Source organism: Dromaius novaehollandiae, chromosome 4 (assembly GCF_036370855.1).
Source record: "Dromaius novaehollandiae isolate bDroNov1 chromosome 4, bDroNov1.hap1, whole genome shotgun sequence".
Classification (NCBI taxonomy): Eukaryota; Metazoa; Chordata; class Aves; order Casuariiformes; family Dromaiidae; genus Dromaius; species Dromaius novaehollandiae.
In genome coordinates, this window is record NC_088101.1 from 64,234,788 (window position 1) to 64,306,876 (window position 72,089).

General features: G+C 37.4%; 1 long non-coding RNA gene across 1 annotated transcript; it reads left to right on the forward strand.

Moving 5' to 3' along the window:
• Positions 1-16,206: 16,206 nt before the first annotated feature.
• Positions 16,207-25,939, forward strand: LOC135328285 (uncharacterized). Its single transcript, XR_010389099.1, has 5 exons — positions 16,207-16,379; positions 16,737-16,991; positions 17,616-17,668; positions 18,859-19,021; positions 20,741-25,939. It is a non-coding gene; the product is annotated as an uncharacterized LOC135328285 (long non-coding RNA).
• Positions 25,940-72,089: the final 46,150 nt, after the last annotated feature.

Below are 72,089 nucleotides of genomic sequence, written 5' to 3' on the forward strand. Positions count from 1 at the left end.
TTGTGGCACAGAGCCGCATTCACAGGGATGCCACAACATCCGAACACCTGGCACTGCCATGCGTAACTTCCGGGTAGCTGTCACCCAGCAGAGAATTCACAATGCTCTGTAAAGCATCTATGCTTTTAAATTCAGCAGAAGAGTGCAGATGGTTTTAAGTCCTGCTCCTTTACTGCACTAGGACATCAACTTTAAGTGCTTGTTTGACTTCAGTTTCATTTCCTAATTAAATTCTTAATTTGGGTGGGGTATTGCACTCACTGTTTGCTTTTAGAGGACAAATAGAACATAAAAGCATACCCTGATATAGTGGTAATTTAAGGCACAAACTCCAATTCTAGGACCTTGTTGTAATGAGAGGTATTTGAAATCACCTTAGGGATATCAACTTTTATCCAGATAAGGATGTGCCATTGAATGCTAGTGTCATTGAACCAGAGAGAAAGCAAACAAGAAGCAGCATGACTCTACAGTTCAATGATAAGCACGTATGCAAAGTTTTATATTGCAATCTCTGGTTAATGTACTTAGATCTCCTCTTTCTTCAGGTTCTCTTTTTCTTGGAATCTCTATTTGCTGTACACTAACACCAGTGCACAACCATGCTGATTATTCCTTTAAAGCATTTCAGATATTTTTCTCTTCCTCAACTTGGTAAATACACACTGTTTGTGTTCTTCTTTAACTGTAGCACAGTCCTCCATCCCAACTATCTGACAGCATTCCTAATCTCTCCTTCAACCTGGATAAAAGCTGACCTCTAACATTATCTTATCATTACTAATTTTGTACACATTCCTATCTACCTTTCCATCCAACGCATCCTTGTTTTATCTTCAAATACATCAAGTTCAAGCTCTTCCTCATTCTGTACAATGTTATCCCTCATATTTCCAGATCCACCATTTACTTCTCTTATTTAAATGTCATCCTCTCTCAGCTATGGATCTTCTTTTTCTTTACCATCTGCAACAGACTTCCAGTCAAATGTGATCTAACTTTCTTTTTTTTCAGTTGGACCCCCGCACCACTGCATGTTCCATAATCTGTGTTTTTTCACCTAGATGCTACACTTCTTCATTTCCCTTAGTGGCAGTTCTCCCACTCTTGCCTGCTGCTTCTGACTGAGTTCAGGTATTTATATTTTCTCTTTTCGGCACTCAGACTTTAACTACTAGCACACAGTGAAACCCAGATATCTAACGATAAAAATGATTTAGTTTTGCAATAGTAATTCAAGTCTTCACTTCCCTAAAAAGTCTAAGAGTGTCCTATATGGTGCTCTGTCCAAAATATTCACCCTGTCCTCACTTGCATATTCCTTCCGGGCTGTATCACCACCCTAACTGTTGACTCTCATTTTGTAACAAGAAGGCATCTCCTAGCTTCGATCAACCATACATCATGGCAATGACAGGGACTTCTAGTTGTCATCTAGTCCAGTCCCTTACTCTAAGGTAAAACTGTCAATTGATCTACTATCCTAATGTTTAGCATTGTGACCAATACAATTATACTTTGTTATATATCAGTCAGTTGCCTGTTGCTTGTATTTCCTTTGTAAGATCACTGAGACTATTTTTTTCATTACTGTTGTGGCTGTACAGCACCTTAGCACAGAGCCCCTTCTCCATGATGACCCTGGTCCATTATAGGAGGTTCTAGGATTATGCAAATAGCAAGGGCATTGGTCAGTTAACAAACATTAAATGTTTTCTGAGAAGCAGTCTGTCTCACACTGCTCGTTTCATGCTTATTCTCCCTTAGAGTCTTTATTCAAACTAGCTCAATGTATTTGCACAGCAAACATCCCATAAACAGAATTACAATTCGGCTTGCCATTCATCACAGGTTCTCTCACTGCTTCAGCTATATTTTCATCTATTTGCATTGAGTACTTGAGTAAAAGTAATGTTTTCAGTTAGGTTTACGTTTTCTCTTAATGTTTGATTATGAATTTAATTTGCATGTTCTTTTTTAGAATTAATCTTTGTCTAAATAAGGAAAACATACACAAGGACGTAACTGTTCAGAATATTCATGTTTGCTAAAGCAGCTTTCTTCCACAGTACCTGCTTAGACAAAAGCCAAGTATTTATTTGTAATTTCCTTAACAATACTCTGTGTAGCACTTCTCTCTCTTTCTTTCCCTTAAACTAGTTTGACTTTCCTCTCTGACTTTAAGAAGGAAATAATACTATTTCAGTTGATTTCTATTGGTAGAAAAGATCTAGGCAGGGGAGCTTTTTTGACTATTTTCTCCATTGGGGGTTTCTGAATTTGTACCTATGGGGATCTTTGAAAGCATGTAGCAACACTTTAAGTTTCAAACCTGTTTCTCTAGTTTCCACGCTCTTTAAGTTTCACCATTTAAGCTTTAAATGTCAAAAGAAGTGATATGAACTAACAGAGACAGCCAATGCATGGGGGAAAAAGCGAAATACTCAGACAGATAGAGAAGTTAATCCTCAGAAATTCTGTAAGAGACTACTGTACCAAATTTAACTCTTAATAGACTAGTGCTATAGAATACAGTCAGGCACATACTCAGCTCTGTTGTCTGTTTTTACTAGAATAATGAAAAAAGCATGAACAATTTGAAATATCACTTTCTTATGAAAAATTACCATGGATGTCATTGCATTTGGTATTTAAGACTGCATATACATTTAATAGACATTATTCTTTTGACTCTGAAATAACTAACTTCAGCATATTATAATTTTTGATGCTTCCTATGATAAAAGATCAAGCTATATTTATTTCAGTTTTTAAAAATAAAAATATTTCTACTTTGTGGGAAGTTAATCTGTTCTGACATTGTGCTTCAACAAGGAAATTGCTTTACTTATTTCTGTGAAACAATGTTAAAACATCCCATCCATCAGAAGCATCCACAAAGTTATCGAGCTTTTACATGATTTTAATAAACTTATCAATAGGGTGTGTTCCATTGTTAAAAGAACAGATTTTGATATTATGAAAGTATTTCATTTGATAATAATGCATTAATTAAAAAACAATATTTTTCAAAACACTTCAGTTTCCACGAATATGAATTTCTTCATTTCAGATTAATTATTTCACATTAAAAAATAAAGGCTGTTTTAGTAATGGTGAGATTTGCAAAATAAGTATTTTTACCACAGTCTGATCTTACAATCATTCCAACTACCCTTCTTTGTTAGAAAATTTTTAACTTGATAGTTCAAACCTGATGTTGGAGCACATTTTGTAATCTGAATCTGAATATGTTGCACATTTATTTTTACAGTCTTTGCAATCAGATGTGCCAATGTGTTAAGTCATGTACTCAAAGATAACAATTTACGAATGAGGAGAGAGTGTTTTTAAAATGCTTCATCTTCCTCAGATGCTACACTTACCTCAGAGGTCCAAATGACTGCAAAGAGCAAAGCAAATGGATAATGTCAGCATCTGATATTATCTACGCTGAAGATACTGACCAAAAAAAAAAAAAATCTTTCATAGATAGTTACTCACTTCATCCTACTCATTATTTACCTTTATAAAGGAAGAAAGTTGATTGGGACTTCTAAAAGACTTCTGAAGATTTTACTGAAACTATGTTCATTATTGACTGATTTATTGATTTGAAAAAAACAGCAGAAGTTGTGTTTACAAAACTTGATTGAAAAAAAATTGGACCACAGATGAAACTAAAAACTTTCCATTCCATTTTAGAAGTAAGACTCTGAAAGAAAGGTGGTATGCAAGACACACCTCAAGGCTTTTTATCATTCAATCAGGAAAAAAATGTTTCTGAAAGTTAGTAGTATGACAGATCACAGAATTCAAGTTTTTTGGAGACCTTTAGCATTCAGAATAAGGTCAGATCAAATCTACTACAAAATGCTTGAAAGTAGTAACAAGAGAATACTCGTATATAAATCTACCTTACATTAATCTGGATGACTCAGAGGGCAGTGAAGAAATGGATATATGGTGGTTGCAAATACTAAGACTGAATATTAAAAGATTTGTATAGGTCTGGAGTATAAGTTTCTTACAGATAAATGACATCAGTATTAACTATTTTGAAAACTCTTGTAAGGTAGTTAGAATATGGTATGTTGAGTCATATTTTCATAAACTGCTACATGCAGCTGAGCCTAGAAGAGGTCCTGTCCCAGACCAGGAATGAACAAATTTCATTTTGCTAATGACACTGATATAATAACTTGAAAAACGCCTAAAAATTATTTTTAGGACAGGGAAAAACAGCCTTCAAAAATTGATGTAGATACATGTGCTATATGTACATTACTTTGTAATTCTTGATTTCGATCTTAAATGTATTTAAAATTAGACTGGGTGCTGTTGATCATATTTCAAAACATCTGTCACATTGAAAATTTTTGTTAGGTTGTTAATTTTGCCTTAAGAGATGCATTCATGTAAAATCTACATTAAAATATCTACACAGATGATCTGAATGATCAAAGGTGTTTGTAGTGGCCATTAAGTATCCAGGAACTTTCGAAATACCCACTAAATGTCTCTTTGCATTTAAAATTGCACAAGTATCTTAAAATATTATCATTTTTTCAGTAAGACATTATCAGGTTTTAAATTTTTCTTTCAAAAACATTTCTATACTGTTCAGCTAAATGAACTGGAATTTACCCAATGAATATAGTGTTTTTACTAAAGCTCCCTTCTGAATTGTCAGTGCTTAAAGTCACTGAAATATATTCAGAATTCATTTTTTGCACACAAGATCAACTTGATTTGTGTTTAAATGAAGGATCTGTAGCTGCTTAGAAACTAGTACAATAAACAGTGACTTTAAATAGTATTCTCCATTCTCTATTTAAGACAAATATGCCTCATTCCTCTTACTCACTCTTGAAATACGTGCACATAAAAATGATCTTGGAACAATTAATTACCATCCATTCTACAGATACCTTTAGACTTGATACGCTTTTTTTTCCGTTTTTTTCTCTTCAAGCTCTTACTGAGGAAGTGACCACCTCCAGAGGTAACCAGTTCAGCTGCTAATGTAGTCCTCTCTGAAGTCACAGGCATGTTTGAATGATGAAATTGCTTCTTCTGATAAGCATTTGTTTATGATGCTTTAAATGTCACAGGATGCTGTCCATACTAAAATCCACAACATTTGGGATATCTCAGAGTATTGATTCCCTATTTGAATAAATCAAATCTATCACTTGAGAGTCAGCTAAAATGGCCTCCATATTTTTTTCTATTCCAGTAATTATGACATATTTAAAAAGAAAGGAAAAATTACCTAAAGGGGAAGAAACAGATTTAAAGGGCAATGCCATGCCATTCTATTTTTCTGCCTTTGCTACGTTTTTATTAGTTAATTCCCATGAATTTGCTATTGCTTTTTATTTAACACAAAAATCAGTCAACTCAAAAATATGTATCAGTCAGTCTGAAGTTCAATTCCTTAGTCATATAAAGTTCACAGAAAAGATTAAAAATATGCTCTCATAAATAACTCATCCATCAGATGAAATCAATTAAATTTATATTTATCATTTAGGATAACATCTGAAATTAGTCAAACAGTTATTCAGTAGTAGATATAGACACAATTTTCACATCATCATATAATCACAGAATTGTTGAGGTTGAAAGAGACCGCTGGAGATCATCAAGTCCAACCTGCCTGCTCAAAGCAGAGTCAACTAGAGCATGTTGCACAGGACCCTGTCCAGTTGGGTTTTGAGTATCTCCAAGGACGAAGACTCCACAGCCTCTTTGGGCAACCTGTTCAGGTGCTTGACCACCCTCACAGTAAAACATCTTTTTCTTATGTTTAAGGGAAATTTCCTGTATTTTAATTTGTGCCCCTTTTCTTGTTTCCTTTCACTGGGTACCACTGAGAAGCATCCAGCTCTGTCTTCCTTACTTCCTCCCATCAGGTATTTATGCACATTGATAGGATGTCTCCTGAGCCTGCTCTTCTCCAGGCTAAACAGTGCCAGCACTCAGCCTTCCTCTGTATGTCAGATTCCCAACCCCTTCATGGCCCTTGGTGCACTTGCTCCAGTATGTCCATATGTCTCCTGTACTGGGGAGTGCAGCACTGGATGTGGCACTCCAGAGGTGGTCTCACAAGTGCTGAGTAGAAGGGAAGGTTCACCTCCCTCAACCTGCTGGCAATGCTCTTCCTCACGCAGCCCAGGATACCACTGGCCTTCTTTGCCATGAGGGCACATTGCTGACTCATGTTCAGCTTTTCTACCTGGACTCTCAGATCTTTTTCTGCAAAGCTGCTTTCCAGCAAGTCAGTCCCCAGCCTGTACTGGTGCATGGGGTTATTCCTCCCCAGGTGCAGGACTTTGAATTTACCTGTACTGAGCTTCATGAAATTCTCATTGGCCCATTTTTCCAGCTTGTCCAAGTCCCTCTGAATGGCAGCATGACCATCTGGTGTATCAACCACTTGTCCCAGTTTTGTATCATCTGCAAACTCGCTGAGGGTGCACTCCGTCCCATCATCCAGGTCATTAATGAAGATGTTAATCAGTACCAGCCCCTGTATCAACCCCTGGGGCACACTACCAGTGACAGATCTCCAGGTGGACTTCATGCTGCTGAGCCCAACCCTTTGAGCCCAGAAGCTGAGACTTCAGTCTACCCCACTGTCTATTTACCTAGCCCATACTTCATCCATTTGTTTATGAGGATGTTATGGGAGACAGTGCTGAAAGCCTTTGCAGATCCCTACATGAAGTGTTCTTCATACTTTTAGTCTAGCTTACCCTGCATGGAATCCACAGGATAGGCTGGGTTTTTTTGTGGTAATAGAAACGTTAGAAGTCCAAATTACTCTGTTCAGCGTAAAGTTTGCCTGGGACGTGTGGCCAAACTGTTTTCAATATTTTAACACATATTTTACTATGTATTAAATAGTTCCATTGTCTTGAATTGGATAGATAGCTTGGTAAGTGGAGAAGAAGAATCTGAATTTTGGACTTTTTCAGGTGTCATTTATTATTTTGGGATTTTGTTTCGAGACTGCCAGAGCTGTTATAATTAAAACCAAAACCAAAACTAAGCTAGCAAAACTACCTGCCTAATAAGTGAGACAGACTTTTTATCTCACTTGCATTTTGTTTTTTGCTTGGTGTAGAATATGCCATCAAAGGAATCAATGAAAGCTAGAGGATTTCTTAATATTCAGCCAATGCACTCCAGGTAGTGATTTTACATTTCCAGGAAGACAGACCTCATTATACAAAAGGTCCATTTCTTCTTGAACTTCCATCACAGCAATACTTAAGGTCATTCTTCAGATCTTTAAGGCTCTACTGTAGAAGCGATCAAACAAACCTTTTAAGTATGCACGCAATTAATTGCCATTTATTCTAACAGAAACATCTTTTCTCTAAAAACTTCAGTCCTTAGACATCAGGTCAGATTAGTATTCATCGAGTTTCACAAGATGATTTTATATTGGTTTGACTTAATACGTGAGTGCATTGCCACAAGCGGCAAGGTTTCAGCAGCAGGACTGCGCAGGCGCCGTGTGGAGGAGGAGGCCGCGCGCCACCCTGCGCCGGTTCCAGCCGGCTCTGACACGGAGGAACCAGCTGGACGCGCGGGGAACCGCAGCCGCGCAGGGAGCAGGTGGCGCCTCTGCGCAGGCGCCTGTGGCACCGGACGGCAGATGCTAGGGGCGGGCGCACGCGAGGAGAAGCGCTTAGAGGAGCCAAAAAGCGGCGGAAGTAGAGGGGGAGGCTGGCGGGGTGGCGGCTGGCGGGACGGTCTGGGGCCGGGGCCGGGGCCGGGGCGGGGGCGCCCCGAGGGGACTGCGGCCCGGGGAGGGGGGCACGGCGGAGCAGAGCAGAGCAAACGAGTAAGGAGCGGCCAAAGAAAAGGGTAAAAAGGAGGAGCGGCGGAGAGAAACGGCTTCGTGCTGACCTGAGCCTCCTGCGGCGCCCGTCGCCTCAGCGAAGTGGTTGGGAGGGCCTGAGTGCAACGTGCGGCGAGAACCGGGGAGGGGGAGGGACGGGAGGAGCAGCCGTGGTGGGCTGGCATTGAGCCTGGGGCAAGGGAGGAAAGGGTTTTCCATAAGTGTTTATTTGTTTGTTGTCTTTATTTCTTAATACCCGAGTCAATATGAGAAGTTCTCGTTAACTGGCAATAAATTAAATGAAATTCCACAAGTCGATTCTTTTTTTCTGCAACAGTGATGCTAATTGGTAACAGACTTTATAGGCCAAGATGCTTTGCTGTGTGCTGATGCTTTCCATGGCTGATGGACAGCGGGCTTGCTGATACCTTACTCTGTCCCTTTGTTGTTTGTCCCTTCAGTATGTTTTTATGGAAAATTGTATGATCCTGCAAGGCATGACTGCATATATCCCATTATCATTTAAGGCATATACCTCTCTGAAAGCTGTAAAAACCCAACATTTAAGTTTCTCAAAGAACTGTATAACTCTTAGTCACGTGGTGTTTTAACTAAATTTTGAAAACAGAAAAGGAAGTAAAAAAATAACTGTTGGACTGTAATTTTTGAAATTTCAGTTGTCGTTAGAGACTAACAGAATGACTTCTTTGAGTGGTAATAATAGTGTGCCTGTTATGTTTCACATAAGAATGTGTTGGCGTTTAGAAGTTGAAAATATGACTGTATTAGAAATGTCTTCCTAGTGGAATGTTGAACTGTGTTAGCTGCCTATTTATTTAATTTCAATTTTCATTTTTGTCACTAAGTATATCCATTCTTTGGCTCTTTATTTTTTTTCTTTAAAAGATGCACACGTTTGATATGTGCACTTCCCATCTGATCATACTGAAAGGACATTTTTTGGAGTAATTCTGCCAGATGATGTTGATGTTAATCTTATCCCAGGTTTCTCTAAGTTTTATATTCTTATCCTTTGGGAAAACCTTCTGCCTTGGGTAGCTTTTAAAAACACAGTTCTTCCTTAGTACATACAGAAAATGCAACCTGATAAACCTGATAATTCACAAGCACATGATGTTTTGTGGTCATCACTACTGAATAATGCTGGGTGGAAAAAAAAATCAGTTTCTGTAAATGTTTCTGTTATCAAAATGTTTCATTTTCATAATTTTAAATATTTTGGTTCCCTGTTGACCATTTCTGTTTAATTTTAGCTTAAATGTATGTTAATTAAGCAGTTTTTAACTAGAACTAAAGCTTCTCAATTAGAAAATAAGTAGGATTTTGCTGACAGTGGGATGTCTGCCTCCCCCCAGATTTTGAGGTTCTGTATTCACCTAAAACAGTCTTATTTTACTAGAAATTTTGAGTATAATGAACCAGTATGTTTTGATGTCAAAACATTTTGTAAACAACTTACTCATCTCTGTTACTGTTTTATTATGTCTGTTGCCCTGTCTCCTTGATCTTTTTCCTAGCATGCTTACTCACCTCTTCTAATGGCTTTCTTCTTCTGTGTCAGACCTTTATAGAAAATGCTACTGTTTATTATATTATTGTGCAGTGGCTGCTGTCCACTGCAGTGATGGGGGTTACTATATTTGAATTGCTTAAATATTTTAGTAGTAAAAGAAATGTGGATAAATAACAAAGTATATGGTCTAAAAGAACCTAAAATGGAGCAACTGAAGTTCCTGAATCCAGTTAAATTCAACCTTAAAATGTTGATTGTAACTTTAAGGCACATGAGTAACATAATACAACATTTTCTTTTGTAAGACAATTTCAGGAAACTAAAAAAAAGCCATCATAATTATTTAAACATGGTTAAGTGTAATATAGAACAAAAGCAAGAAAACTTGTCTTTGCTAACAAGACAGGATAACTGCCTGCCTGAAGATTCAGCTTAATGGTAAGATAGCTGCAATACATTTCAACTTTATTTCATAAAGACAAATAAACCAATATTACAAGCTCAGCAGAGATCAGCCACATTCTGGAAGCTCTTTTATAGAGAGCACCTAATACACAAAAAGATATTTGGATTGAACAGCTATTCACACATTAAGTTTTTAAGAAGTTTTTCCATCACAGGTTAGATCAGAAGAACTTGTTTGTTAAACAGATACTTCCAGATGGTACCTTGTTTAGGGTTCATACGTGGGCATGCAGAATATATGATCAGATCCTACTATTAAATCTCCACATCAAGTATTGTAGAACAAGATAGTCTCTTTCAAAACACAGAGGTACTGATGCAGAACTACTGCATGTTTTACAACATTAATAAAGATTTTTGGAATGTGACAGGAGTGTGTTATTCCAGTTTAAATAATACTTTACAAATCAGTCATCACCAGCTGCAAGAAATGATTTGGGAGGATAATAGCTTGCAAATAAAGGGAAGTTAGCATGCTTAAATCACTATGATGAGAACCTAATTAGATACTATTACTCATGTGCTTGCACCAAAGTGGCTGCTGGTGATTTAGATAAATGTGAGAACTGCTCCAAAAAGAAATCATCACTGTTTTTGATCTGGTCATAGTGTGACCAGCACTTTATTTTGCCCATAAGGTGGGTTCCTTTTGTGGTACTTTTAAAACTTCTTATGAGTGGCAAAATGTATACATACTGTTTTCCTAAACTTTGAGTGGTGTTCTGTGCTTCAGCTGCAGTTCATGGTTAAATAGCTACTACGTCGATAAGAGCAGAGTTAGTTCTATGGGTTCATTGTCATAGTGTGTAGTAACGTGGTGACTGTGTTACCTGTTGGAGTATTCTGAGCTGATAATTACAATATACAGCGTATGGAACACATTATCCTGAGTCCTAGAGGAAAATTATTGATGGTAAAAATTACAGCAGAAAGAAGTTTTTGTATTATTTTCATTGGGTGAGAAAGGCAGTTGTTCACGCACAAATGCTTGTGCCCTGTGGACGCTTCTTTAACATATTGAATCCTGTCTGTGTTGAATCACCCCCATGTAATGGATCAATTGCATAACACTTTAGATGTCAATTGAAATCTGTCATACTTTAGATGTCAATCATATAATATATAATTTACACTCTTGCTCAGTTTTAAACTCCTGCCATGTGTATTATGTTAGATGATTACCTTCAAAGATCAACTTCTTGTTTATTGGATATGTGTTCTTTTCACGAGTGCCTTCATTTTCTTTGTTTCCTTAGACATTTTTCCCACAGCTGTCCTCTGATTTATTCCCCTTTGCCTCATTCTTAAGGTTAATAATGTGCTTCTCTCCTCTATGTGCCTCACCTTGAAGAAGAAAAGGGATAACACCTGAGAACAGGGCTTGTGTCTTTGTTCAGATGAGGATGAGAACGATTTTATTCTGCCCTAAGAAAGCACTTTACTGATGCTGCATGGCTAGGAAAAGCAGATCCAGATTGCTAAAGTATACTGCTATATTAATATCAGCTATACTGAAATACAGCATTTGGGCAGCGTAACTTTGAACCGCTCTTGTTTTTTCCCTGTTTTGCAAAGAAATCTAGAGAAGACCACATGATGAATTGAAATTTTCAAGAAATGTATTGGCAGCTTAGAGTAAAATTCAATATTTTTATAAGCTAGAGTTTAATTCAAAACTTTGATTAAAAATGAATAGTGCTTAGAAAAGCTAGGTGGCATTTATTTCAATATTAATTAAAAGTGTGTTTCTCCTGTTTGTCTTTTCTCCTGGCTAATGGGCTTTTATCATTGCAGGTGTTCCCCATTGATACATGTTGCCAACAAAAGAAAGGAGAAACAGGAGCAAATGAATGAATGTATATTTTTCACCTAGGTAAGAGATAACCAAAGTTATCATACAAGTGTGGGCTTTCTTGTTTGTTTTAAACTGTGGCTATGGGTGATGCCCGGAGTAATGCTTTATATCTAAGATTTTCAGGAAATCAATAGTATGTTTTATCTGCATGTTTTTTGTTTATTATATGTATTTTTAACCTATTACAGCTTCTATTAGTTAGATTTTCAGTGTTTCAACCAAAACTTAAAGCATGACTGATGCTTTATTTTGCAGTCAGTTAGTACAAAGAATATTCAGCAACTACTTAAATTACCATTTGCGTTGCTAATAAAATAATATTTAACATAACATTGTTCTGTGGTATATAATATCATACAGGCACAGATATGATTTCAAAACTCCATAAAGCTAAAATTAATTGTAATTAAAATAGAACATGATGTAGAAGACCTCATAATGTCTGCATGGTTTTACTGATAAAATAATGGTAAGGCATGTTTTTGTTCAGGGAAGTGACTCTGAATTATCTTGTTAAAATAGCTCCTTCCCCCAGTAAGTACCTTTACTTTGTCTAACTCTCCAACTAAAGGCTATACCAAAACTTTTTTTCTAGTGTAGGCAAAGCATGAGAGCATATAAAATGAAAACTATTTATTTCTGTAGGATGTTTGTTTATGGTAAGAATGATATAAAAACTAAGATACAGATTGAGGTGTTACAAATCCCAGAACTGAAAAAGACTTAAGTGTCTAATTCCACTGATTTAGGTAAGATTTATATACCTGAATATTTGAAAGAGTGGGATATTTACTTCCTTTGAACAGTCGTAGTTCTTGTGAAACTGTTTTTTGTGCAGATGGGGAATAGTAAAGATTTTTGGTAGTAAATGTGTCTTCCCGTTATGATTTTCATTTTTAAAATTACTTGCAAAATACGTCAATATTTTACTAATCATCATGAGCATAACCACTTGACTATTTTTAATGAGACTGAGTTAGTGCCTCCATTTTTGATAGTGTGTATTATGATTTTATAATAATGTTATACAGCATGTTAATGCAAGCTTTAGTTCAATAAAATGGTAGTGATTAAAGAAACTATGACTATTACTCAAAGTAAATGGTATGAATCTTTAAATCCCCTTTAAAGTGATTTTAAGGGATTTTTAAAGCACAGCACTACCTTTCAGAAATTAAATGACTCTTAAGTGATAACTCAGCTTTTTTTTTTTTAGTGTCTGTTGCACTCTTTCTTCTCCATGGATTTGAAATATAATTTGTTTAGTTTGATTCCTGTCTTCTACTAAATCTGCAATATTTTGTCAAAAGGTTATACTGCTGCATCATATACGAGAGTGTCTGTTATTGGGGAAGAAAAAGGAAGATGGAGGAAGATGTTTGTGATCTCAACTAATCAGGAGTAAGCCAAGGTATTGAAGAGCTTGAACTGTTCATAAGATTTGCTTTAGTGGATTTGGACTGTCTAAATGAGAATGTGGCATCTTGCTATAGTTCATGGTTTTCATAATGGTTGCTGCCTTTAAATGTGCTTTATAACACCTTTTTTCTTTTACTGCATTTCTAATGTATAGGAATATCCTTGATTGCTAAGCTCATGAAAAATTGCATTTTTTTCCACCTGAAATGTTGCATATGAACATTAAATACAATTCAGTCCTACTCTTCCTAAGTAAAAATTAAATTTATTTCCTTAGCCAATACTTCTAGGAGGTAATATGTAATTTAACTATTTCAAATTTCTGTTTTTTCCTCTAATATGCCATATTGTAAGTATTCTTAGGTTTGTTTAGCAGAAATGACAGCCTATCTGTGAACTGTTCATCTTTGCAGCAAAATGTTCACTCAACTTTTTTTCTTCAAAGGTTTTAGACTCCCGGGTTGGTAGTTTGAGCCAGAAAGGGGTTAGTTATCTATTAGTTGGTCACTGTAGCATTTAGTTTCTGGATGTCATATTGCTAAAGTAGAATTCAGAAGCTTAAGGTAGGAGCTAGACTCCCTGTACAGTGTGTGAGGAGCATTAGAGTAGGATCAAGGGCAATGGTGCTTACCTCTTGGCAAGCAGAGCAGAGAACTGCTTATTGATAAATAATAGGAACCCAGATAAAAGGAGCATGTTTGAAATTCTAAATGTTGTTACGGTTGGTTAGATACCTAATTCTTGGCTAGAGGAAAGTACCTGTTTGGTCAACTTGAAATAAAAGTCCTCAAGTAGCTTTTTTAGAGAAGATGTCTGTATCTTTTACTCCAAAGAAATGAGAAGATTCAGTCGTCCTTTATAATGTGTCCAGTGAGAGTGTTGGGTAGTGACAGCATTGCCACATATTATGGGATGTGGAAAACCTGAGCAAAACTATTCCATCTGCAGACTGGTGTGTCTATATAAATGTAGGCCAGACCTGTGTGTCTTATTGCTGGCCAGATCGTGAATGTGATTAAGGGCTTGAAGCATACAGGGAGAGTCTGAGAGCGCTGGCATTGTTTAGGCTCAAGAAGAGAAGGCTTGGGGGATCTTATCAATGTGTATCAATACTTGATTGGTGAGAGTGAAGAAGTTGGATTCAGACTCTGCTCTGTGGTAGCCAGTGAAAGGAAATAAGGCAGCGGGCACAAACTGAAATACAGATAATTCCCTTTAAACATACGAAAAAAACTGTTCTACTTTGAGGGTGATACTCAAAACCCAACCAGACACAGTCCTGAGGAACCTGCTCTAGTTGACCCTGCTTTAAGCAGGAGGAGGTTGGAATGGATGATTTCCAGAGGTGCCTTCCAGCCTCAGTCATCATTCTGTGAATCTGTGGTTAAATAAAATAAAACACTGTGAAACTGTGCTTAATAAATAGTCTGAGTCTGGGCTTCCTCTGGAGTATTGGTGCTTACTTTGTTGTGCTTAAGGAAAAAAAAAATTGTTTCAGTAACCTTGCAAAGCTACATTGATAACATTTATTTACTGAAGATGTAAAACATGAGGTGACTTCAGAACAGATCACTCTGCATTCCCAGGACAGTGAGCTTAAACAACAAACGCTTGCATCTTCTTAAGAAATTTTTTGTTTAGTGTTTCATCTGAATGCTGGTTTGAGGTCTGATCCAACAACACAAAGGTCAGAGCTTTGTAAATTCCCCAAATATCATGCACTGAACATAGAGAGCACAGTTGGCATTTGGGGAAAAGGAAAACAGTATGACTGTAGAAAAAGCTGTCTGAATGCAGTCATTTTGCTGCCTGTGAACAGAACTCAGGTTGGATCCGATATCAGAAATGAGGTACTGGATTAGATATTGAGCACCTTTAATTCTTATAATCAGATTATTTAAAAGACTGCAAGCCTAAAGATTTTGTTCATCTTTAGATGTAAAAAGATGTTGTCATCTAAATGTTTTGACCTGAAGATGTATTTCATCCAATACTGTGGAATTATGTTAGATATCTAACAGGCTTACATAGTCACAAGTTATAGGTAAACTAGTAATTTTAGAGCTCAGCACTGTACACTCTTCTTTTTCTGTCTGTTGGTTTGCATAGAGAAGCTTTGTGTTAATTTCCTTAAGAAAAAAGAAAACACCAAGCTCTCTGCTTTTAGTTCAGCAAATTGTTTCAATTGATCCCCTGTTTAGTTTATTTTCTTCCCAGATTTCATATCTGCCTGGTCTCAGATGACCTTGTTTATGCTTTCAGGTCTTCTGACTGGACATGGCTTCTAACAGGTGGTTAGCAGTCCTGTGACTAATGTAGGAAGAACTTCTCCATTCATCAAAGATTTGTTAAAACTTTTTTACTGATCTTTGGATCTTATGCTCTGTGTGCTCCAGTGAAATTCTCTTAAGCATTAATCTGCTTGTACTTTTCTAACTTCATTCTATTTAACATGGGAACACTTACTGAATGCCAGTCCTACTAAATATTTCTGTCACACTTGTTGTTTTCTTTCTTTTTTTTCTAGAAGGATTTTGAACTCTCCTATAGCATTTACGTAATATGACTGGTACAATCTAACAACCCACTTCTGTGGAGAACTAACAGTGTCCTGGTTTGAGGATTCTGTTCTTACTAGGAAATGTAACTTTTTGAGAAATGTGTTGTCCCAGCCTCTAGCCATTTGTGAGTTGAAGACTTCCTATTCTAGTGTTTTCTGTATGCTCATAACCCTTAATGGATTTCCATTGTTATGGAAATTAGGCTTGTCGCCTCCATAACAGAGCTCGACCCTAGGTTCCCGCAGAAAAGTTCAGAGTCAAATCAAAACAAATCAGATAATTTTAATCACGCGCGTGCCATAATTACAGCTCGAGGTGGGTGCCTCCGAAGAGGGACCCCAACATAAACAAATCCTGGGTAATTGTAGTCTTTTCGACTTACATTTCCCACCCCTCATGCAATAGTTAGACCAATGGTAATTTTTTGGTCTGGGGTCTCCTGCTCCTCATTGGGTCTCATTGTCATTCTGAGGCAAGCTGTTTTTCTCCTTATTTTTGTTTTTTTGCAGTCTCTGATGACGGTTGTACTTCTATTTTTGTTGGGTCTGGCGGTTGTATCCCAAGGTCTTATTTTTCCCAATTGTTTTGGCGTCTTTCCTCTCGGAGTCGGTGACACAGGTGCGCAGACTGCATGTGGCTTCCTTATTTTCCCAGCCTGAACGAGCTCTGAGGCACTATTTTTTTATTAGAGTAAGTAAAGATTCGTTACCTTTCCCATGCTCAGCCTAAGGCTTCAGCAAATCTAGCCACTCATGCTAAGCAAGTTTTATATAAGTTGTGCTAAGCAGCCATTTCTAGACAGTTTCAATTCACTATTCTTTAACATCCGTTCTATTAGTGTTCCTCTGAATGCATGTAAAACTTTATCATCCACAGTATCTTCTGGAATTAAATTCCACAGCCTACCTAAAAGCTGTATGCGTCTCCTTCTTTTCTCCCTGCCCCACTTTTTTTGAATCTACTGCTTACATGTTTCATTTGATAGCTTTTTGTTTTGTACTGAAGAGACAGTGATTGATTATTGTTTTCATGGTTCTTATTTTACAGATGTCTATCATATCCCATTCTCCACCTCCAAACCACCAGTCATCCTCTTCTTGAGAATGAAGCATCCTAGCTTACCTGGTCATTTTCTCTCTGGAATCTCCAGTGGAGTATACCATATGCAGAAGCAATGTATAACTAAAGCACTTCATTCATAGCTGAGTTCCTTCAAGAGACTAAGATGGTGATAATAGGTCTCTGAAAACGAAATGTATAAATTTAGCTCATCTGCAGAGGAACACTAAACCGAGTTCTTGGGTATAAAACTATCACTTTCTTCTGGGTGAAGAACTAGTGTGTTCATTAGTGTCTCTTTGAAACTTCTTTGAGATATGAATTATATAATACATTTTTAGAAGATGTTAATCTGTTACTTTGAGAAAGAATCTGTTTCCTTATATGAAAATTACTGAAAGTAAGTGGATTTAGTGTATTTACAGAGAATGTTAATGTACTGTGAGCAATGAGAGAAACAATATTCTGAAAGAAACAGTAAAATCTGAGATGTTCAGTACAATGAATCAAAAGAACAAGAGCTCTCACAGGATGTAAAAATTAATCTGAATTCTTGTGCAGTGGATGATGTTCTGAAAATGCATATTTTTCCTTCAGATACTTTGAATAACTTTATTCCATTTTTATCCATTAATCCACCTCACTGAAAATGGAATGCCACTTCTTCGTTAATCAAGTTGCTCCACTGAACAAAGCTTAGTTTCTCAGCTTATAACTTCTGAATTTTCTTCATCTGTGACTAGAAAAAGATGTTTGCTATTAGTTCTTATTACATACAATGGATGTACTCTGTAATACACAGAGACCTAATTTTCTGAAGGCTTTTGGTCAGAGATGTTAGTTACTCTAACTGTGTCTTCTTTGAAGGTTGGAGAACTATGAATGATGTGCATTTACAGAGCTATGGAAAAAGAACCAGAGTAAGTATTTTTGATGTTATGTGAGAAAAGTTGTTTGTTTTTGTAGCAGTGGGAAAGCTTCTAAGATTAATATATAAAGAAAGTGAGCTATGGGGTACAGAGATAATTGGAAATAAAGAATTTGCTTATTAGACTTTCATTTAACTTGATAGACTAACAAAAATCACTGTTTAAGAAATGCAAAAGGAGACGTTGTGTATCCTTCTAGGTTTAGTTGAGAGCACCCGTGTGTTAAGCACAGTTCAGAGTGGTTCTCGTTAAATCAGAAGCTGGTTTTTGATTTGACAGTAAATTAATATGCTATCATTGGAATAGAACAAGCTGTTCCTTTTCAGTCTTTCTGAGCATTATTTTTCGAGAACAACTTCCATATATTTTATTATGAAAGCCAAAAATTGATTATTTTTCCTTTTATATACCTGCCTGCACACACTACAAGAATCTTGCTCAAGCTTTCTAACGTATATTGTGTGATAAAAATGGCCTGACTCCTGCAAACATCTGTCCACACAGATAACTCTACAGAAACACATGTGCTTACCAAAACATGTATGCTGATGATGATCTTCACAAAGACATTTCTGGTATAAAGAAGTAGAGGAAAAAAAGAGCAGTGCAAGAGACCAGTGTCCCATCACTGTGAAAGACAGGACCTGGTGATCCTAGAGTATCACGGGACCTGTTAATGTAAGAGTCAGAGTTTTGTTAGACATGTAAATTAAAAATGAGGTACTAAACTCCTAATCTTATTAGCAGTACACTTTTATTCAATCAAAATTTAGAGTTGTAGTTCTAATTCGTAATAAAGCCTGGTGATTTTGTTAACAGTTGCTTATTTGGTTGTGAGACAGTATGGAATATGTAGCTTTACATGTTAGGTTTATTTAGTAGTGTATGTGATCATGTCTGCTATGAATGAAGTGATATTTACCAAAGAAGACAGAGTTTGAAATGGAAGAGGGCTTAGACTTAGAAGGTCAGAGGGAAAAGGGATAGCAGCACCAGATATTGAAGCTAGAAGTTGCTGGATTAACACATTTGTCTGAATTTGAGACACCTGGTTTCAACTGTTAGCTTTATTCCTGTTAGTAAACTGAACTGAGTTGAGGGCCCAGCGACAGAGCCACTGACTGTTCTGAGGAGGAGAATGCTCCATAGCTTTAATCAACAACTTGGTTTTGAACTTACAGGTGCCCACATTGATTTTCTTCATCTTCTTACCTTTGTGCCTGGGGCTTCAGTTTCATGTGCTCCAGTTCGGTTGCATGACTGCATGCTAATAATTCATACCACTGGCCAGTGTTCTCCCTTCCTGCCTCATTCACCCCACCTCCGCCTGGATGAACAGAAAAGGTAAGCAGCTGCAAAGCTTCCCAGGCCAAGGGAAGCTCTGCTCCCAAAGCCCTAGGTTTGTGTGTGTGTTTGGATAATTACAAATGCAAAATTGCCTTTTTTTCTTATCATAGGCAGGCACAGGCAGAAATGATCTCTCCTTTCCCCACTCTTTCTCAAATGAAAGAAATAGAGCCAAGCAACGACTCCTTATTTCCCCTGAGCAAGTAACTTTTGAGATGTAAATCAAACATGAAATATTTTCCTAACTTACAAAAAAGTGGATAAAGTAGTGAAACTGTGAAAATACAAATGGAAACTATTTTTAGGTACAAAGATTAGATCATTATCCATAGTGTAAAAGATCTCACTTGTGTGAGAGGGCATGTACTAGAAATGCAGTTAAGTCCTAAAAAAGAAGAGGGGAGGTTTGGGAGCACCTAAGTGCTGTTTTATTGAAATTAATTCTCCATTGAGAATTTCTTCAGGTAGAAAAAATACATTCATATTTTTAGAGGAAAATGAACTTCAGTTTTAACTGATAATAGTAGAAAAATATTTATTTTGTCCTTGCTGCAGGCTTCTCTTTCAGGGCCATCTGAGATTGCCAGACTTCATTCTTTTTTGTCTATGCCTGGTGCTGTTATTATTAAATATATTTAAACTTATGTCAGTGTCATAGGAGCAAAAACTCTTTAGCATTTAAACTAAGTTTGGGTTATTTAATGAACCATAGATACTATGGTACCTTTTCCGGGTTGGGATTGAGAGGCGGCCCATATGCCCAAGTCAAATTCAGTGAGGTCATTTGGAGACAAGATCTTACGTCCCTACGTACAAAGCTCAACCACACGGGAGCCAGGCAAGAGCAAAATTCAGCAGAACAGAAGACTGAGCAAGCCCATGTTGTTTGTGTGAAGAATTTTACTGTTGCCTTCCAAAGAAGGACTTTGGGTTAGCAAAGTCGTACATTGGTTAGTACAATAGGTTAATCATCCTTACCTTTACTGGTAAAGATATGTATGATGTCAACGGAAGATAGGAGGGCTCTCCGAGAGAAGAGCCTCGCTATCCTTGATTGGCGGCTACTGGAGAGTCCAAGGTCGGCGAGGAAGCTGTCATTTGCCTTATGCCACTTCCCGCGAGCACCAATTGGGAAGCCCAGGAAATCCATCTCTCCAGCTTTTGTCAATTCTTTCACTTGTTCTGCAAGATGTTGATACTTTCGAACTTTCTCTGCCGCTGCGTCCACCAGAGGTGACAATCCACTCTCGTAGCGGACCGTAACGTCTACTACTTTCGCCTGGCCTTCTTTAACCACGACCAAATCTGGCTTGAAGAGCTCGTTGTTGTTATCTCTGAGGTTGGGCTCAACATAAATCTCCCAACCCAGTTTCTTAGCCTCTCCAGCCAGCAATCCACACAAGATGTTATGCCTTTTGATCCAGGCATCTTGAACTGCAGGGCAGTATCTGATAATGTGCAAACAAGTCTCCCATTCTGCAGGACAGTGCCTGCATCCCTTTGGTACCCCTTCTCCCAGCCTGCATTGCAAATACTCCCTGGTGGGATAGACATTGGCATGCAGCTGTATCGCTGTTAATAGCTTCCTGTGGGGAATGCCCCGATAGTGTATGAGCCAATCGTTGCTATTGTTGTCATTCTCAAAGTTCTTGATCCCGCGGCCTTGCGCTTTCAGATTGGCCCAGTTTTCTAACTCTCTTTTCCTCCACTTGCTAGGAATAGGATAGATGACCTGGGGAGATGGTACTTCGCATTCAGACGTCATCTCGCTCCCATCCAGTACAGTCGGAATTCTCATGGGGAGTTCTTCCCCTATTGATGGTATTTTATCAGCCTTTCCTCTGGCGGCGATCCACACCTTCTCGAACTCCCTCTGGATCCCCCCTTCCAGAACAATTGTTCTTGTGATGGTATTGGAGAAGTGGGCAATACGATGCAACCAACGAGCCTGAACATTTGGAATTTGGCTTGCCGTCCTTTGTGCTGGAGAACAGGATGGCGTCACGTACTGGGAGATAAGTGAAGCCAGCCCTTCACTGCTGATCTTATTGAAAGGTCCAAGGAATGGAGGTATGAGGCGTTCGCTCCGGCGTGATCGGCCGCATACAGCAACCGTGGGACTGCATACACCTTCAAGATTTCAACCTTCTGAAGTGGTTTCAATGGGGCTTCCCCGATGTCCTTCACCCATGTGCCCAGCTTTTCCTGCAGCTCTGGTTGGGAGGGACCAATCCAAGGGTCAGCTCCCAGGCCCAAATATTTCTCAGAGCTGTCAGGCTCAATTAGATGTAATTGAGCTCCATCAATCGTCCACAGGTCGCAGTTGTTAATTGTATGTGAGTCTTTCATGGGCCTTATAAAGAACCGTGGCATTTCGCTGCATGCACCTTCAGCCCGGTTTGATGGCAAAATTCTTCCACCACTTGAATATTCTTTTGCATACCGTCCCACGAGTCGCTCAGCAGCGCAAGATCATCTGCGAATGCCAGTGTTGACACAGAGCTGTTCTTGTGTCTAAAGCCTTCTTTACCATCTTCTAATCGACACAATAACAGGTCCAATGATAGGTTAAAGAGAAGCGGGGACATCGGGTTGCCTTGCTTCATGCCAGCGAGGATCTTAACCTTTTCCGAGTGGGTTCCTCCAGCCGTGTCGCACTGTTGTTATACATTTCGGCAATGATGTTGATAATACGTCCATCGACATCTTTTTACCTGAGGACCTGGAAGATGTGTTGATGGTGGACTGAATCAAAGGCTTTCGCCAGGTCCACAAAGACGACCCCAAGTGATTTATGTTCTTTCTTCGCGTATTTGATCAACATCTGGAGGTGCTTGAGATTTTCCGCACAGTCCGGGGCTGCAATAAACCCTCTTTGGCGGCTGTTAATTGGACATGCTCTTCGTAGCCGTGCTGTTAGGATCTGGGAAAACAGTCGCAAAATAATCGACCTGATGGTAACGGGTCGCCAGTTGTTGATATCTTCTATCTTCCCAGGATCTGCGAATTTGGGTAGCAGGATCGTTCTGCACTCCTTGATGTCATCAGGGATGTTCCCGGCCAAAAGCCACAGATTGAACAAATCGGCTAGTTGACTACCCTGAGGGTCCTTTTTTAAGATGTCCCTCAGACTTAAGCCATCAGGCCTGGAGGCCAAGTTCTTATTCGCCTTGGCCATGTTCTTCCGGACTTCCGCTGGGGAAATCATCTTCTTAAAAGCAGAATTGTCTGCTACCCCTGCGCTGTGGAAAGCACCCAGACTGAGAAAGGGTCTTCCCACTTCTTTCTGAATGAGTTGTAAAGTTCATCCATTGGAAGGGGGCACTTAAGTGCTTTGATGTTATGCAAGATGTTACCAGCCAGCTTCTTACGATCCATCTCGGAGAGCCGCTGGTATCGGTACTGGCCCCGTTTCACCACCCTTGTCTTCATGCACTTCTTCTCCACCTTTTTGGGCGTGGGTCCAGTCTGATGCTTTCTCAGTTGTTTCAATTTAGCTACTGTGGCATGTCCTGCCAGCTGTGCCAACCACTCTTCTGTTGATCCCTTGATGACATTTCGGGTGTCTTTAGCACCCTCCAGGACCTCCTCAAAAGTGATCTTCAGACTGGGGGAAAGGGTTCCCACTCGTATTCTCTCTGCAATAATCTTCCTATATTCTGTCTTTATCAACTCAGTCCTTTTCTTCTCAACCTGTTTGTCCCCTTCACGCCAATGTTCAGCTTTCCTTGGCGATGCTGATGTCTTGGCACCTGCTGCAAGCTGGCATCTCTTTTCACTAATCTGCTTCGCCGTTTTTGTAGGCAAATGCTCACCAATCAGCTTGTTCACAAAGCGCTCGTTCTTGTATTTCTTCTCTATCAATAGCGCCGTCTCCTCTTCAGTCCAACAGCTCTTATGCATGCCTCGGATTCCTTTTACCTTCGGACAAGATGACTCAATCCTTTCCTTGTTCCTACGCAGTGGATGCACAAGCCTTTTGTGCTGAGAGAGACCACTCTTGGTCTTAAACTCTCGGTTACATTCTTCACACAGGAAGCTGCTGGGGCCCTCCGGCCCCCTGGCATCTTGGGAACTGGCAGGCTATACTGTGATGTTTCTCATTTGTTCTCCCAGATCGGGAGCATTGAAACAGGATTTGTTGCCGACCGTGCGCTCTTCGAAGATGGTCAGTTAGCATCGCCATTCTTGCCATCTTCACACCACAGCATGGACGTGCTGGATGTTCATCGGGGACCTTCACGATTGGTGTACTCACACCAGTTGCTTCCCCCCCGGTGTCAAGAATGGGACTCGCCACAGCCAGAACAGGGATTGCGGGCCCAGAGGGAGATGTCGGCACACTATCTACCACGTCCTCCTCCGGCACTTCTTCAGTAGCGGTCACGGGAGGTGATCCAATAGGTGCCAGCACCTCATAAACCTCCGGCAGATCTTTTACGCAATCATAGGGTGGTTCAGGATAAATCCCTCCCCAACTGACATAATCCGAATTATAAAATGTCAAATTTGGTAAATGGTAGGCCAACTCGTTAGTTGTTATTACTGCTGGGATAACCCTCGCGGCCGTGCAGGGAAAATCCCTGGTCTGAGTGGCCACCGAGACAAAATTGACAACCCATGATTTTATTGGGTTGTTCATGGTGTCTATGGGGGTTCAGAATACAACCAGAAGAACCAGCCCCCAAGTTCAACTGGTGTGCCTTTAGTTAGCCCTTAAGCCAAGGGTTTTGGACGCACGAATGTATAATTCGCGGTCAGATCAATTTAGTTTCACCTCGAATACTACCGAGTGGTCGGTGAAGCCAGTCAGTAGGGTAGGAAGTAACTATAATTCCGCAATCACACTGGGGCAGAGGCTAACTTGGTTACCCAGAGATGGGCATCCAGCAGGACCACGAGGAGGTGTAGCCTCTGCAGCTAAGCCCAGCTAGTAACTATGGCCCCATCTTAAGAGAGTCATAGTTACTCCCGACTTCATTCTTTTTTGTCTATGCCTGCTGCTATTATTATTAAATATATTTAAACTTATGTCAGTTTCATAGTAGCAAACACACTTTAGCATTTAGTTTAAACTAAGTTTGGGTTAAGAAATGAGTTGCCAACATACTCTCATTTGAAGCATCTGATCAGAAATGTCTTTCCTGCAAAGCCAAATGAAAGTTACCTTTTTTCCCTGATGTATTTGAGTCCATATTTTTAAGTGTTCCAGTAATATGAAGGGAGAGTTGGACTTGGCTCCTCTCAGAGGAACAGCAGTCAGCAAAAGCCTCTTAGTCCTCTTAGCCTGAGGAATGTGTCTCTAACAGATTGCCAGGAAAGATTAACTGCTGCAGGTAGCACAGCTGCTGGTTCAAACAATTTTGATCTTTTTATATCTTGTGCTCATTCTGTTTCCACATGGAATTGGTCCGCTTGTTATGGAGGGCCGCAGGTAGCACAGCTGCTGGTTCAGAAGAGTCTGGTTCACTTATATCTTCTGTGCATTGTTTCTATATAGAACTGGCCCAGTTGTTTTGGAGAGCCCCAAGGAAACCATTTTACAAAATATTTGCTAACCTTTTCAAGGAGTGAAATATGTTCTCTCTTTTTTCATCTTTGCAGTGGAAAAGCTTTTTCTTCAAAACTGGTAGTTACTGTAGTTTCTTTGCATAGACTTTTCCTAAGAGAGTGTAAAAAAAAAAAAAAGAAAGATACCATTTAAAAAGATGGATTAGAAAAACTATAAATATAAAAATCCCCATGCTTAACTGTTTCTCAGTATGCACAGAGACTCTCTGCATACCACTTCAGGTTTTCAGTAGTCCGTAAGGGTGGGATGCATTCCTTCTGACTTTCACCATTTAGAAGGTGGGTGACCAGTCTAAGCTGTCCTCCAGTCTCACTCTATAACTAGTCAACAGAAGTAGACAGCTACATGTTTACCCATCCTAAAAAGATTGAGTGGGATTAATTTCCCATGTGGTGTGCCTTTTTTTAATGTGGGTTTTTATTTTTTTAGGAGTGCATGAATTGGGGATGCAGAAAAAAACTGATGTTTCTCCATATGAGCTTACAGGATTTATTATCTCAGAGAAAGTTGTGTTAACTTGCTTATACTGCAAAGATAATAGGCATGTACACTGCTGGATGCCCTGGCCAATTCATATATATGCTTTTTTGGGAACCTCTGGACCACCTTCTGCTGCACAGTAAAGATATGGCTTAGGTACTTTTGTCATTCTTGAAGGTGCAGTTTAGGTTTCCTATTAGAAATTACAAAAATACAAACACAAATACTGAAGAGCTACTCCAGGTTCCAAATGCTATGTCAACATGATGGACTAAGGATAGCATTTTGGTTACTGCACTTGTGTTCCCTAGAAAGACAAAGCCAGAATGATAAATAATGATTTAAGCAGGACTGCTGCTTTCTCCTTTGAAGGAGTGCAGCAATTCTGAGAGGTTAAGAAGTAGAGAGATTAGTCAAGATCATGGCTGTGATGGTGTGTTCCTTCCCCTCCCCCCTCTCCAACTGTATGTGCTCTTCCCTGCACCCCACCCTGCAACCTGACCTCTCTGTAAAAAGCACATATCCAGGGGCTAGTTAAACATATGCCCACCTGAATACGGCTGGTATGCAAATATGACTACAAGTCAACCATCTTACCCCATGAACAGAAGGCAGCCCAGAGCCCACTGAGCTCTCTGGAGGAGTTTGGAAAGCAAGGGGGTCCATTCTGAACCTCATGACTCAACGGGAGGATCTCCTTGACACTTTCATCTGACCCTGTCCTCCATGCAGTAAATAACTGAGTGTACCTTGCCATCAAATCTTGTTAAATCACTGTCTTATTTACCGCTGAACTTTGTTAAATCGCTGCCTTATCTGAATAAAACATACTGCTGCTTCTCTCATATGAGTGAAGTACATCACTCATCCGTGACAATGGCCTCATATCTTCTGACCAGCAAAACTACCTGGATTGTAAAGAATCCTTTGTGCTCTTTTTCACTTTGTCTGAAATGTCAAAGGCATTCTGAAATCTACATGTACAGTTCTGAAATGAAGATTGCATCTTTTGAATTTGGATCATTTTACACAGTATATCTATATCGATGGACTGTGTGCAGCAGATGTTGCATTTGTAGTACATGAAAAGCTTTGACTAAAGGTGTTTGATTTAGGCACAAAAAATGGAGGAGGTCAAAAACATCAATCAGTGTACTCTCAGTTGCATGATTTTAGCGTATTCATACTTTTGATGAAAAGTGATCTGTGGACTCTAAAAGAGGTTAGTTTAGCGTGGGTGCTCAGCAACATAATTCTGCTAAAAATCCCTTTTGAATTTTGGGTTGAAGTGTGCCAGAAGACCCTTAAAAGAACGTCCTATCTACGTTCTTTATTAGTGATGTTACAGAGAGCACCTGACGATCTAACTGCAGTTCATCAGGCAAAACTTGAGAGAGAGCAGTAAAGCTATATGAACTTGTGATAGTGGGTGCTCAGAAAAAGTGCAAGAAGGGTGTTCTTGTTAAAACAGTTGTTTCGGTGTATAACAAAACTGTGTTTTGTTCCTTTTTGTTACAAAAACCATTGCAGACTGAGGTGTCTTCTAGGAGAGCTGTTGCATTGAGCAGTAAGAGAATGAAGCATTTCATTACTCAGTTAAATTTAACAATAAAATTGTGTTTATATATATATATATATCTATTTTTTTTTAGTAGGCTAGACTGAGGAAAGCTGGTCTGTAGGATTGAAGATGATCCAGAAGGGAAAATCTTGTCTTACCACTATGTAGCTGTTCAAACTGCGGGTGAGTTTCTTGTGAGACCTTTTCATTTACTGAGCAGCAGGTTTGTTGTCCGAAAAGCGGATTCGTTGCCCGGTGTGCAATAAGCCAATAATTACACACTCAGGAGAGACTTTTATTTATTTATTTCAGAGTTGCGCAAGCCTGGGTGCTCGGTGGTTTCCCACAAATCAAGCACACCCCCCCAACTTTTCAAGTAGCATTTATACACATAAATTGCCAGATTTACGACTTTCCCTTTTACACTGATTGGTTAGTGATTTCTTCATTCCCTGGATCCCACCCCTGCTTCTCAAGGTCCTGGTCAATTAACACTGCCCCAGCTGGGTCAGTAGGTGTTATCTCCCAAGGCCCTGAGGAAGAAGACATAATCCAGACCCCTTAATCAGCACTGTTTCAACAGTGAGAGGAAGCTTCGCTTCCCAAGGTCCTGGCGCCCAAACAGGCCTTATTTCTCAGCCTTGGCATCCTCCCTTTCGGAGAGTGGGGCACAGGAATGCAGACTGCTTGTAACTCCCTTATCTTTCCAGCCTGCACCAGCTCTGAGACCCTTTCTTACCGAACTAGGAGCGCGGCCTAAGGCTTCAGCAAATTTAGCTACTCATGCTAAGCAAGTGTGCGGCTACTCATGCTAAGCAAATTCTATCTAAGATAGAAGTTATCCAAATCTACCTGCTTCAAACATTCTTTCTGAGCTTCTCAGGGTTGTCTTGTAACAGGTTAAGTAGTTTCACTGAAACCATTCCCATAGCTAAGTTAAAGTTGCTAAGAATAAATACAGGAGAATTGGGTTTAAAATAAATTTCAAAAATCAGTCTCTTTTCAAGTAAAAACCAGAAAGTGGATGGAAGGTACGCTAGCAATATCTTCTGGGCTGAAGGAAACTTTTCTCTCTTCAGAATAGTCTGTGTGTCTTTTCCAGTCTGCAGTAGCTGTATAGACCATAGTTGCTATTTTTTTCTCAGATATCTCATCCTAATATTTTTCAGTCACTTTTCTTCAAAACTTGAAGTAGTGAAATGTCAGCAAAATATTTATATACAGAGACAGAGCAATAGTGAGGACGAAAGAGAAACTATAGCGAACATCTGCTACAGACCCCAAGGACTGAAGAGACCAAAAACAGAGCAAAAAATACTGGGCTAAGAATTAAAGATCTCAGGACAACAAGATAATTTGCTCATGGGGGATTACAATAAACTGGACATCTGTTGGGTAGCAAATACAGAAAAGTACAAACCATCGAAGAGATTCTGTAATTAGCTAAAAGGCATTTTCATGATCTGGAAAGCAGAGGATCCATCCATGAGACAAGCCATTCTCTATTATCTTCCCATCTGGGATGATTTGAAGCTGTGAATGTATTTGGTAATTTGCTGCTAAAGGACCACTTCTGTTTCTCAAAGAATGAGTGTAATTCACTAAAGAGCTAAGGAAATAGAATGAATTAGCAGTTCATTACTTTAAAGGCAGATTTACAGATCCCTGCAGCTTCTGTGGACTAACATAAGGTCAGTTTCTGCATCTTAGCTGAAAGTTTAGGTACTGTCATGAGCACAAACCTGTTTCCATAGTCCTTTTCTCTTCATCCAAGCATTCTTAGAATATGTCCTACACTTATCTGTGTCTGGACTTTGTGCTATTCCTCATTGGTGCTCTTTCTCCTAGCAGCTTGTATTTCAGTTTCCTTGCCCATTGGGTCCCTCCTTTTCTCCTAATCCTCATCTTGCCTTAACAGATCTTGTTTCTAATACTCATATTTTCACTTAGCTGACTCAAGTAGTATCTTTTGTTTTTCACTGATCTCTATCTCCTGTGCATCATCACAATGGATATTTCCTCTGCCTCATTAAGAGAAGAGGAGAATTAGGTGTCATGGTCTCAGTTCTTGGGCTTTTCTTCAACCCAGGACGCTTCAGTAGTTCTTAAATCAGATTCTTACTATTTTCAGCTTAGGGCTGGAGCATGCTCTGTTGCTTTGTGAAGAAAGCGGAAGCAGAGTTTAGTAAATGCTATGATCTGTGAGAAGGCTGGGTGTGCTAAGTGAGTTTGCAGGTGCTCCAGTTGATAAAATCATAAAATCAGTAAGATGCCTGCTGAGTATGTGCTGCCTTCAGCAGTTTTAAGTTCTTCTAAATTGGCCACATTTTGGTCAAGCTTCGTGGGGGTGAAAGAAGAAAGATCTGTGATAAAGGCTACTGTACTGAATGTCACCTTTCTGCTCCAGTGTTTGGGGACATGGCAGTTGTACAAAAGTTTGCCAACTTTTTTGCATGGAGCATACAATGCATTTTTCCTTGACTCAGATCTTGAAGGTAGCTCAGCTACTTTCACTGAAGTTTTCCTCATAACACAAAGCCCTAGGTGACACCAGCCATGAAAGAATCCAACACGTACTCCAAGTTTAGCAACATTTGAAGCAGCTTAAGAGTTCAGAATAGGTTTGGCTACTAGCTTCCTTCCAGTTAGCATTGATGAGGTTTATTCTTTACACAGACTTTCCTGCGGATTGAAAAAAAAAAAAAGCTTTCATTCTATTTGTGAAGGTATTATATGAGGTTTTACATCCAGATGAAATAAACAAGTTTTACTTGGAAGTATGGGGATGCATACATATCTACATATTTTACAAGAGTTTTACAAGTATATAAAGTGTATGAAGCACATCTTTAGTGACTGCAGCAATAGTGTAGAAATATCTAAACTAGATTTCAACTGTTTTAGCTGAAGCACCTGCAGCAGTCTAAGTCCAAGCTTATTTACCCATAGAATACATTACTACAACTGACCACTAGAGAATCTTCCAGTGAAAATGACACTAGTGTAAAGTTTTCATTCAAAATGTTTAAACGAATAGCATGTTTGTAGGGTAACACAGTGGAAAGCATAATAAAATATAGTAAAAACTTGAATTTAAACTCTTTTAGCGGGAGACAGAATATATATATATTTTTACGCATGGATCTCGAGAGGTTCTGATGATTCAGAAATGTGATGTTCAGAGCTTTGGAGGTCAGATCCTGCCAGGCTTATTTACAGTGAATGGTATATTGTTTACTGAGTGGTTTCTACAAAATCATTATGATTGCTGTCCATATGAGAAAATAAGCAGGTAGAATAAGGCTGACAGAATCTGGCCTTGCCAATTGCTAATATCAGACACAAGCCAAAATCAGTGGTATCTATTCATTTAAGTAGTATTACTTTAACCAAGACTGTTGAGGGCATTAACCTTTCTTAAGACCTTTGAGAAAGAAGCAAATTTAAAATTGCACAGTAATTTGAAGATCACATTATGAACCACATAAAAGAGTTCAATTTCAACAACTACCTGTCATCTACTGGGATAAAAGGAACGAAATGGGAATAGGCCACTGAAGAGGTTGCTGAAGTTCCAGAAAGCCTTCATGTAATTGAAAGAATTTGGCCATGATAGACAAATAAATTGTATGGATATTTTTGGTAAGAAGCTTGGCAGACTCTTCTATGGAATTAATTCTCCTCTGATGGAAAAAATGGCAGAGCTCTGGGGTATATGTCAGAAATCTTATTTCTGAGATTCATCTGTCTCTTATCACAAAGAAGGAGCAATGTACAATATATCTGCTGTCTATTGTTGGAGATTCTTAGCTCTCTGCTCTCTGCTGTATGAAGAATGATGACATTACTCATTTAATCCATTTCTTCCAAAAAATAAATTGGGCTTTTTAATGGTTAGGGGGTTTTAGAATATATTTCTAATGATAATATTTCAGATTCTGGGACCTACCAGTCACCCGCGTTCCCTGAGCAGTCATTAAAACTGTTTGGTAAATTCATTTTTGGGATTATAGTGACTCTTCTGTACCATCTGTGGGAAAAGGTGGTGTATGTTAACATACAAATATGAAAAAAATGGCCATGACCCTGTGTAGCTGTATTTTTATCAAATGAAAGCTGACCTTAGTGTAATTTCAGAATTAAAAGCTTCACTTTTGGTTAGGTCATTCTGCATGAGTGGGGGAAACTGGCACTTCCTCTTCCCACTCCTTTTTTAGGGAATAAATACTCAATTGCATGCATCCATAATTGTTCCCTATTAGGATTTCATTCTACAAAGTATGTATTGACATCCTTAATCTTGACTTGATGCTAAAACCCATATTGAATTCAGTTAGGTTAACTTATATCTGGGCAACTACACTGAAGCTGATAGAGATAGACCTGTTTTAAACTCAATTTCAGTGAAAACCTTTGGTGAGACTTACATGTTTCAGTGTTATTTAACAAGTGTCAAGAGTGGAGGACTCTAAATTGTGATGGGATGAATATTAGTCTAATTTAGTTCGACTTAATTGGACTGTCACTAGTTATATTCTAGCATGAATAAAAGCGAGGTCAGCATCAGAAAGTTTATTTAATAGGGTTAAACTATACCAACAGGAAAGAAGAATGTTCCATAGAGGCTGCTTCCAAAGCTTCCATTAACTTTGGGGAGGGAGAATACAAAAAATTGTGTTTGATATCTTTGTTAAAGATACATTTAAGCTCAACTGGAAGTTACAACTTTGAGGGTGGAATTAGCGGGAAAATTTCTATGTTGAAGTGTATGCAGGCAGTCAGGATAGATAAAAACACTTCTTTCTAGGCATTTAAAAATATCTAAATAGATCGTAAAATACTAAGTACGTTTCAGCATGCAAGTTACAGTAACCAGAGTTTTGAGAAAGAAGATGTCTTTGGATGGGTGTGATGCAGACATATAGTGTATACATAGCAATTATTTGAATTATTTTTCTGATTATTATGTACCTACAGTATAACTGTATGATAGACTGTAACAGGTGCTATATGAATTTGCTAAAAGCACTGCATTTCTGTGTTTTCTATGTGTTTCTCTCTTGTATTTCAGAAAAGTAGAAGAGCATCTTATAGTTTGATATGCTTAGTGGTTTATGCTAAATGGACTGCTTTCCTTGTTTAAATGTGGGTGTAACTAGCTGTCCGTGTCCATTAATTATGTTAGTACTGCACTAGGGAATCATAACCAAGTCAGAAACTTGCGCCGTTCACATGCCAGACTAGGATTTGGTATCTGTGCATTCTGTACTGCCAGATAGCAAATGGTTTTTCAGCACAAGGATGCTTAGAGTAGCTGCCAGATTTGCTGAGCAAAGGTATTATGTGCCAATGTCTGTGATAGGGATGAAGATGCTTTAACATCAAACTAAATTCTTGAAGGCTGGTAGAAAATACTAACGGTAAAAATCATCATATTAAAACATCATGGTTATATGGACATGACACTTTAAAATATGACTTCTAGATCTATAGAAGTCTTACAACAGCTCAAGGTTTCTAAACGCCAGATACTGCCTAATTATTAACACTGAGCTGCTTGGGTAAGCATATTCAAAAAAGTGTGACTATTAAGTATTGAGAAAGATTGGTAGAATCTGTCCTGAAGTCATTAAAAGAGAAAATTGGTTTGTTCCTAGTAGCCAGTTATCAGGAAGCGCGTTGTGCAGCCTGATACATACAAATTTGTATTCCTAGACAGCAGCTGGCATACGTGTATATGCAAGAGAGCAAATGGCGAAAGTATAAGTAACTGAACACTTTCCTTTACCTCACAATTCAGCTCATGGGAGGAGATTGTTTCTAGCTGGCAGTGCTATCAGCCCATGCCCAATAGAAAGGCATATAGTATATAGCGTTTAGAGCCTTTGTTTCTTCTCCACACGTCATCAGCTGATAAAATGGGCCTAGTACAAAGGCTGACACACAGTGTGGTTTTTGGAGTCGCCCACAGAGGATTACTCCCGAACGCTTATCTCACTATGTTTTGAATTTATTCTGTAGCTTAAAAGCCCCAGTCTAGTTTAAGAAGCTTGTGGGCACTACAGTGCCCTGTGATTTTGAAATTGATCCAGCAGTGGTTCTTGATGCATGTGGTTATTTAGAAAATACCTAGAAGACACTGTCATTGTATGTTTTAGAGTAAATCACAGTTGATAAATGACTGTATCTTATTTTCTATCAGATGTCAATAATGGAGATACCTGACTAATAATGCAGAGTAGTAATATAATAGAGTATATAATACATAGAGTGGTAAATCATGCCTGCATCAACAAACTCCAGCATGGAGTATAGATTCTGGGATGCATGTGGCTGTGAAATGCTGCAGTTCCATACACTACATAGTTGTATATGCAGCAGTTCAAAAAAAATTTCCTACCTGTTGCTGGCATGGATATTTACAAAGGAAATTTTCCTTAGGAAGTATGGAGCAGCAATCTAAATCTTACAGTGGTTTTTCTTTGGGGGAGCTGCTCTTTCTTCAGTACTCCATTCTGGCACACTGATAAAACTACAGCTAGGTTCACAGTGCTGACATGTCTTTCTAATTGCCTTGTCTGTAATTTTCAGAATTTGTTGTTGGTACATTTCTTCTAATTTGAGATCTTGATACCTATCTCTGCAATGCCATATTCATGACTTTTAAATTTGCGTATTTTCATTCTCTGACAAGTAAAGGAGTTAGTTGTCACAGGAATTAAGTTTACTACTGCCTTCTTTTACAAAAACTTTTTTTTCCCTATATTGAGATAAAAACCTATTAAAAATAAATGAGTGAGATCTCTGATATAGCAAAAATGTGTTAACTAAGCCCATTCAAGGGGCAGATGGTTAAAGATGACTCAGACTGTTAACCAACTCTATTGAGTACCTATCTACATGATTTGCAGTCAGCTATCCAAAACCGTAACAGATCTTTCTGAAAGCCCAACATTATTAGCTTGATATAACTCCTTTATTTTTCACAAATACATCTCCCACAGAATAAGCGGGGGGGGAGTGATGGCAGAGAAACTTCTAAAATGTCCATGAATAACCACCCTGCATAAAAGCCAGTGTGATGTCTGTCTCTGGGTTTAATCAAAAAATGAGCATTGTATGTGGCCAGAAACTTTTACTAATGGTTCAAGGTTCATAAAAAACAGCTGTGCTTTCTTGGTATACAGCGTACATATATCTAGATGTACTTGGGCAAATTTTCAACAAGGCACACTTTCAAAACGATAAGGATTTTTGTTCCTCCTATTACAGGGGATTTCTGTTCCTTCTATTACAGGGAAGGTCTGTTTTTTCAGTCCCACTATGAAGAACACAGGTTTAAAAGGATAAGGTTATTGTCATGTTTTCCTTTCTATCCTAATGGCTTTACTCTTGAATTCTAACAAATGGCAGTAGTGGTGGGGAAAATACCTAATTTAGATAAGGCATGATTAAATATATGACCCTCTCTTTTGTGTGATTTGAAAATCCGTATGCTGTTTGTTGAAAGACATTAGAAAGTCTATATCAAAAAAAGGAAATTTATCTTAGGCTAGATTCAATCTCATTAGGTCTAAAACCATTTCTGTTCTAATGTGCTGGTATAAACGCATGAACCTATCAAGACTGACTCAGCCATTGTCTTGTAATGGGATTACCTTATGAGAAAAACAGTAATGTGTTTGAAAATGTAAGTAATTTTTGATTTCGTTTTAGTGATTTTAACTGTAAGATATATCGTGAGCATAAATGGTTCCAAATCTTGCTCTTTGCAGCTCCTGTCTTTGTCTTTCAGCTAAATGTAAGTTTTCAGATAAGTCTAAATGAAAATTGAATCCATTTGAACTTGTTCTCAAGCACTTTGATTTATAAACTTTTGAATCTCCAGGAACCTATTTGATTTAAATTCAAAGTTGCAAACACATTTCAGTATAATTTTGAAAAGACTTTTCATTACCTAATAGTGATTTCAATTAGGAAAAATAAATGGAAGCCTTTTTAAAAGATAATTGATATCATTGTGAGATTCCATATCCTTCTTGGCTATATATTTTGTCAGTGAACTGTGTGGTTTAGAAAGTTTGATATCTCATCAAATCTTGCTTTAAGATACTGGAAAATCAAGCCCCTTCAAATGATCTAGCTACTGCTTTGAAAACTCATTTACTTGTATTGAGAACACTGAAAATTAAAACTGCAGTTCCAGCCTTTCTGACTTGCTGCTCGTATTGTATTTGTTCATTTCTTTTTGTGAAATTGCTTCTTCCTCTGCAACAAAATATTTCATACAATAAATGGACCATATAATCTTCCACACAACTCATGATTAAATGATGCTAACATAAAAAGAGAATAATATATAAAAATCATGCTGGGTAGTCATGGTAAAACATAGTGAAATAATACCACAAAATGAGAGGCAAATAAGCCAGTTGTTTCAAAGTTCAGTTGTATTTTGTTTTAATACTTAAGGCCAATTTCAGCAAATTTACTGGTGAAAATGAGTTCCTTTGAGGTTTAATAAGCGTTCATCAGGATTGTTTCTTTTTTTTTTTTTCAGATGTTTCATTTACATGTTCAATGATTCCTAAACCACTTTCCCACTGTAGATTACACGGGGTATTTTTCACTGTATTTTCAGTAAATGTTTGTTTTGAAAAGTGTTTTTTGAAAAACTATCATCTCTTCCTGGGACATATTCCCCTCATGCTGTTTCATTAGGAATACTGTGAAAAGAGAAATAGATTACTTTCTAAGTTATTCTTTTCTGCCAAAATACCTATGCCATATTATGCTGCTGTATTCATGAGGTTCTGAATGCTATTAAATGAAACTTTACCTATTTTTATCCTTGCTAGAGCTTTTTAGATCTTGGTCTCAAAGCAATGGAAAACATTCTTCCTGTTTGGCTTTTTGTTCGACTATCATCCTAATTATTTAGGATCCAAAGCTTATTTTTGTCCTCAGATAAGGGATATACTAGATTTTATATGCATTTTTTTTCAAATCAGGCCTGTATGTTATTGCTAAAAGGATGTGTCATCACACATTTGATTTTCCTAATTTTCATAATTTTATTACTGCTTTCTTACTGCAGTCCCATTCCAACTGCAGTTTCACTGCTATTTAGATCACGTTACTTTCAATGTGTCATACTTAAGGTCTTTAGCATTTCTTTATTGACTTACCTTACTTTCAAAGAAGATGTGAAAGTTGGTCATTTCAGAAATAAACAATGTTCTAATGCAACTGACATGGTTTCCAGAGCAAAGTCTCAACCTTACCCATCTCACAGAATACACATGACTATGTCAAAGTATCTTTGAATACCTCTATGAGTGGATTGGATGCCAGACACTTAATTACTTAATTGTGGATTAAATCCCTCCATGGTTACATTTCTGTGGAATTATATTAATTAACACTTTTATCATCTGTTCTAGTATTTCAGGCATTGTTTCTGCTAACAATGGCTTGTTTACATTACTTTTTGCCTTTTTTTCCTAATGTAGTAAAAAGTTGTACCTTCATTTACTTACGTTTATTTTCCATAACCTGAATAGGCTTATGTGGTTTTCGGTGCTTTCTTACTTGGTTAAGTCCAGTTTGGGGGAGGGCCCAGTTTTCCTATTGTTTTGAGACCATTATGTTTTGCTTACCTGTAATTACACTCTTTTCCTTGAACTGTGTTTCCTCAAAGTAACTACTGCCTTGTATTTCATGTCACTGGTGGTGTGTAAAAACACGTATTGATGTTTATAGAAATAGCTCCTTGTATTTAGAAGAAATTTTGGAATTTAGGCTAAATTTCAGAGGTCTCCTTCCAACTTCTCCCACCTCCCTTTACTCTATTTCAGAATTTCACTGTGATAGTGAAACACTGAAACAGAGATGGATATGGACAGGTTTAGGGGTTCTTTTGTGAAAGTCTTACAGTTCTGTGCTGTTAGGCTTTTCTGAGAGTAGTACAACAGTGCAATTGAAGAAATGTAGGAAGTGCTTCATTTTCCACTCTTTTAACTGTAAGCTTTCTACAGAATTGGCATAATTGTCTTTTAAAATGTATATTTTTAGTGCCGTTTAATTCAGTTTAAAAAAGACATTTCTTCTTACAGGAAATACCAGTTTTCAATGAAAGCCACATCAAAAGAATACTCAGTGGGAGAAGTATCTTGTGGTGAAAATCCTGCTGGGTCTACATTTACCACAAATGGACTGTACTCTGAAGATTTTTAGTGAATGTTTTTGTCACCCAGTAGGTTTCCTTTTCAAGTCGAGAGAAGTTAAGATCAGAGAATCTGTACTTAGATCCTGAAACCTAGGCAAGAGAAAAATTTCAGCAGAAGAATCACAAAACAAGATAAGTTGTACAATGGGAAAGCAAATAGGAATTCCTCTTCTAGGCAGTTCAGGGTGCCAGGTGCTGCTGGAGAAGGTAGCTATTGGAGGCTTTTACTTTTAACAAATCATAGCAGCTTCACATGACCTCTGTCAGCTAGTCCTGAGTGAGCAAAAGGTTCTTTCATCTTTTGTTGTTAGGTGAGTCCCTGGGAGTGTCATCCATTTTGGGGATTAGGGGCATTCAACTGATTGTAGAGAAAGAGCTGTATAACTGCAGGGTTGCAGCACAGCTAACAGGTAGAAGTCTGTGCAGCAGGGTGTACACAAAGGAGCTGAAAACTGTGCTGAAGGCAATGTACAAGTGCTCAGAAGTGGTGGTGACAGGCCGGAGGACATGGTCCCCAGCACCAACTGGCGTTCCTCTGGAGGTGGTGTGCGCTGGTGGTGGACTTGTGTCATTAAGTAAAGGAGCTGTGGGAGAAGGTCATCAGACTGCAGCATTACAAAAAGGATGTTCACAGGACTGGCAGGTTGTTCACAGAGACCCTGCAGAGGCAAAAGCCTAAACTCCTAACTGTACAGAAAAAGGAGGAACAGCCAGGGCCTGTGCTTGTTCTGGTGGCATATCTCTGGAGATTCTCAGGTTGAGGAAGGCTGGGGACTTGTGACTTCTTGCAGCATGAGAAAGCCGCCTTCTCCACTTGCAGATCTGCCACTGCAGAATGGGTTCTGGTAGCTGAGAAGGGAGAGAAAGCTGTCTGGGGAGACATCACAGCCAGCTGAGTCTGAACCACATACCAGCACCAAGAAGTGGCAAGTGATAGCAGTGAGAGACTCCCTTCTGCAGAGGATGGAGGCCCCATCTGCTGACCTGACCTGCTCTCTAGGGGGTTTGCTGCTTGCCAGGCACTCACATCTAAGATGTTGCAGGGAGACTGCCAAGACTCGTCCAGTCTTTGGACTGTTACCTTCTGCTGCTCATCCATGTGGTACTGTCAGTGAAAATGACTGTATCAAGAGTAATTACATGGCTCTGGGGGGTGAGAGGAAAGAGCATGGGACCCATTTGGTGTCTCCTTAACTGTTCATGAATGGGAAAGGTTTGGGTAGGAGCAAATGGAGCCTGCAGGTTAATGCAACTGGTGTTGTCATCAGGGATTTGGTTTTCATGACAACAGGATCTTTGAGGATCAAAGCCTGCTGAGGAGAGACGGGATCCAACTGTCAGACTGGGGCAAGAATATCTTTGCCAGCAGGCTGGCTGACCTGTTGTGGAGAGCTATAAACTAGGAATGTAAAGGGAGGAAGATTACAACCCACAGTTAAATGAGAAAGCGGTAGGCAGGGATGGACAGCAAATGGTGCAGGGTGGTGGGAACGAGAGAAATGTCAAGAATGATAGAGTGAAAGTGTGTGTGGATACATGCATTCAGCCTGGGAAACAGGAGGAGTTAGAGTTGTGCTTGTGGTCACAGAACTGCAACATCTGGAATAATAGTACAGGCTGGGGCCTGGCTGGTTCGGGAGCAGCTCTGCTGAAGAGGCCCCAGGAGTGTAGGTGAAGGGCAAGCTGGGCATGAGCCAGCAGTGTGCCCTGGCAGCAAGGAAGGCTGAAAGCCTCCTGGGCTGTGCTAACAGGAGCATGGCCAGGAGGTCGAGGGGAGGGATTATCCCCCTCTCTTCAGCATTTGTGTGACCACATACAGAATTGTCTGGATCATATCCAGAATATGTCTGAACATGAGGAAAAACTTATTTTGAGGGTGACTGAGCACTGGAACAGGTTGCCCAGAGAGGTTGCGGAGTCTCCATCCGTGGAGATATTCAAAAGCAATCTGGACACAGTCCTAAGCAACGTGCTCTAGGAGACCCTGCTTGATCAGGGAGGTTGGACTAGATGATCTTCAGAGGGCCCTTCCAACCTCAATCATTCTGTGATTCTGTCATTCTGTGAATCCTGCATCTAGCTTTGCTCCCCTGTCACTAACAGAAGAAAGGTTTTGATAAACTGAGGCCAGTTAAGGATCCCCAGGCTGGTTAGGGACTGGGGCACTTATCCTGTGAGGAGAGGAGGGAGCTGGCCTTGTTCTGCCTGGAGAAGAAACAGCTTTGGGGGAACCTAACAGCAGCCCCCCAGTGGACAACTAGGAGGTTACCAAGAAGACAGAGCCAGGCTGTTCACAGTGTTGGGAGGACAAGGGACAATGGGGGTAAGTTGAAACCAGAGAGGTTCAGACGATATAAGGAGAAACTTTTTCCCATGAGGACAGTCAAACACAGGAAGAGGTTGCCTAGAGAGGTTGTGCAGTCTCCATCCTTGGGAGTTTCCAAGACCTGCCTGGACAAAAGCCCAGAACAGCATAATCTTATCTCATAGCTGGCCCTGTTGTGGGCAGGAGGTTGGACTAGAGACCTTCTGAGGTCCCTTCCAACCTGTATTATCCTGTGAGCCTTAGAAAAAAAAAATGCCATGTATTGTTAGACACTTGGACATCACTAGTTTGGTATTTTTATGGAAAAACAAGTTACTCTATTAAGGAAAGCTTTAATCACAGAATTTGCAGTAGCTGGATGCTGATATCTTAGAATTTGGAAATGAATGTTAATTTTTATGCCAAAAGATTCAGGAACTTAGTATGGACAAAATTCCCTGTGAAGCTTGCTAAAAAAACACAATCGATTTTCAAATAATTTGCTAGCTACTGGTACCCTTGTCTATCATGACTGCGATGTGCACAGAATACCTTTGTTACACCTTCGTTATGCAGAGATTGCCTTTATTGTATATATGCATTTTATATAATGTGTATTTGATAGTTTTGCCTGTTTTTTAGATCTCTAGCAGAGATACAAGCAGGAAGCAAAGCTTTCTATGCTGTTTGGATTTTCAGTTTCAGGCCTAAGGCTATCTGACTGGGCAAGCAACTTCTTACCTTTCTCTCCCCCTCATTGTTCCTGAGTATCTTGGGCACAACAGAAGCAGTGGCTAAGCAGGAGGAACACAGTATGAGCTAAGCCAAAAGAGTTTGCACGGAATGGCTGAAGTATGGGATAGTGGGAGCTTGAGATGTGAGCTGCCTTTTTTTCCACACCAGCCAAACAGTACTGCTCCTGCTACCACCAAATTTAAAAAACTTCGTGTATATCTGATTTTGCCGCTTTGACCATATCGGTTGTTACTGTGAAAAATTCAGTGCTTTAACTTTGTAGTAACTTTTGGATCATGTTTCCAACTCGTTAAGTAAGAAAAAAATCTATTGTAACAAGATGAAACCCCCCGCCCCCGCAAAGACCAACCATAAAGTTTAACTGTGCAGCATCTTTATTAGCTCCTTTTGCTTTTATGAGTGCGTTGTTGGAAATACAAGGTATTTGGTGAGAATCTTCTAATTAGAAAGATTCTAAAAGATCTGATCAATAGCATTGTTTGTTTCAAAGGTAATCTGAAGTTTTAAACAGCGTATGGTGCTGTTATCTTTAGGATGTTTTATCTTAGTTATCTCTCTCTTTGTTCCTATTATTTGTATTTAAATAGGCTGGAGGAAGTAGTTGTCTAAGCTAACAACAAAGGCTGCTCCACTTCATTTGTTTTTCTGAAGGAGTTGCAATAGTATGAGTAAACTAAGCTGTTCCTTTGAGACTAGCTGCACCATAATTCAGCTTTTCGATAAAATAGTAGTTGAATATTAATTAGAACCGTTTCTTTGCTTCATTTTGATTTATTAGGTATCTAGGAGAGCGTCGTTATTTCTATTAACACTTTTTTGTTTGTTTCATATTTTTGCATTAATTTATTGGACTCCGAAGAAAAAAGAAACTGGCAGAATATTTAAAGATGAGTATGCAGCTTTTAATCATTCTTACTCAATTTCAAAATGTTACTTGAACCATCAAAACATGTTTGCAAATGTTACATGATAGTCCAAAAAGCAATATAACAAAACTAATTTTAAAAATCACTTAAACTGTTTGTTAACAGCAAAGCATCATTTAACTAAAAATGACTGAATTGCGTGCACCTCAATGAATGATTCCAACTCTTTTTAGAAGATTATATATGTCTTCTTTGAGCAAGAGAAGCCAAAGGAATTGGTGAATGAGCAGTAGTAATGAGAAACAAACAGTAATAGAGCAGTGTGTCCCATTCACTGTATACTGTTTTTTGCTCATTCTCCAGAGATACAAACTTTTTTAAATCAATGTGAATCTTTCCAGTATTGTTATGTTGGTACAAATAATAAGAATGTACTGATGAAATCTGTTGAAGATGCAAAACTGGCATTTTAACAGTACAGAGGAATGTAAGAATGTCATATGGAAAGAAGTAAAAGAAAATAGTACTAGTGTGAAGAATGAAGAAATGCATTTAGAAATAATCATACAAATGTCTGCTTTGAATTGGGTGCTTATCAATTGGAAAGAACAGAAGAAAATGTTTGGATCACCAGGTGACTAAGAGACACCATTATAGTTCATCACTGAGGAAGGTAATGGAATTTTAAGACATTATTTGTGAAAGATGTTTTCAGTTAATATCTGCAAAAATTGCTAGTAAGATTTAATGTGCTTTTTTTTTAATAGGTGATGTGATAAATCTACTAAGGAACTGCAGTCTCTCACAAGCCTGGGTTCAAAGACTCTTAAGACTATTAGACTTGAGTTTATGATTTTTATAAAACACTTCGAATAGGGATTTGAAGTTCAGCTGCTGCTGTGGAGTATCTGTATTACTGTGGAGTATCTGAGACACAACTAAAAATCGTACGTACCTATATTTAGTAGAGATTACATGGTGATCAAATATTTTGTGAATAAAAAATAAAATCTTAGAATATTCCTTCTTAGGGCAGCTGAGAATCGCACAACTTTCTCTGCAAATGCTTGTGCAATTTAGCAGGTGTTTTGTAGAGAGTAATGCTAGTCTCTGACCTTTGAAATGCACTGAGTATTTTTTCAGTACTGGCTTTTGCATGTGATTTATAACTCCCTAGTGATCACACTGTGTAGTATTTCAGAGTTGGTCACATGCACTTCAGTAGAACTGTTTATTGCTTGAGACATTATCCAATGTAAATTTAGTATCCCAGTTCATTTCTCAGTTTGTATTGCCATCCTCTGCTTTTAAGCTGTTTATGGCAGAGTGAATTCTGATGTTTAGCTTAGTCCTCAAACAGGTCAACAGATGATTTATGTTTTCTTTTTGTTTCATTTTCTTTTCTCTTCAGCCTTTCTGAAGACTTTCTCAGCTCTTTCTTCTTTTTTTTCCCTCTTTTTGTGCCCGCTTTCCCAAAGTAAGATAGGTACCAACATATTCTTAAGTGAGATATTTTCTTTCACGCTCAGAAGAATCCTCTGTATTCACATATATAGATATGGGCCTCGCTATCAAAATGGTTTTCCTTTGATTTACTTTTCACATTTCAACATTTTCTCAATATGTTTTGATTAAGCTACCCTAACTTATGTTACACTGAATAATGGTAGAAAATTACAGTTATAAAGTAAAATAAAAATGAAATGGATTCTAGTATTTCCTGATCTGAAAAACAGTTACAATTTTTGCATAGTGTTATATTGTATTATACTAGACACTATATAGACACTATATATAGACTACATATACTATACAATATATAGACTATATAGACAGAGACCACTATACAGATGTTCTGTACCTCTCAGAAATAGGCCTTAAATACCCATTTGGAAGGTTGGGGTAATGGATAATAATAACATACAGACTGATTAAAAAATGTAATAGAAAGCTAAAAAAATGCAATAAGGTAGGGGAGATTTTCAGAGACTCCCTCTCCCCGAAGTCTTTTTTCATTGATTTTTGTGAAGAATTTAGCAGCAGAATGGTGGAAATATTCTTACAACATTATAATCCTACAATATTCATGTAATTGATTCAATGATCATTAATTCATGCAAATCTATAATAATGATGCACATACCTATGGTTTACTGACTCAATCTGAGTAATTAAGTAGTGTCTTGTTTTCCTCCCCCCCAACCCCCACCTTGAAATTCTCTGCATTTAAATATCCACCTGAGGTAGCATTTCAGCAGTCATACAGTCTGGTTGGTCATGGTTGTGTCTGCATTTGTGTTTTGTTTGTAAAGTTCAGCATGCTTTTGAAGTGAACCCTCTGAGCATTCAAGCTTACCATATACTGGTCTGGTCATGGCGCATTTTTGGTATGCGCAAACTTCCTTCCTTTTGGAGGAAATGAAAGTGGAAGCCATGTTCCATTTGTGCACCAAATGGCTTTCACTGTGAAGTCCCCTCAAGCACAGTGAACATGAATGTGCCCAAAGACAGGTTTAGAACTGTTGAGAGCAACTGCAATGCACTGAAACACTACGCTAAAAAAGTGCCAGATGGTATCTTTGCAACTTTCTCCTTCATTTTCTACCCAGCTTTCTCTTGCATTAGTATTCTTTCTCTGCTTCATCTTCCCCAAATTTTGTTACTTTCCCTCCCTTGTGGAATTCCTTGTCACTTTTATATGAATTGTTTGGCTTTGCATAAAAGTTCTATGAATAGTTCTGTGAATAGGAAGTTGTATTCTAATGGCTTATTGCACAATTTACATAAATCTCTTCTTCCTAGAATATGAGATGGGTTCAGTTTCTCCTGTGCTTACTTATGTAATGGGATCCTACTTTGGAAGACAGAGTAAGTGAAAAAGTCCTCTCTGCATGGGTTTACGCTTTCCTACTGGAGCATGCTGGAGGTGAACGCTGGAGGTTTTGTCCCCTGAATTTCCATGGAAACCAGCTGCTATATCTCACCCTATTACTGGCTTGCCAGGTAGGTTCACGTGCAAGCATAGCAACTGAAAAGATCTCCAAGGTCTGACAGTATATACTTAACCCATGAGACTTTTCGGGAACATAGATTCTTTGATGCACTGGGAAGTGACAGTGCTGTCTTCTATATCATTCCTTCCGAGAATAACTAAGATACAACAGAACTACTTATTTAGTTAAGATATCTTGAGTCTTTCCTAATAAAAGTCTTCTTGCTTTCCCAGCTGACAGCACTGTTTTCAGCCATTGCTTACATTCACTACAGGCTAAGTTTTGCATTGAAAACAAACAAAAGTCTTATTTCTGAGCAAACTCAGAAAATGGTACTTTTCCTCTGAATGGGCCATTTTAGTGAATTTTCAGAAAACCTTGGTTTCAGAGGAAATTCTTATGTTAGTTGCAAGTAATCAGCAGAACAATGGCTAAAAAAAAAGATTACTACAGGAGTTGATAGTCACTGCATTCATAAGAAATTGCACATAAAATTCACTCGACTGTTTTGCAGGCATACCTTTTCAGAAAAAAAATCACGTATAAGCTGTTACTGTATCTACTTTTTTTGAATGTGAAATTTCAGCTTTGTCAAATGGTAGAACTGAGTCCCCACTGTGTAAGAGTCCAGTAATGCAACCAACTCCAAGCCTGATTCTGAGCGTGAAAGCCCAGACACAGTGGGGAGTAAAAGTGGCTGTTCATGTGTTTCAAGTTAGGGATGTATCTTGCTGAATTTTGCCTTCAGAAAAATATTTCCAGGACAGTGCTGGAAGCGTGATGCTCATTACTGAATCTTTTGTGAGCTTGCTTTAATGAGTTCCAAAATACATATGCATACATAAATATGCATGAGAAAAATAATCTAAATCTTTACAAATGTAATGAATATTTGCATGGTCATTAACAAATGAGTTTCAAGCCATTTGTTGAAACAACCATAGAAACAACAGTAACATTCTGGTCCTTTTTACCTCTTTTACCTAGTGAAGCCCCACACTTCAAGACCGTTAGACTTTCTGTTTGAGTAGGGGACATGCTGATCACACTGACTTCCATATACCTTACTGGAGAAGTATCCCCTTATATACTCCCTCAAGTAAATGCACACGCAAACATGTAGTTTTCTGTATACAGCAAGAGGTGTTTCTAGATGTATGGATGCTATTTAATATGTTACTATTTATATTAAACAGAAAAGAAGCTTGCTTTTATCGATATAAAAATGTTGTTGTGGAACATTTGAGAAGGTATTCGATAAGTTTTAAATCCACCCACAGCTTAATAACCTGCAGTAAAACAGCAGCAGTAGCTTACATTCTGCCAACATCACTTGAAAAAAACTGGCAAAAAGGTTGTCTTCTCATTGAATTGTTTGGCTCATATTTTATGCACAAGCACCCTTCACTTCAGCATCTGACATGGATGCCTTCCTGTTTCACCTCTGGGACAAACGCATCCAGAGTAGCAGATAAAAGGAGCAGAGTAACTTTCCGTTCCAATTTGAGATCACCTTCATCATACAAGCTACTGTTGCAGGTCAGGATCTTATTTTTATATCTGTCTGCACCTTTTTTTAGAGATCCTCATTGAAGGTCCTTTCACAATGGTCTAGAACAGTCAGTTGATCTTAGAAGTGCTTAATCATCATCTGTCCTGTGCTTGGGAATTAATAGTAGGTTCTTCTCCTTAGCCTCCTGCTATCCATATTATATCGTTGTTATGCACTTCACATGGGTTTTGGTGGTGCTGTTCCTCAGACAAAATGGCAAAGCATGCCTTCCTTTATCAGTATGTCCTTCTGAGTAAGCTTCAGAGTACTTTCTGCATTTGTTCATTACTGTTCTCTTGGGGAAAACTGCTTTGATGTCATAAGTCTGAAACTTTTCTGATGTTGATGGAGGTTCTGAACAACTGTGCATGGTAGCTATGTTTCCATCCTTTTCTACAATATGCTGGACTGTGGGCTTGCTGCTGACAGCCTGTAACGTATATTGAGGCAACATTAACTCTAAAATGTATTTTAAAGGTAATTCAGTGGTGTAAGTACAAACCAGAGTATGTATGAGAGAGTGCTTCCTTATGTTATGGAAAGTAGGCTTGTCGGCTACCGTAACAGGGCCCAACCCTAGGTTCCCGCAGAAAAGTTCAGAGCCAAATCAAAGCAAATTAAATATATAAATTTTAGTTACACATGTGCAGTAATTACAGCTTGAGCTGGGTGCCTCCTAAGAGGGACCCCAACAAAAAAAAATCCTGGGCAATTATAGTTTTTTCAACTGAAGTTTCCCACCCCTCACGCGGTAGTTAGACCAATAGTAATTTTTAGGTCTGGGGTCTCCTGCTCCTCGCTGGATCTCATCGTTGTTCCTAGGTAAGCTGTTTTTCTCCTTATCTTTACTTTTTTGCAGTCTCTGCTGATGGTTGTGCCTTTATTTTTGTTGGGTCTTACTGTTTTCTCTCAAGGTCCTGAGGAGGAGGAGGAGGTGATTCTAAATCATAACAATTAACACTGCTCCAGCAGTGAGCTAAGGCTTTGCCCCTCAAGGTCCTGATGCCCTGCACTGGTCTTATTTCAAAGCCTTGACATCCTCCCTTTCAGAGTGTGAGATGCAGGAATGCAGACTGCTTGTAACTTCCTTATCTGCCGAGCTGAAACCAGCTCTGAGGCCCTTTTCTTACTGGACTAAATAAAAGTTCATTATTTTATCTAAGTGTGGCCTAAGGCTTCAGCAAATTTAGCTACTCGTCCTAAGCAAGTTTTATAGAAGTTGTGCTAAGCGGCTACCTCTAGACAGTTTCAGTTTGATATTCCTTAAAACTTATATCCCTATTCAGCCTCATCCTGACAAAATATATAAATAAATAAATGACAATATGAATGCTAAACATTTTTGGCAGAGGGAAACTGCTGGAAAGGCAGCACTTCATTCCAAGTTGAATCAATACCTTTCTGTACATGGAAGCAGAATAGAAAAAATATTCTTTTGCAGACAGTCATATCACTAGAAGTAGAATGGTTCCCTTCTTTAATGCTACAAAGCCCATGAATTGAAAATCATAGTAATTTTCTGCATATGTATTATAAATGTGTAAACAGCTTTAAGGGTTTGAGTATGAACTTAAAATGGTTAAAATACAAGTTGCATAATTGATCCATAGAGAACAAAACCAAGACATTATAATTTGAGTTAAATATACAGCATAGCCCCATCCTTAATTTTTCCCACTTAAGATAGACACTTTGTATTACTTAAATATAGTTCTTCCTAATGTATTTTTATGGGCTATTTTCTAAAAATTTCATGGAATGCTTTAAGATGCATATAATTTACCTTAAATATTGGAACAACTTTTTCAACATTATTCAGGTCTTTTTAGGAAATATGTATCAACACACTTTGTTAAAATGAGTATTAAATTATGAGAAAGCCTACAGTGCTGTTGTCATAAATATCAAATGACAAAAACAACTTACTGTGTCACAGCTTTCATCCTGAAGGGATCATAAAGGGCTTTACAGATAATATATACCAGTGTGGAAGCCAGTTTTGAAATGCAGCTCTCCCTGCAGCTAAACCCCCATGGAAACCGAATTCTAGTAACAGCAGCTAGGAGATGAAGACCATAGGCTGAACTTCTGGCAGGCAGAATTGACCATGTTAGAAATTTGGTTAAGGGGTTTTTAATGACTAGACGTTGCTTGGATATTGGTTTTGGACTTCTCTAAGCTAAATGCCTGAAATCCACGTTAGCAATATCATTTCTGAGTACTGATGTTTGCAACCTTTATCTTATCTAGAGAAATGTTAGTCATTAATTGATTAGTAACTTAGTGGCTTTGATGGTGTTAGATATAAACCATACACTCGTGATATGCAAGATTCGGGGTTTTTCAATACTTGAAATGTTATCTTCCAGTATAAGACGCTGCTTGATCTTCACTGTCAATATCCAGTCTTCAAGAAGATTCTGTACCTCACGTTATACAAACAGCATATTCCAGTCCTAGCCTGCAGATTACAATAAGCCAGTGTGGGGCACAATGCTAAAAGAAGAAATCAATTTAATATATATGTATGCAAGGCTGGATTAACTAGATTATAAATGGAGAGGAGAGAGACTAACAAGGCTAGTCCATTTTTAACAACAGAATTATCACATTTAGGATGTCTGAATTTCTTTGAGGTTTGGGGTTCTTTATGTTGTTCTGTGATCAGAGAAAAGGGGTGATATTTCATTCTGTTAGAGAACAAGGTATTTTCTCTATATCTTTTTTTCTCCTTGTAGGATTTGGATCATTTGTTTTGCCAAAAATTTTATATTGGATTTTTTCATAAGAGCAGATTAAATATAGGCCACGTGTTTAACATAAATGAACAATGTCTCCTCGAAAAATTGTAGCATAAGTAATTTGATGGCAGTAGTCCAGCATTCTATTTTTCAGTGTAAAACCCTGCTACATAACTGATGTTAATAGATCCTTACTGTTTTGCTGCATACAGAGGTCTGTCTTAGAAAACTGTACTGCATGCAGACTTACTGCTTTAGAGTGCACATGATGCATTACCATGAAAAACTCCCCTAACAAAAGCTGTATTAGGATGTCAGACAAATAAATGATGGTGTCGATCTTGAACTTTGCAAGCAAAAGATAGAAGTCATCTGAGATGTTTTAGTGACCTGCTCTACAATAGAAATTATGTTATTCAGTTTACTTCTCCTTTGAATGTGAAGCTTATTGACACTAACACTATCTGACTGCCTGGGCTTTTGAACATACAAGATGTGGTGACAGAAATAGATAAAACACTTTTAATTTCTTGGTTTCTACAGTGAAAGTGGATGCACTTTTATACAATTAATATCTTTTTGGAGGAAGTTATATTCAAAGATTCTGTGGTAGCCCTGAATTTTTTTCATGACCAATATCATCTCACTTTATACAGATAAACTTGTTCCAAGCCCATACTATAATACAGTTGCATACATATTTTTATCTCAGAACTGAATTTGAAAGATGATGTCTATAGTTAACAGAAATCTAAAGGGGTGAATACAAATTCTAACCATTTCATTTTTAATTGTTGCCTGAAACAAAAAAAAGCAAAGTTACTGATTAACTAATTTAACTGAATTCTCTCTCTCCAAATATAAAATTCATATTTCTCAGTCTGAATTTGTTGTGAATAATTAGAGAGAATGCGTGTATATAGTTCATTAATTTCTTCATAGGCGAAGTGATGTGGAGCACAGATACCACCCATCTGTCCCGCTCTCACTTGACCTGTAATCCAAAAAATTCTGAATTGTGTCCCATACCTTTTGTCCTTTCTCCTAGCTTCAGTTTCTGATAAAACTGTTAATTATTTGCTAGATTTTTTTCTTCATAGACTCACTGCCACTGACTTTTGTCCAGCTCAGCTATTCAAATTAATTAGACATTATGGATAGCTGTTAAAACCTTAAAGTGTGGACTGTCCTTTAGTATCTGTTCCTTCCTTGAAAAATCAGATCTTCATGTAGAAGTGCAAAAACTGTCCAATGCTTACAATTTCCTGAATGTTTATAAGGTAGTATAGAAGAGAACTAAAGTGACTAAGCGTATGTCAGTGTCGGTATAACATTAAAACAGAGTCTGAAAGGGATGAATAGGGTGACTAGGCAGAGCTAACTGACAGATGCCCAGTGTAATTACTTGCTCTGAAAATATTCTGAATGTGACCTATTTTAGGGTTCTGGTGAATATGACCTTCTGTTTGAGGTTATGAAGACTGACATGCCTGGCACAACTGTACTGCCAAAGAAATGTAGGTTCCAATGAGCTGTAACATCTGTTGCAATAGAGGTATGAATATATTTGTAGTTACAAAATTGTGATAATTGTTCCAATATTTTGATAAGGGACAGTTCCGAACTCCTAACGTCTGAATTTTTTTAAGCCTGTCATGGCCTCACAGTTTTCTCAGATATATTAATAAAATTAGCATAAAGATTTTCTTATGGAGGATTGACTAATCTGAAGCAAATTAGTATTTTTAAAGCCAATGTATTGAACAGGTAGCTTAGAAACCAAAGCCAATATTGCTATTCTCTCCCCTGCCGCCTTTCAAATCTGATGATTGTAGGAGTGACATGTATTTTATGCTTGATGGATGAAAAGAGACAGTAAAAGGCTAGATGAGCTAATAACAGTATAGTCTGTATTGAATCAGAAATGTATTGAGGTACTGAGAGGAATCAAGATATGTGCTTCAATCATTAGAGTTTGTCACAAGTGAGATTTATTGGTTGATGTACTGTCAAAGTACTGAAAGAGAAAGGTTTTACAACAAGCAACTAGACATGCAGAAAAAGCAGCTTAGGACTCAGAGGACTCAGTACAAATAGAAGTTATAAAGTGAAGGAGAGTAATAAAGTTGGCATCGAGAAGGACAGTATTGATCTAGGCTTTGAAACATATAACTTTTTCCTTTTCAAATACCTTGAAAAATGTCCTTCTTAGTTTTTAGTTTCTTAAAATCATTATGTTTTATGATTAAATATATCTTCCCCTCTCACTTAGAAAAGGAGGACTGGAAAATGTTCAAGCTGCACATCTCTTTGAACACTATTCTTGTCCTACATATCTGTTGTTAAAGCATAGCATTCTGTTTTCCTAAAATTCTGGATGTACATTTGTTTGTCTTTTCAGTGACCCTGTTGCCCTTCATATAGATTTTCTTAAATAGGTATCTGTTGATCTCACTAGGTCAGAAGAGTTTATCTAGTTCATAGCTACTGGTAGAGCACTGCTCGCTTAGGAATGTACATTTTTTGTATTTTATTCCGTTATAATATCAGGTTAGCGCTAAAGATAGTCATTTCAAGAAACTATTGCCATTTTCTGAGAAAATTTAACACTGTGAATTTTCATATCAGATAGTTTATCCTTCCAGCACAGTTTTAAAATGTGCAATAATATCACTCAAAAATCCCTGCATCCTCCTTCCACCTCCATAACATCTGTTGTGGATCTTTTTTTATTTATATACTCTCGTGTCATTTAAATTCTATGGAAAAAATTTCCCTTGAAAATGATTGAAAGTGACTTAATTGGTCAAACACATTCTGTCTAAAACTGTTTCTTCCAGATCTTGCTCAAATTTTTGATCTGTTCTTTGCGAAATTTGTGTTCCTCTACAGTACTAGCTGGTACTCAGTCAAGCATAATATATGCAAGACAAAATTTTGGGTAGCAACTTTTCAGTGGTTCAGGCAGCACCAATGTCTGTCTAACAATGGTAAAACTTTGCAGGCTCTGTTTCTGTGTTCCTTCCTCTCTCAATATGTCTGTGACTCCTGAATGGCAATAAGGCTTTTTTGTTGCCTTTAGTCTTTCCTTGGTTGTGATATATGCTGTTGCTGCAGCTACTGGCTTACCGCTAGTTCTGTGTGTGAATAGTTTTCCAGACCCTCGGGCTTGTTGAAATTTTGTTTATTTCCTTTTGTATCAGGATAAAATGGGACCTTTCAAAGGTTCTCCTCCTGCTTTCCCTTCTCTCTGTCAGGGAAAAAGAGACTGTCAGAAAAAGATGATTAGGGCACTCACATGAAATGTGAAAAATCCGATTTGAAGTCTCTCTTCAAAACCACTTGGGTCTCCTAAATTCAGAAAAGTATTCCAATTTCACAACCATTTCTAATTTTTGGAAACATTGTCTTTTTCTTTCTCTGCAGATCAGAAATTCTATCTTAAATTCCATAAACATTTCCTGATAAAGTCCATGATTTCCAGGAAAAACTCATTTCAGTTAATTAGCATTTTGTGATAAGTGGTGTTCTTTTTCATACCCATAATTCCATCTGGTTCTGTTTTCATACTTTTTCTGATGGATATTTCATTTTGATGTTCTTACAAGTGGAGGTTACTGTCTCATAATAATTTAGATAGTGAAAAGTCTGTTGAAAACACACATTTTATTACTAAGAAAAATATCAAAAATCTTAAATGTATTTAAAGAGTTCCTTACCTGGAAATAACTTTCAGTAACTAAACTTTAATGTGCACCTCAGTCTAAATAGCTTAATATCAAATGTATACTTTCTTCTATAAAACGATCTATTTGTAAAATTGTTTATCGTTATGTTAAAGCCTCCAGCTGTATTTTTGAGTTCGAATAGAATTGAGGAAAAGCAACAGCAATTTTTGGTTTTCCTCCTTATTGGTGAAAACATATATAGGAGTGAACTAAACTGTTGCCTTCCATATTTTGCCAGATACTAAGAATAGTTTAAATCCTCAATTTATCAGAACTTAGGCAGATGCTGAAAATACAGCAAATGCAGCTATGCAGACTTTCCAGCTAAGGAAGCAAATAAAAGAAATGCTTTGTCCTGTTGAATGATTCTGTACTATGAAGCACTTGTTTCAGCCAGTATGGGAACCAGATGATCAAAAAGGATTTGTTATTCATGTGTAGGTTTCCCATAAATAATGGGAAGCTCATGAGCTGAATCTGGAAGTGAAGACACAAAAGCAGTCCAACTTCAAAACTTCCACTGATCTTCAGACATGTGCAATAATGTACCATTGGCAAATTTTCCAGTGTCTAAAATTTGACTCCTGAGATTGTTCTGAGAAGTTTAAATACCAGAATGATCTCACATTTAGAAATTCTTATCTAGATTTAGAACTTGTGGTTGCTCAGTACTTTTGACTATAAAGCCACTCAATTTGACCATGTGACTGAGGATTTAATAGCCAGCCACCTGGTATCTGTGTTCATTTACTATTTTTGTAAACTTTGATTGACATACTTGGATTCAGCTAAATTCAGATTTTTAGTAGTAAGCAAAGTATTTAGAAAAATATACTAGTCATCATTTGAACATTGTAACTGTTTACATCTTCCAGGATGCTCTCCTCCAGCCTCCTAGAGATTAATGCAAAGGCTGTTTATTTCAAAAGAGAGACTCAGATCTTTGAGTAAAGCCTTAAAACTTCATCTCAGTGCCCCATTCTACTCACTTTCCTATCCCTAATACAAACATACCTCAAATACTGTATTCTGATTACAGTTTCAGTGCAGGCAGTTCTTGCAGGTAACTCCTGTTTCTAGTTAGATGTTTTGTTCAGCACTGCTTGCTTTCTTTAAACATTTACACAAAGGTGTTTGGCTGTTTGTATCTCCAATTCTAAAATGTACAGAAATCAACCTTACTTAATACTGTGATCAGATTTTCTTAAACATTAAGGATTTGTGATTCAAAGTTGTAGGCTGAATTTTAAGATAATATTCAGCTTGAAATTCACGTTTCTAGTCCAGCTCACACTGGAAGTAGTTTCAACATTTTTTCTGCTCAGGAGTCAAAACACAGTTAGTGTTCTAACTCTGGCTATTAAAACCACAGCTATATATTTCAGCTTCTGAATTATCTAATGGTATTAGTGTCTTTCAGTTAAGGAGGTATTGCACTATACGCAGTATTTCAGGTTATACATAATACTTCTGGTAGGCCACTCTGACCTGTTAGTGGTTGCTGAGCTATTGGTAAGCAATGTTGCATTTATGTTCTATTTTTTCCTGATTGATTTTGTGTTTTCTATAGACACTTAAATTTTGTTTCATGACCTGATAGGAGCTTCAGTGAAAATATTCATTAGCAAAATTTGAGAGTTTTTTTCATATTAAATAAAAGATAAGTTTTTGCAATGTTTCTCTTTTTATTTCAGAAAATGCCCGCATTGTTCATATGGTTGTAGAACTCTTTGGAGACTTTACTCTGATTTAGGTGTATATCTATCTATAGTAAAAGAAATGCTGTGCATATATATTCATCATTGCTGTATTACCAGATAATGCAGCCTAGTAGGGGTGGCTTTGTACAGAAGAACAGTGCTGAGTGTCTGATGTCACCATTACAAACATGTTGGGGAAATTTACTTTTGACTAGCTCTACTCTGATCACATTATCAAGTGGAGAGCACCAGGTGTCTCCTGGAGTGCATCCTCTGTTTTAAATTCATCTGAAAGAAATCCATTTCCTGTGCTGTGAGATGGCTCTTCAGTGTGAACCAAAGCACAGTGAGTGAGACTGATCAAGAAGTTTGGTTCAAACTAAAACACTAACATAAAGGCCCAAGTCAGAGTAATAATCTGTGATCATTTATATTAGTTTAAATCAGGAGTTACACATTTTGGTGAGATCAGAACACCACAGTAAGTCTCAGGTACTGCATGTATTTCGTTCAGACTCAGTCATACAGGGTCTGGGGTGGGCACCTGGCTTAGGATTTCTACATTTTTGCTTCCTTCTGCAGGTTGAAGATCCATGGATCAATCTGACTTCAAATACTATACTGAATTTACACAGTAGATTAGAAATGTGGAAAACTGTGAAATGCTGAATGCATTGAAGACAAATACTGTAAAAACATTTAAATAGAACTATGAGTCTACACATTGTGGTAACCAGTGAGCCAGCACTGGCATTACTGACTAGATTCCTTGACTGGAATCAAAGGCATTCAAAACAGATATTAAACTTCAGCTATGTAAGTATTCAGTCTTCATTCTCAAACAGCCCACTTCCATTGTGTGCTATGAAGGGTTGCGTAAGGAATTGATACTACTGCTTTGAGACTATGGTTCCAAAACTGTGTATCTTCTAAAATACCTTTTTCTTGGTTCTTTCATTTTTCTGATTTCGTCTTTTGTTTGGAGAGTTAACTGTATTTCCTCTAAAAGGGGAGACTTCATTGTGCAATTTTACTGTGTCCTGCATTTATGTCACCAAAAACAACCAATAATAACAGGTGACTCAGAGACCTGATGGAAGAAGGACAGTCAATGGGGTACAATGGTGCCAGGATACCCAATGTTTTAGGAATCAAGTAGGACATACTGGTGTGGGAGTGGCACTGTCAGTGAAGGAGGGAAGGAAACTGCTGTGAGAAGAGAAGCACTAAGGAGACCTTGTAGGTGGAAGCTGCAGTTCCTAATACTAAAAACAGTCCCAGAATTGCACTGTCTGCTTCCTAATTAGGTTGAAGGTAATGATCAGAAAATGCAAGGTGCAAATATCAGAAAGAGTAATGGTGGGAGATTTCAGCTACTCACATGTAGACTCAACCAATGCCTTGTCAGGGTGAGATGTAGAAATAAAAAAATCAGACTCACTACATGATTTTTTTTGGAACTACTTGTTTTAGAGCTCACAAAGAAGGGGCTATTTGGAATTTTTGTCCTGCACAGTGCATAGGACCTAGTTCAAGAAGGATCAGTGGGAGAGCTGTTCTGTAATAGAAGCCACAACACAATTAGTTTTAAGAGGGTAGTGGGAGAGAACAGGTGAAATAAAGTGTACTGATTATTGGCTTCAAGAAAGGGAACTGTGAAGAAATGAGACAAATTTTCAAAGATAAAAGACAAGGGAGCTGTCCAAAAAGCCTGCATGTGGCATGAAAGTGGCTAAAAATGCTGTATTAAAAGCACAGGTAAAATGTGTGTAACTCAGAAAGCAAAGTGGTCCAAGAGCCCCTTGCATGTCTTCCTAGGAAAGTTAAGGAGACTGTTGCATGAAATCTAAAAAATGGAACACTTGCTCAAATAAGGCAGAAAATGGCAGGTCAAATGTAAGGTCAAGGTGTCTTATTTGGTTTTCATAAGAAGGAATTGTCTGAGTCACAGTTATGCTTGAGACTTCTGAGGTCTTAATTGCTGTCCGCTTTATTATCATGTAGGGGCTTAAAAGTTATTTGCTTATTTGTCCCTTTGTTTTACCAGAAATATGAGTTAGGCGGTTTAGGGTGTAATTCCATGGATCTTCACTTTAATACAAAGCTTGGGGGCTTGTAGGCGTTTCAGATGTTTATTTTTTTCAATGGGACGTTGGTAGAATATCATGCAGAGTTTATTGAGGAGAAGTCTTCCATCATCTTGTTGTGTTTTATGTAATTGTCTAACATTTTTATTAGGATGATCTAAAATAACTTGGTGCATTTCTAATCTTTAAATCATTTCTTATATAGTATTACTGCATAGTTTCTTGAAAGGAAAACAAATCTGTAAGATTACAGGTGGAAAAAATCTTCTAGAAGATAAAGTTAATACTCCTCAAAAGGTAACTTAATTACTGTCACTTATTCTAGGTGTACACTTAAAGAGGTACCAGAAGTGAACAGACTGTTAATGATCTTGAACTGTCCATGCCATTGAATACATTAGGCTACTATGTAGGACAACTTCTTTATTATCAATTCATGATATCCTTGAACAACTAATTAAAATATAGCAAACATATTTGTATCTAAAATGATTTACTGTGTAAGAGGAATATCTTACCTTTTTCAAGGAAAAGGTATCTAAACCACCATATTGGCACTCTTTTTATGATTTTTAAGTGTTTTAAATAATATGTTTTTATCAAGATAAATATTCTCATTACTCTGCTTCCCTGTTAGATAATTACAGTTGAGAACAATATCAGCAGTGTAAACAGCAGGTCCATACTGCAGACAGCTATGAAATCATATATTTGCAATCAAGCAGTTAAGGGCTTTGATAGAGCATGCTGTGATTCCCAACTAGGTTGTACATTCAGGTTTTCTTTCAAGGGAGTGCTAGAGTGTGGGGTGTGCTCTGTTCTTATTCTGATACCAGGTTGGGATGAAACTGGGGCACATTTTCCAGAGAAGAGAGCTTATGTACTGTTCTTGGTTCTCTATTTCAGACCAAGGTGTTTTTTTCTGTTAATATGAAGAGAGATAAGAGTACAAAGGTAAGATGGGATTAAAAGGGAGTCAAAATCTTTGGATAGATAATTTGGAAAAAGTAGAAGATGAAGAAAATTTTAAATTTGTTTTATGATGCCTAACAGTCAACATCGAGAGGCTTAGGATAAAATGCCCTCTTGGTGCTAAACTAGGTTCAGAGATTTAGTGACAGTAAACTACTCTGCATCTGTTAGAGGGATCATTTCCAGGACTGAAAGGGTCTTTCCATGGCTGTCTCTGGTCTTGTTCGCGTCTTGCTTCTCACTGAGAGTCCTTGGTTTGTTAGTAATTTTGTCAGTCATTTCCTAAAACTAAGCTGAAATTAACTTTTTTCAGCTAGACACCAAGCAATATTCCTTAGTTGTTCCTTAGCTGTTTTTGAGTTCTGACTGTTAAAACGGATCCAGGTTGTACTTTCAGGGCATCTCTCTGACCCATCCAACTTCAGAAACATCTGCTTTTTTATTAATGTGCTTTCAAATATTTGGATGGCTCTAACAAAAATATTCATGCTTCAAAAGAAAACACTTTTCCATTGTTTTAGTTTTACAGTAGTTACATAACTCATAAGCAAAGGATTGGAGGATACAGTTCACTACTTGGATCTTCCAAAGAGAAATTTTAATGAAAGCTACATTAAAGAAAATGTTTACTGTAATAGCAAATTAAGTGAATCTCAGTGCATCTGCTTGTGATGTAGGTCTGTGATGATTATAGTTGTGCAATTGCTAGTAAATTTGACACTTTATGTAATACAGAATAATAAGTGGCTCAAAATGTACGAGGAATATTTAAAGTCATTTATTCAATAGCATACACACAATCAAATTCAGGCTGTGTTTTGCAAGTCCAAAAATCCAAATAAAATAAAAGTCCTTCATTGAACAAGAGCTTTAGACAGAGAAGATATTTGCCTGTTGTTTTGTGATAAACGTGAACAGTAAACTCCATGGTTTTCCTCTGCTTCAGAGCTACTCAGTTATTGTGTTTGATTCTAAGTCAGAGGCCAAACAAGTGACTTTACCTGGATAATAGTCTAACTTCCTCTTTTTCATTAGAATTTGAAAACTAAAATGTCAGAGCTTCAAACAGTTTATTTTTACCTTGGAGTTTATGTCAATTCAGTTGATGTATTCTGATTTATTTTGGGTTTCTCCTCTTGGTTATTTTCTGAAGCAAAAAGAAGAAAATAACTGTCACTTCAACAACCGTGGAAACGTGTATTGTTAAGCACAGCACATCTGTAGACATTAAAACTTGAGAAGAAAAAATAACAAACAGTTTTTAATTACAGCAGTGCAAACATTCAAATTAGAAAATGAGGGACATCCGAATATTATTAATGCATGAACATGTACATTAGCAATGTCCAGTATACTCCTATTTTCATATAAATCAATTTTTTTAGGTAATTTGTTTACTAGCATTTTCCTACTGAAAAGGGGATAATTCCTGAAACAATTATTTTAAGAAGATGCAGGTTTTTTTATCATAGGGAAACATCTTATTCAGAGGGAGCTGAAGTCAGCGGATCTTAGCAAAATGGCCTATGAGAATTTAGCTTCAAAACTGATAGCATAGATTACATTTTATTTCTCCAGCTTCTGTATGGTGTGTGTCAAATATTTGCTCTTCGGAGGGAGGAGAGAGAAATGTGTGTTTTCTAAATAGCTATTTGCAGATACCAACCTAGAGGTGCATGTTTGGATTTTGTTTGTGCATGTTTTTGGGAAATGCCTTTTAGAAATTGGCCCAATATTAAGAAGAAAAGTATTGTTCAAAATATTTGCAATAAAACAGAATTGTTTTGCAGCTGTAAACTTTTAGTCACTTAAATATTACTGCACAAAGATTCTCAAAATATACTCCTGTATTACAGAAGGAGGAAAGTAACCTAGACATCAGATAGGAGAAATAGAGTTATGAGTCTGAAGTGCTTGTTTTGAACTTCCCAGTACATCCTGAAATGCTACTTCCTGCTGTGTGACTGATTAGTTTTACCTGAGTAGGTTTTTAATCTAAAATAATCTAGAGTTCTCTCAGAATCTATGACAAGCTCCCAAATGTAATGTTTCTCTAAGATGTTAGGGAAAAAGTACTAACGTGGAAGCAGGAAAAAAGACAGTTAAGGATGCTGAAGTACAGGAAAGATGGGCTTTTGAAAAATGGGAAACTCGAGTTAAATTGGATCCCTGCTTTGCCACTATGAAAAACAGTAAGAGACCTATACTGTTTACATTTGGATGACATACCAGGAGGATTATTTTCAAATCATATTCCTGCATGAAATTACCTCCTTCGGTAGCTTTGCCTCTTCATCGTATTTCATCATACTAAAGCTGTCACATAGACTTAAAGAGTGGAAGCTGTCTCTGTTGACAGTTCATCATTGGATAAGCCCTCTTGAGCTATTGTTTTATTAATGTTTTCCATCTCATTTCCTTTTTTCATGTCGATATTGCAAATCCAAAGAATTCCTCGGCCAGCTTTATCTGTGAGAAAGCAATATGACTGAGTAGCAGGAACCTTATTCAGAATGTTTATGCTATATCTAATCTTAGGTAGATTTGTACAGCTAGCTCATTTGGCCTCTTAATGAGTAAGAATAAAAAACACAGTGACCCTTACCTTAAAACTCTTCAAACATTCTTTGGGGGAGGAAAGTTTTCATGTTCTCATGCTTCGTGAAAGGAATGGGAATGAAATGAAATCTCCTGCAGCTAGTGGTCCTGTATTCCAGACAAGTCGCCATAGCATATGGGAGATCAGTATCTGTGCACTGCTGAGAATCATTTGGAAAAGTCAGGGCTGGTGCAGAGCGTATGCTGAGAGGCCCCGCATTAAAGATGTTGCTGTGTGGGTTTTTTATGCTACTTTAGCTTCGATAGAAGGGCAGCCAGGCTAACTCATCCCTTTTTTTCCCCTTGCAGCTCTGTTAACAAAATCTTTCCCACTTTATTCTTCTCTCAGAAAGGGAACCCTCTACTACATTACAGTTATGCGCTTCCTAGCTGGGTGAAAAGGTGTTTGTTTCTTCTCTGCATAGTAAAAATAGTTTTTCTCTTCTGAACTCATACACATGTGTAGAATTTGTTTGGACTTGTATGGATACATATATTAGCTGGTTGGATTCTGTATCTAGTCATAGTGTTTTTAGGAGTCTTGATCCCACCCTTCAGAAAAAAAAAACATGTTTAAGTGCTGCCATGAATGTAGGTCGATAAAAGCATGTGCAGAGCTATTTCCTTTTCATGTTATGTAATTGTCTGATACAGCCCATCACCTATGTTGATAGGCATCTTTGGGTCGATTTCCTGCAGTGACTGATGCTTTGCATTCTCTATCTTTTCACAAATGTTCCTTTTCACTGCTGCTACAATTCCAACTGAGCTAAGTTCAGTTGAGTTCAGCTGCCTCCTCCAGCTCATCTTTTCCTCTTTCTTCTCTTGTTCCTGCTCCTTGCTTCAACTATTTCTGCCTCACTACTATATTCTCTATTGTTTTGCTGTCTCCTCTTCTTACTATTCCTGGTCCTTTGCATCATTTCATTACTTCTGTTCAAGTTTAGACTCTCTGGAGACTAGATTTCTACAGCATTTTATCATTTCAGATTCTCCCACAGCAATTCTATCACTCCCCCAGACATCTTTCACTGGGTGTGTAGAGATCCAAGGATCATAGTGTATATGGTAACCTATGTATCCTAGTGAATCAATCAGCTGAATGCTTTCCTGTGGAACTATAAGAAGTGTAGACTACTGATTTAGTTTAGAACATTACCTCTGCTATTTTCCCTGTTGTATGTGAAAGAATTACAGAAACAGTGGGGGAGATGGGACTTGACTCTGCAAGAGTTAAAGAGGAACCAAACCCCAGCAGGGTGCTGCCAGATGGAATAAATAAGCAAATTGAAAAAAATATTCTTTTTTTGTTTCTTCTTTGTAGTAAACTGAGTTTTTGTGTGTGAGAATGTTAGGGTAAACAAACAAACAAACAAATGAGATTTGCAAGCAGATGATAACCTTTTTGGTGTAAACTGTATGCCTGGACCAGTGGGTAGACAAGCTTTTATAACAAAATAACTTGCATGCTGAAGACTAAGAGTCCATGCTTCTAACTTCTAAATAGTATTTTTATTATTGTTTTCATTTAAATTGAGCATTATTATTCAAATACGTGACCTTGTTTTTACCTTTGCATGAACAGTTCATGCTTACAATGCCCAGTTTTTTGTTCAGTTCGGAAGTTGAAGACAAAAATCCAGATCCAAACTAAAATCTTCTGCTTCTCTCCCTGAACTACTTCAAGAGACTTTCAGCTGCTGCTGTGCAGAATTAGCCTTTAGTAACTATGTTTATCTTGCTCTTTAAAAGAACCAGTCTGTATATAATGACTTTAACTGTATAATTGTGGTAGACTGTATTGGAGAGGCAGATAAAAAGTTCCAGGATTCTGACATTGCTATTTTTTTGTGGAAAAATTCAAAAGGGCTGGCTCAAAGGTAATCTGCAAAAGAAAAAATTAAAATGTATTTTTTTCATACTAGAAAACCCTTCTGGCTATCACCTTTCTCCACACGTACAGAATGTCAGGAACGAAGAATTGGAACTCTCATCATTTCTGTTATTACAAAATAGAGATAGTGTCTCATGATATTTAAAATACACACTTCCATATCTTGGTTATATATATTTTTCCCTGAAAGTATTCAGACACATTGTTAAATTCAAAGCCCCAGCATTTCTACAATTGAGAATAATTCACCCATTGCAAAGGACAGACTGTGTCATAGTCTCATTATGAAGATATAAGCATCCAATTTAAGAATAAAAAGAAGGATGATGGTGAATACTATTAAAAAGGACATGTGGGAATATCTAGCTAAATCCCTTAGTATATTTCAATATTTCTACTGCATTTTAAGAGCTTCATCAGGGAGTCAGCCTAAAAGCTTAGGAGGGGAGAGAAATGCTTACTGTCTGGCCACTACTTTCCCTGTTTGGTAATTTCTGGAGTCAGATATGGAATCTGAATAAAATTTTGGACATCATTGCAGTTATTGGTCATTCCGTAATTTAAATTCCAGATCTCAGATAGTAACAGCAATTACTTGGATTTAAATACTCAAAAACAAATTATGGTTGTTGCTAAGTGAGGACACATGCTATGATTAAAAACATTAACAGCAGCTGTCCAGAATCTACTTTCCAGACACCGATCATTTGTTACATAAAAAGATAGAAATCTGCTTCTAGCTTTGAAAGCATTTGTGTTTTTTCCACTAAGTTTTTTTTCCCTTAATCCTGTGGGCATTCTAAAGAAATGTTAAAATAATTAGCCATTTGAGAGTGTGTGATACAGACGTATGAGGAAACAAGCCTTAGGAAGCATGGTGGAAGGATATAAGGAATTAAATGTATTGAGCCACAACCTGACTTGTTTGGATGTGGGCTATTGGATGACTGGTCCTTCATCTAGCCTTTTTGTCCTGAGTAGTTCTTAAGGTTTTTACCTACCATTCTGTCCCATTAAAATAAAAATATGCAACAAATCTAGTTCTGATTGATTGAAATTTTGTGGCTAGGAGGGTCTGAATGAATATGGTATCTAGAAGAAGTGGGCTTGGAAATAAACTTGGGAGTAATCAGCTGAGATTAGTGTATGAGTATCTACATCTCTTTTTCTAGTAATGGTACAGTTTGACTGAAGATCAGTATTTCCTGGAATAGAGCTCAACAGAGCAAAGTGACCTGTGGTCAGTAGAAGAGGCAGAAGGTGGAAGGAGGAATAAATGCCAGTAATCAGAGGTCAACAGATGCAGTTTTGTTTGGGGTGGGTCTCTTGGACACCAAACTGCTGTTGGGTTTTCAGAATTTAATACGTGAAATACCAAATCAGACTCACATTGTACTGAGTCCAGTACACATCTTTAACATTTTAATGTTCTGGCCCTAAGTTATATTCCTACAGTTGCACATGAAAATAATAACAGAGCACAGAATTGAAACCCTAGTTCTGTTTCTTTTTCAGAGGGATGGCAAGGTTAGGTAGAAAAGCAGAACAAGGTAAACAGTTGTGTTTTCCAAAGTATTTTGTGTAATGAAATCCCTGTCATAACTGGAATGAATGAACTGCTATGATAAACTGATGTGACTAAATAAAGAAAAGAGGAGTCTCAAAAAACTTTAAGAAAAATGCTTTACTTTGTTATTAAACATGTAAAATCATCACTGAATGCACAAGTATTTTGAAAAGCTCCATGAAAAATGATATTTTACTCATGTAGAAACAATCGTGGTGCTTCCAATTGTGATTGCAGACTGCCCTCTTCCAAAATTGGGATTGTATCAGCAATAGATGCCTCTATTGTAGATCTTACAATCTGGAGAAGAAAAGACAACAATCTATACACTTGGTTGAGCTTTTATATAAAGGCTGAAGTAAGGGGAAATAGATAAACCCACTGTGGAACCTTTTTTCCTGTGAGGGATACAGAGGAAGGAAAAAAAAACCAAAAAAATTATCTGGGAACTCCTCTTGCAAAGATTTTGGTGTCATCTGTTAGGTCAGCACAATTATTTAGGAATTGATTTTAAAAGATCCTTTTCCCTAAATCTAGCTTTCTTCTTGTACAAGTCATGATTTCAGTTTTATGCCGGTTGTGTGCAAGGTGCTGTTGGGGTTTTCTTCAGAAAGTATTTTTTACATTCTATTCCCTCCAGTCTTACCTGTAGTATAAATTAATTTCTTGGCTACATGATATAAAAGTCTTCTGTCCCTTACCAGAAGCAATCTTTGATGGTGGTCCATGTATTGTCTTCAAGAACGGTGAGAACTTTGTGTTTAACAAAAACATACAAGCTGTTAAGTGATCTGCTGTCTTCCCCAAAATGAAAATACTGTCTCACAGATTCCTCAAAAAAACTCTTTTAAAGCCTGAAATGTGAGGTATATAACCATTCTGTAATTCATTTTTGCACTGATTGTTGTGATTGAGATTTTTTCATTGTTACATAAATACCCTATATCACACAATACCTGCATAACACTGAGTAGTAATGAGCTGTACTGTTCAACAGGTCAACAAGTCAACTGATCCAACAAGTGAAAAAATCCATTTATTATTTTTACTTTAAATTTCCACCACACTTATTTTTTATGAGGCAAATGGACAGTTTGTATGCAAAATTGTTATTAAAAGTTTGTAAATTTCTTAAATGATGGGTGAGTTAGCTAAATGCCTTTACTAGTATGTATCAGCTTCTAAAGAAGCACAGAAATCTTTCCAGTTAGAATAGACTAATTTAGGTAAGACTGTATGTGTCTGTGGCTTTAAGGTAGAATATTCACAGGTATTCACAAGCAATCCTTGCATACAATATGAGCTATCCTTGCATTTTTTTTCAATTTTTCTTCTTCATCAGTCTTTTTCTCTGAAGCCAGAAAAACACGTGATGCATAGTGAATATAATGAACGAGGATTTTTCTAGAGACTTTGTGTCAGAAAGGAGAATGAAAGTGGTGTCAGGAGCCATGATGAGTAGATTCATAAAGACATTTTAATAGGTATAGTTGATTAATAGGATACAGAAGTTATAGAAACCTTGTGAATGGAGAATTTCCTTAACTTTTAGGGTTCCCCACTGAACATAATCCTGTTTTCCTACCTGTGGTAGAAAGGTCAGTGTTATTCAGTGTGTTATCTAAAACTCAGATTTCCATCCTTGTATCAGGTGTTCATTTTAAAGCAGTGGCACTGCAAACCAGAACATAAAAACAATTTTCTGGATTTTGATTAAAGTCAGAATACTGAAAGTTACCTCTAAAAATAGATTTGCAAAATTAGCAGCCAAGAAGAAACTAAAATGAGCCATTTTCTTTTGTTTTTAAAACCATATACTTAAAAAGTCTTTGTTTCTGTTCTCAACTTGTGCTACATCTTAACATCTGGGCAATTATGCAAACCCGTAAATTACATTTTCCCCCTCTGAGTTAATTGGCATGAAATTATAATGAAAAGAATTCAAAACCTTGGTGCAAAATTATAGTCTTATAAAATGAAATTGTAAACATACTGATTAGCATGTAAAATTTTAATGAGACTGTGTTTTGATAGAAAAATCTTCAAACTGAGAGAGGTGTGCAGCAACTTTCAGCAAATATTTTGCTTAATTAATGAATTTCAATAATGATAGTTTTACACTAGACTTAAGTACCATTATTGAAACCACCTTTCTTCTTTTTTAATGAGACTTCTGTAAGGAAGCGTGAATTTGTTTAAAAGCTATTCCCTTTATTCAGAGAAGAGTTATTACAAGAAAGTTGATGTCCAGGTGAAAAACTGCAAGTGTAATTAGTGCTTTATAAGTTTATTCTAAGGCCAGTTGGTCTAATAAACCTTCACTGAGAATGTCAGAGAGTTCAGTATCATGGTCTCAGCAAAACCCAGGGACATTGCAATTTTGCCCCTAATAGAGCCTGCCCATTGTGGGACAACTGTGGCCAACTCTTACTTGATTATAGGCAGTAAATCATTGTTCTTGCCTAAGCTCAGAGAACATAATTCGGCCCTTGTGAATGTCTGAATTGATGAAAAACAGAATAAAATTCTGATGGCTTTCTTCCCATATACACAGAAAATACCTAATAGGCATAAGTGTAAAGGTCGGATTAAAAACAACAAGAAGAAAATGAGTCTTGGAACTTCTGTACTAACATGAATTGAATAGAAAAGGTTTTAAAGCATCTGTGGATCAGCTTTCTTTTCTTGCATTACTGTATTTTACCTAGCACCAGTGGTACCAAACAGTGCTATGATAAATGTTTTTATTGAATGCTCTTCTCACACTCATACTACATAGTTTTCATTGAAGTTAACAGAAGTTTTATATGCCCTAGGATTTGCAGAATTAAATTCATAATGTTTTTCATAAACAAGAAACAGGAATGATAAGCAGTCTTTTAAGAAAATCTCTTCTCCTGAAACTTCTTAGTAATTTACAGGCCAAAAGGTTTGAAATAACTAGTTTGAATGCACAAATTCTGGCCTTTGTCATTCAATTCATGTACAGATGTTACATTTGTCTCCTCAAAGAATCACACTAAAAGCAGAAGACAGAAGGAAAATTGGTTAAACCATAGAAGTTATATCCTTTATTGGTTGGTTTTCTTTGTTTCATTTATATATATGTAGAAATTTAAAAAATAAAACAGGAATATTTATGGAAATTAATGACAGAGAATTTAATAAAATCCTTCAGAACACTCACAATGATTTAAATGGCACAAACATATATGCTCTCAATTGTTATTTCTGTTTAAAAACTAAATTATCTTGAACATCAATGTAAAAATTTTTAACATTTTAAAATATATTCAGTCAGATGATCATTATATTTATCTAAATAGGATTTCCTGGGTGTGCACAGTTCATCTTAACTAAAATTAACTTTTAGGTTGGTTTAGTAAATGTTATACCCCTATTCCCTAAAGCTGTCTTAAAATTTACCAAATAACTATTGCACATGCTCTCTACCTAACACTCCTCATTGTCATATCTTGCTGCTCAAAAGGCTGTGTGAAGCATAGGCTGCCTAGTAGAAATTGGTCCAAAAAACGTTTCTGATTTGCAGACAACAGTAAGATGCCTTTAAACAGCTTTTAGCTGATTCAAATTGATATATACCCTAGGGAAAATGCAGATAGATGCCCTTTCATCTTTAGTACATCTTTCCATTCACACCATTGCAGGCTTTTCTGGGAGGAGGGAGAGGTCTAAGTATTTTGGATTTGTTTTTTTAGTTGTGACTGATTATGGCTAGCAATCATTCATGAGATTAAGCAAGTGTAATGGAAACACTTTCTTAATAAAATTGAAAGCCAGGTCCCTTCTGTTTAACTCTTTCACAACAGTGTTTGTGTGGAAGAAGAGATGACTGCATGAGAGTTGCGTCTGCTAAACATGAACAGGTTGTGACGTTTTGTGCCATATGGTGTGCATGTCAGTAAGTGAAGGGCATGCCTCCTCACATCCTACCTGGTGATGGCTTTTTGGAGACAAAATACCATTTCCAGCTGAGGTGAGCCTTCTGCTTCACTGATCTGCAAGATACATGTCACCAGTGGTCCAGCTGTTTTTGGAAACTAACCTCCTGTTAAGAGGAAGTATGACTGGGCAGAAACTCTAGCCCTTAATTTACAAGATCCTAGATCTTAACAAGCTACATAACTTTCTCATACAAATGTCCAGATGAAAGTAATTTCATAAGTGTTCCAGTTGTTCTGATGCTGTGTAGTGACAGAGTGCTCATTCAGAAGGGTGGTTACAAATTGCTGAGATGGAGAGGATTGCTATTAATGGAAAAAGTAGGTTTGGTTCTTGTCTGACCTTTGAAACCCTTCATGAGATTAGGAGGATTTCCCAAGGTAAGCAAGAGGAAATACCGTGTTTCCTGTTTGTGACTCATTTCAGAGAACAAATTTTCATTTTCAGGAAGTAGAACAGTCTGCTTCCAAGGTTGTAGAAGATGCTACTTAGTGAATTTCAATCATCTTGATCTTCTGTTTTATGACATAAAGTATGTAGGATACTGGCAAACTAGTCCTGAGGGACTGTACAAAAACAGCACTAAAAAGGGAAGAAAAAGAAATTTTGGCAGCTTTGAGACATATTAAAGTGACTTAAGTAAACTTATATCAGTTGTACTCTTGTTGAGGAAGCAGACTGCTGAATTTTGGACTAAGTGAAGCGTTACTGTTGTGGCAGCGTTCCTACCTAATTGCAGACTATTGGAATAGTCTCGTTGAGAAGCCGTTGTGGTATTGATTGCACGGATGTAACAAAACAAGGAGTAGTCTGTCCATTAACCGTAGATGGATAAATAGGTTTGTGATGTTTTTATCTGTCTAGCAGAAAGGTGTCTAGATCCCTATAGCCATGGATTACCTTTCCCTATAGCATTGATAACTGTGAGATCGGAACCTTTCAGTAGAATAAAATACGGTAATAGTTCTTCAGAGTGCTTCCTTCAAACATCAGCTCTCTTGCCAAAGTTTTGAGCTTCATCTGCTAAGAAATAGCTGAGTGTCCTAAAAGCACTGCTGGTCTCCCAGTCCTGGCAATTTCAAGGTGTATGTATAGTGGGATGATTCTTGGAAGATTTCCACATGCAAATGTTCTCAGACAGAAAAGCAAGTGGGTTAAAGGTTATTCAGATTTTATTACCGTTATTGCTATATTTCTGAGAAAAGATGCTATGGGCAATGAGGAAGAAGAAAGTTTCCAGATGTGCCCCTGATAATTGTGTGGATTGTGATAGTCAGTGAAGATGTATTCTGGAAAAAATAGCAAAGAACTGTCTCTTTGTTATCCTGTAGAAATAAAAAGGTGTCTTGAATATCAGACAACAGTTGAAAACGTTGTTTTGTCTTTGGTGTCTTAAATAGTTAATGCAGGATTTTGGGTGGATGGAAGATTTCCAGAAAAGAGAGATTTTGAGCAAGGGACTTCCTTGTTACAGAGAATCTCTCCTGAAATGTCACAGTAGAAAATAGATATGATATAGAAGAAATGGTTTCTACAATTTCGGTTGGGTTATAAAAGAACTTGGCTTATAAAAGAACAAAGCATGGCTGATAGATATAGTATAAATCTTCATTGACAAAGTGACTAAATATACTCACAATTTTGCTAACATTTTTGTTTTTCATTATTCATCAAACATAAATAATTATTTTTAGGAAGTGGGGTAATGTCCATATCAACTTAAATGACAGTTATAAGTGAATGATCACTTTCAATATCAGAAGAGATTACTTTAAATATAAGATCATAAAATGTTCATTCCTTCAGTTTATAAAATGTTTATAAACATTTTAAAAGCTTATATGTAATATTTTAAAGTTTATAAATCATTTTTCTCAAGATTTTTTACATCTTCTGTTTCAACATCTACAGTATCTCTGGACATTGGGGAAGATTTTAGTCTCTGAATAAAGTAAAAGCTCTCTAATACCTCACTATCTCAATAGAATTTTTCTCCCTGACCATATCCAGTAAAACTTTAACATTTGTCTGTTGTCTTAAGATGTCTGTAAAATGTGTTGTACTGTAGTATACAGACTATGTATTTCCTTATATATCTCACATATATATGTATTTCATATTTGTATAATCTTGTATATATTATGAAACTGTTTCTTTGATACTAAAGTGTATATATTTTGATTAAATCTTTTAATGAGTTCAGACAGAAGAAGGTTCTGAAAACTGGTAAGGTTAACCCAGTGAGTCATATTAAAGAAAGATATATTAATCAGAGTAACATCAGCCATCATATTTTAGACTACTTATTTACTAATTTGTGAATTCAGATGAACTTTGAAAAATGACGTGAAAAAATACAATATATTAGTATATGTTAGTGCTTCATTTTCAGAAAATACACAAGGCACTTTATTCACATTAGTGAATAAACTAGCTCAACTCCTGTAACAGCTTAATGCATATCAGGTAAGCAAGGCACTTAATTCAAGCTTACATATCTGTTGGCATATGTAAACATTGCCATGCAAGCGATCTGTGTATGTGAAGGATCCCCTGCATGACACTGGAGTTTGGGGAAAACATTAGTAGAATTGTTATAATATATTTCAAGGCATTTTCGTCTTGAATGAAATAACTGGGCCAGAAGTAGCATAAAGGGACTTTAAGAATCATCTTCTTCCTCGGAGACAATTCTCTTTGTATTTGAATCAGCAGTTGGAACATCATTGCCACTGAAGAAAAAAAGTTTTTTTCCTCTTAGAAGGGGAAGTGGAAGATACAAGTCTTCTGCACCAACCCTGTGGTTTTCAGAAATTCCTCTGAAGTCCATTAACTAGCATTAATTTATTTAAATTAGCATAGACTGATAAAATAAATCAGATTCTGATTGTAACTTAGGGCTGCCTGAACTGAAAACAAAATGTCAGTTTTATTCAAAAGATCGTGAGAGGATGCATTAAAATACTCCACAAGGGTTCCTCACAGACCTGGTATGGAACAGTGATATGAACGCAGAGGCCATCTTCAGAATCTGGTGAGGATATTTTTAAAATCAATGCACCATGAAAAGTAAATCTACTGCAATTAAAAAAAAATGATGGCAGATTTTTAAAGAGGAAGTAGAATGAATAAACTAAGCTGCTATCCACATGATAATCCAATTGTCCATTTTGACAAAAAATAAAGGCAGCTGATAATTTCTGATGGAGGTGAAAGTAGCAGTCAAGCAAAGGTGTACATCCATTGTTTGCACTGCTGCTTTTACTTTATTCTAGCAGCTGCAGAACTAGTTTATAACCAGTGGAAAACCTAAATCCTTACCTTGTAAATAGAGTAAAGCTGAATAGACTGAAGTGATTTAAATGGAATGGGGGGTTTTATTAAAAAAAGGGTTGACAAGACCAGTTAAAGACTGATGCCAAAACTGATTAGTTGACCTGTTTATATCCCTGGCGAGAAGTGAAATATTTCATTATACTGAAACTACATGAGAAAAAAAGTGTCATAGGTATTTAACTGCATAAAGATAATGCTTGTAATTTTTGCCAGCCTTGAAATGAAGTACAATCAGTTTTGGAGATATAAAAAAATCTGACATATTAATTACAGGATTGTTTTTGTTTTCCAGTTTTAATTTCAGGGTAATTGTAGTTCAAGCATAGATTTAAGTAAGCGCAACTATTTTGGCAGAAACTGTTACTTCTGGCACATCAGTGTAATAAACCTAAATCTTAATGAAATTAAGAAAACCCGAGCAGTAGCTCTGCACTTGATTGAGCAATGTTTAAAAATGAATATAACAGAAACAGTTCTACTGGGGAAAGGTTGAAAACTTACCCCTTTCCATTATCCTGTGATTTCTACTTGCTTTCTGTGGCACTGGCACCACCTTGTTGTGGTGCAATGGTGGGGATTCTACCGATTTCCTTCAAAATTAGAAAAAGCTGTAACACTTCTTACTGGTAAATTAATGTGAATGACGTCCTTTTCCAGTGACTGTCACATGATTTAAAGTAGAGTGGAAAGGAGTATTCTGCCACCATTATGTGGCCCAGTGGGAAAACCTAACTTACCATAACTCGCCTATTCCACTAACACCAAGGTTGCAGCTATTGTTGGCTAATGTTCGCTTTTAAATAAATAAATTAGTGGTCCTGAGCATACCTAAAGCAACAGACTAGAGGTATAGCCCTACAGCTAGATCTACGTCCAATTCAATTCAGCTTTATTTTGTCAAGTTACTGGAAATTTACTCCTTTTTACTAAAAATGAAACAGGACAAAGCAGCATTTTCAGTGAAGACTTCTTCATACTTCTCATTAAGATTCTTCTCTTTCATATCAGAAAAATAACCTCTGGAAACAGTTTCAGTTCAACACCTATTCATTCCTTCTGAGATTTGCTAAAGGAGAATTGCTGCTGATAAGCTTTGAAATCTTGTTAGATTGTGGCACTGGTGACAATCATCAGGCAATGAAGATAAAGGGCAAATTTGTATCTCAGAATCCTGAGAATGTCTCACTCAGTCCTGCTATAATTAAAATCACTGGGAGTATGATTTCCATGTGGCCTGAGTACTTCTTATAGGCTATTTTGCATAGTTCTTTGCTCAGTGCTTTGCTTAAATTTTCATCAGAATCTTTGATAGTCATCTGAGCTGTCTCTGTTGAAGAGTATGAGAAACGAAGTGGAATTTAGGTTACTTCATATGCACCTAGGGAATATCATGGGAGTTTTTCTATGCAGAAGAAGTTCCCGCCACGTTAAGTCAAAGAAGTGGGACACTTTCCTTTCTGTTGCTAATCAGTGCAACTCATCAGATGTTCTAAACTAACCTGCAGATACCTGCTGTGTGTGCCCTGTTAGTCTGGTCATCAGTTAAAATATATTGGAGACCTGGTTTGCCATACTTCAGTTCTTGTTTGGATCATATTCCTAAGTTTACTCTCTGGTCAAAACCTAGGAGAGAGTCTGAGACCATATTAGGTCCTGATGTAGAGGCTGTAGCTTATCACATCCATCATCAGGTAGACCTTGAAATGAGGATCTAAAGATAATTTAGAATTTGTTTCTTGCCCTTTGTATGATACGGCTTATGATGTTCACATGCAGTCCTGAAGTGACAAGAATAAAAGTTATGTTTTTCAAGAAAGCTTGCAAAGAAAGATGACATTTTTTATCTGTGGGCCAGAGAAAGAATATGACATAAGGGAATAATGGTGGAACATCTGTTGGGCTTCCAACCCATAGCCTTTGGAACTGGAAAAGATGTTAAATAATTGTAAGAAGATGTCAACAGCAATATAGTTGAAGAAATAACAAATTATGTAAGAAAGAGCTTTATATAAGAGCTTTTATGTGCTCATAACTACCAAATTTGTCTCATGTTGATCATTTGTCATTGAAAATATGTAAAGGAGACCTTAAAAAATAACTTGCAACTGTCTTATCTCAGTTCTGTACTGAGTGTGGAAAGATAGCGCAATTAAAAACCACGTTTCA